The sequence below is a fragment of the Copidosoma floridanum genome, unplaced genomic scaffold (genome assembly GCF_036245765.1).
Source record: "Copidosoma floridanum isolate Cflo_tuat_1 unplaced genomic scaffold, Cflo_Japanese_pri ptg000029l, whole genome shotgun sequence".
In the NCBI taxonomy this organism is placed as follows: Eukaryota; Metazoa; Arthropoda; class Insecta; order Hymenoptera; family Encyrtidae; genus Copidosoma; species Copidosoma floridanum.
Window position 1 is genome coordinate 2,910,875 of NW_028321906.1, and position 72,089 is coordinate 2,982,963.

The following is a 72,089-nucleotide window of genomic DNA, read 5'->3' on the forward strand; positions in this document are numbered from 1 at the left end:
TTTTACAAGCTTTTAAATTTTTAAAATGCTGTTCAACATTTTATGCGGTTATTACTTCAGTGTTTAACAAAACTTGTTTTTATTGACGCATATAAGGTCAGTAAATAAAATATCCGTAAGATTTTTATCCTTTTGATAAAGATAATTCAAGTATAATATTGAGTGATATTTTCCGATGACTTAAGCCCCCGTTTTCCGTTATTTCAGGAAATAATTTATGACTTACAAATGTATGTTAATTCATGTAGAATACGGTGAAGTGTAGGTAACAAGGACAATATTCCAAAGTGAGAAGTTCAGTAGATTTGAAATAAAGTGTGACTGTAGTTTTCTTTAAAGTACAGCAAGAATCGAAAAAAAAGAAACGTAATGAAAAATGGGAGTGCTTTTACCTTGTGATGTACGAAACACCAAACGATGTTTGAGGGAGTTCACTCGTACCTAACCTTTTTGACGCATAAGATCAGCAGTATTATAACCTGCATGACTATATATACAGATATAACGCGACGTACTATCGGTAGCTGTCGAACGAGGATTATTTTATTCACTAATTTATTGCTCATTCCATAAGCCATAAGTGAAAATGAGACTATTCGCTTTGAGCGCAATTCCGAAATCGCGCCCCCACTGGGCACTTTGAGAACGATTGGTCGTGATCAGAAAAGGACAGTACTATGAATTGATTTCCATATGCTTGTAAAAAAGCAACATTTAAGGGTTGGCCACCTGGTGAATGGAGCCGGAAGCTCGATTTCATAATAATTATATACCTTTTCTAATCACGACCAATCGTTCTCAAAGTGTCCAGTGGGGGGCGCGACTTCGGAATTGTGCTCAAAGCGAATAGCTACGTAATCACCAAGTTTTTAGCTGTTTTCAAAAAAATTTCCAATCAAATCTTGACGTCGATTATCCAGATATTGCAGGGAATGTATCAGAACAATACTGATTCTCATAAGAGTGCACGTTAAAAGTTCAGTAATAAAATAATCAATATCTCACTTTATAAGCCATAAAGGGACTTAAAATTTAAATCGAAGGTTTTTCATACACTAATTGATCTCTGTTCAAAGTATTATCAATATATTAACGATAATTCTCTTAGCAAGTGAATTCCCTTAACTTGATGGTTCTGGAGTAATCATTACTAAAACACGCTTAATGAATTCTACAAGTTAATATGTCTTGATGTTAATCAATAGTTAATTTTTATTAAGAGGACTTTTTTTGTTAGTTTTTTACGTAGCTGCCACAGAAGTGAACAATTATTTAAAGAATCTATGTATGTAACTAAAAATTAAAATTATAAGCACAAACTATTATAATTCCTTGTTTTGTAGTATTGTATTACCGATGATGTTCTATTACGATGTAGTCATAGATATTTTACTCTCAATCCAATCTACGTATGCAGACACGTTGATAAACATGTATCTTGATCTGAAACTAAGTCCAACCAGGACTGTTCTGTTACCATTATACTTAACTAAAATGTTACCAGGGGTAAGCTGTAAGACATGAACCATAATAAATTACTCTAACTTAACTTCACCAAAGCAAATAAACTTCAATATTTACCATAGAAACTTTTTTGGGATATTCCTCGTACTTGAAATTAGTGATACAAAACATCAATTTACGAAATTCAGTGTTCCCTCGATACTTTTTAAGGTATTGCTTACAAGTAACATCATTTTTCGCTTCAGCTGAATTATAGTCTAATATCATAGACCAATCATAAATTTGTTCTTTTCGACGTAATTCGTAGCGAGTCAAAATTATTGTTTTCTCGTTATTAATGACTTCATTAGGTTCAGGAAGATCCACAGTACCAATGTATTTGTTGAGTTTCACTTTCCTCTCTAGTCGTACAATTGCTATGTTATGATCAACATAGGATGCACTGCAAATAAATAACATTTATAATCTCAGACTTTAATTTACTGCAAATAGGTACTGTATTGCGAAAGAATGTCTTACTTGCGCGTAAATTTTTCGTGCATTATAATTTCAGTTATGTTAGCTGTAACCGAAGTTGTCATGTCTACAGAATCTGTGTAACCAAGAAGAGCATAATAAGTAAGCTGGTCGTCAGATACACAGGCTGCACTTGTGAGGACATAGTTGTCTTTTATGAGTGCACCATTGCACAAGGATCCTTCACTATCGAATATAGCTACGTGGTATTTGAATTGTCCTCTCTTAGACCAACTGAAAATGGCTTTTCAAAGCATGAATAAAATAAATTTAATTAGATTGAAAGCTGTACTACTGTGTACTGTAATATCTCCATTGGCGGATTATTGATGATAAATATTAATTTTTCTTGACTTTTTCATGAAGAAGTTAATAAAGCGCGACTCTGTTTAGCTTGGTTTTACATTTTTTTAGTTATTTAATACAACATCAAAGAAATAAATTACCAAGACCTTGGTGGAAAAGATGAAATCACGCGTATTGCCCAGTATGAAAGACCTGAGGTCTTACTTAAAAACCTATTTTAACGTACATTTTAGTTTTAGCTGCAAATGAGTCACGCTTTTGTGCGTACTCGACTTTTTTATGGAAATGTCAAGGAAAATTGTCAGGCAATTAATTTTTTAATTCAACTTAATGCGCCATGAAACAAGAGGTACTTACAAACACTTTGTTCTTCTAGAAATGAGGTAATCTGGTTTTGCTTCAAAGTAACAGGTAGAATTGCATTTTCAGTATTTGCTCCGTTATTTATAGTTTGTTTGATCCAATCAACATGCCGTGAAATGTTGGTAAACAAATTGGAATCACTAGTACCAAGTCCAATTAGTATTGATTTGTTGCCTTTATTTTTAACTAAAATACCGGCACTGTTGGACTGCAAAGCAGAACAATTAGTTAATTAATTTTTCCATAAAAACGTATGTATCATGCACACTTTTAATACTGACTTCAAAAGGAAAATCACTTTCCCTAACGTCGAAGATGCAAAAATGCAATCGATTGATCCCTAAAGTACTGCAAGACTCGCTTTTTCCGATGGAAGCATTCATGAATTCTAGAGCAGACTCTGAATAAATTTTATTCTTTTCATCGTAATACCGTTCATACCGAGTTAGTATATTCTTCCAACTTTCATCAACAGTTTCACTTGATTCAGGTAAATCCACTAAACTGACGTAATCATTGAGCTGTACTCTCCGTTCTAACTTTGATATAGCTATGCTGTAGTCATCATATAATCTAAACTTATACAAATTTTAGTTTACTCTTTTATCATATTTTATTACTAAACAGTTATTCAGGTAGAAATGCACGTCTTACTCATATCCTTCATTTTCTTCGCGGAAAATAGAATTAATTATGGCAATTGTAATCGTGGATGTAACATCATAAGAATCCACCAGGCCAAATGTAGCGTGATAAATGAACGAAAAATCAGATACACATCCGGCACTTGTGATGACATAATTTTCTTTGATAAGTGCACCACTACATGAGAAATCTTTTTTAAAAGTCTTTAATTTTAATATAGCTACGTGGTATGGAAACTGTCCCTTTTTAGCCCATTTTGCATTAATTTTGGACGATTTTCCTATAAACAATCATAGTTTTTGTTTATCTCTTTATGTTGTCACATAAGTATTTCATAAAATTGTTATTGGATGACTACAAATTCATGATTAAAGTTTCTTTAAACTTTTCCTCTAACATTATAGCTGTGTTTATTTATTCAATTTTTTCTTAACACTTATATAATAAATAAAATAAAGTGGAGATATTCTTAAGAATATGATGTAACAATTGCAGTATGTGTTTGATAAAAAAAATAAATCCAAGTTTGTCACAACTGCCAGTCAAACACGACGAGCTGCTTTTTTTACACTTTATACATCAATGATGTGAGTCAAATTTTGTAATTGAAAATGATATACCAATTGTGAATGACCATAACAATAACTGACTCCCTAAGAAAGACTGACTTACTACTTTCATTGACTACCTAAAATCTTGCAAAAATTTCAAAAAAAGTTACATTAATTTCATAATTGACTTTTTCTACTTGTTACTAAATTAGGTAGTTTTTCCTTGACTACGAAATTGAAGGTTACAGCAGAGATTAATTTTCAACACACAAGGACTCTAAACATGATAATGTTCTAAAATTTAACATTTTATGTAACATAAGTCAGTTTTTTAAAATAGCTAAGTAAATTAGTTTTACACTATGTTAAAAGATGGTCAACAGTAGGCGGTACTACTTCGGTGCATTTACTATAAGGTATTGTCAAGTGCTTTATCCTAAACTATATTAAAATTTTTTTTATACTAGAGATTATGTTTAAATTAATCAAGTATGAAAAAAGTTGCGCTCAAATTGAGTACGAACGACTCCGAGTTACTTGGGTTTGATGTCGAGTGCGTGTGTTCATGCAGGTGTGTTTTCCCAGATTGGCTTCACACATTTAAGTACTTTCAGAACAGTAAAAATTGTATATCAGATTTAGAAAATTTTAGATCATTATACTTTGAAATCGATCGCAATGTGACTCGTAAAGTTAAAAATTGCTACAAATTACGTTATCGAAATACTAATTTTACACTTTAATATTACCTCTTATGAATTAAATGAATTAAATACCAAAGTACATATTTATACATTTTCTGAATACAAATGTTAATATGTTTATACTGCGTTATTAGTGCATCAATGTTGTCAACAACCCTATATATTGAAAATATCTTCCAGAGGGATATTCCAAGTGTTTTAATAATTTTTTCAAGCTTTACGCAAGATTTACGATTAAGGGGTGCATCGTGAGACTATATGCAAGGATAATTATTAGTTTATTTTTTACTTAAAAGAAAGGATGAAGACAATATTAAGAATAAAATTAACGTAATACACAATAAATCAAAACGTACTTACCAAACTCAAAATGAGTCCCTTTATGTATGACTGGATTTTTCTTTGTGTTACGTTTTATCCAATTTGCGTATAAGGATACGTTAGTGAAAATTTTATCCTGGATAATATCCGATATATTATATCCAACAGCAATCCCAGTGAGAACAGTCTTGTTACCTTTGCTTTGAGTGAAAATACCGCTAGAAATAAACTTTGGAACACAAACAATTGTATATGCAAGTAAACTTCATCAACAGCTGTTACATGAAATAAACGCACTTTCATATTCACCTTAAGATTTTTTCTGGGTTTAACATGGTTTATACAAAATTGTGAGTTGAACACTTTCGGGTTTAAGGAGTATTTTCTCATGTTTCTCTTACATAAACTGCTCTTCGTGACTTTAGATGAAAAATAGGTCAGTGCGACATAAAAATCGGAATATGATCGCATGTATTGTTGATAACGGGTCAGAACCCCCTTGGAAGTTTCATGAAAAGTGTCATTCAAACCAGGTAGATCTACTATGTTAACGTATTGGTTGAGTTCAACTTTTCGTTCTAACCTTAATAATGCGATGTCATGCTTATCTGGTACCAGGGAGTTCCTAAAAAAATGTTGTTTTTTTCATATCTTCATCAATTAGTTATGAATAACATCAAATTACTAGAGAAGATCTTACTGTCCCCGAAATTTTTCGTGAGTTATAAGTTGCGTTGTTGTAACTACAACAGGGGATGTAGGGCCAGAGGAATTTACGAAATCAAGTACAACATAGTATTTGTCAGCAGGAAACAGTCCAGTTTCATCCATTAGACAACTGGCACTTGTAACAACATAGTTGTCTTTGATAAGTGCTCCACTGCAAAACGATCCTTCCTTGTCAAATATAGCTACGTGGTATGGAAATTGTCCTCTTACGGAAAAATGAGACGCAGCCTTAGAAACTTGTTTGATACAAAAATGTTATGATTAACATATTTTATTACGTAATTGAACTTTTAAAAAGTTGTAACTTTAAAAAAAAAAATGTGACTAAATAATTAACTTGTACCTTGAGTCATCAAAAGTGCCGCAACTATTCGTAATAGAATCATCTTGACGTAGAAACAGTATACCGATTTTTCAAGAATGAGTAGGTAATTTACAACTAGAGTAAATCGGATGTGTGGGTAGTCCACTGTCCTGTCACTTAATGCTTTTTCGACTTCAAATTCATAGTTACCACCACTTTTCGGGTGCAGCAGTTTTCACTAGATTATGTATGCAGATAAAAAAATAATTATGTTAGATAAAGATGCCAATTAGTAGGACACTGCTGTCCACGAAAATTTGTACTGCAATTATTTCTAGAAAAATTTTCTAGTTTATTAGGCTCATTGATGGCTGAATAAATAACTTCTTTTCCAATCCATAATTAGCTGGTAGGCAATAGGTTAAATTTTCTCGAAATTGAAAATGCACTTTAGAGTTATAATTATAAAAATCGAAATAAAAATGGCTTATGGAGTATCTATATACAGAACAAAAAAAAAGGATTTTACTACTTTTTACGCACAAAAAATACTTTTTCGTACTTTGGGTGTTTTTTTTAAACATTTGGATATTTAGTGCAACCTTAGTAGAAAAAATAGGGTGCTTGCCCTGGTGACATACGTCATCAGGTACGAAAACTACCATTTTTTGCCTTAAAGTCGTAAGGCAGCGATTTAAAGAAAAATAACGAACCAACTTCTTTCTATACAACATATTCGATATTAGAAAAAGCTGTCGATATCGAGTGAAAGTAGTGTTAGGTGAAAGTAAAATTTTGGATTATAAATATTAAGAAAAACATTTAGATGCCTTGAAAGGAGAAAAAATATTTCTAAAATAACTAAAATTTTGATTTTTCAGTAATAACTTCTAATTTTGACACTTCAAGCTTACGCGAGATTAAAAATATCATATTTTACAGTAAATATAGATTTGTATATTATGTATTTTAGTCTAGCTTGTAATTATAAATACAAACATATTAATTGTATACTCACCATATTATTACTGTATGATGAACTGTAGTCTTCGATAAATTATTGTTTGTAACTGTTTTTGAGTCGAATATTTTAAGTTTATTCTTCACAATGATATTTAAGGAAGAAAACAAGCATTGCAGGAGTCACACATCAAAGAAACCGATTAAGTTAATCATGAAATGTTTCCTCTGATTGCCAATGCCGAAGCATGGTGCAGAATGACAAACTTGAGGAAAAAAATTTTTCTAGAGTGTTCAGTGTATTAGCTGAAGTTTCTGCCTCATTGACATAGCCTCACCTTCACATGTAAGCAAATTTAAGAGAAAAGATCCGAAGCTGGAACATCAATGAATTTTCAAGCCAAAATTAATTGTAACTCGTTCAAATTAAGAGAGAAATGTTAATAAGTATCATCATCGATTGAGTACTGATGTACTTATGGTCGGAGTTGCACTATCAACGATTATGTGTTACAACGTTATTGCTTCAATTCTCAATAGATTGAAAAAAACTTTTTCGTATGAAAAAATAAGTCTTAAGAAAAGTTTATTCAAAGGCTGGCTGATAAGGATATGCTCGCCTTTATTTGTGTTAGATTATCTTTTTTCAATAAAAATTTCAAACAAAATTTTGTACCCTCCTTTAAATGAGATATCCAAACAAATTGAGTACCTGTTTACAGTAAGTAAATATAGTTAAATATCTGTTGTTTTACACAATTTAAATGTTTGTGATGTTTTGTTTATGTGTGTAATAAAATCCACCTTTTGTACTCTTTGAAATACCCTTTAAGTTAAAATAACATGTTATAATTATACATTCACTCCAATACTTTTTAAGCTGAAAATTTAAGTCTTAGAAGAAAATCTTAAAACTGTTGCTGCATCTTTTGACGTTATCTCAAGTTTGTTTTACATCATAACTAATGAAAATAATAACCCCTCTATCACATGGGTCATTCAATAATTAGATTTCATTGAATCATATTCTATCAAGATCCAACTTTACACATTTCACTGTGAATTATTTATTATTATTTTTATTTTTATTACTATATCTTTTTATTTATTTTTTTTCAAATAAATTGTTTATCTTAAATAAATTTTTTGTTTTACTGTTCCAAAAGTTAGGAAGTATATAATTTAAAATCTAACAGCTCACAAAAAGAGTTTCCAAGATTTTTGCTATAAAATAAATTCCAGTCAAAATATTTTATTGTCTCAAGATATTGATGCCTTGGTCTAATAGAACGCTAACTCAAAAATATCATTCTAAAAAATGCTTACTCAAAATTGCTTTCAAGGAAAGCGCTAAATCATATTTAGATTGAACATGAGTTAGCGTTGTCTTGAAGACAATTTTGAGTTGGCATTTTCGTTACCTTGATGCGTCGTTATCTTATTATCCATACTTATTTCAGTTTATTTGAACTTGATAGGAAATATTTCAAAATAAAAAAAGTTTAGTTTAAGAGTATCCACTTATTCATCAAATACTTTACAAATTATTTGTGCATGTATCAATATGGCTTTTTTCTGTATTCATTACTATATATTATATTGATTTTAGTGTCCTTTCTAAATACTATGCATGTTCTAGGTATTATTCGAACTCATGAGAAATATATTTTCACTGTATCGGTATAATACCATCAGCATGTCCTTAAAAATACTTTGATACCAAAAACATATGTACCAACATCCAAGTTGACAAATATGACAATATTAACATACAATACAATATTAACACAGTAAATTAAAATATGATAAAAGTGTCATGTAATTGTATATCTTAATACTCATACGTAAAGTAATGTTTCTCGTATTAAAATTCTATTTTGTAACATTTGCAAGAAGATTCTTGCAAACAGTAATAGAAGTACGAATTGTAAAATAAATTCTTATAATATGCTGTTGAAATATGTAAATTCAAAAGTAAATATACAGTGCAAGGCAAGGCGAATTTCAATAAAATTTTACATATTTGAGTCAAGTTTAGGGGTACAACAACGCCTCAATTTTTAATGTTGAGTAATAAAGCTACCTTCTACTTAAATTATCGTACTTTAAAAAGTCATTAAAATTTTGTTATTATTCTTTTTTTAACAGCCTGATTATACAAATCATGATTGCTTAACATAATTATAATTTACAGGATTAAATGAAAAAACAACAACTTTTATGCATAACTCCAACTTAGTAGAGATAAACGAGAGCGAATAATATGGGGGATTACTACTTTTCTCTCTTCCGAGAGATATGAAGCGAGTAATTTGCTGGATTTCATTCGTGAGCAATCAATTAGCTCTCACTTTAGTGTCTCTTCTTTGGACATACAAACCGTGGATTCGCCTCGATCAGTGACTCACATTTACCAAGAGACTTTTTATATGGCTCAGTACCTATTATAGACTGAAGACAGACTAGCCTAAATCATTGTTTCGATTCCAGTCAAGACAGTTCGAGAGTGTATAATAATCCTTATTAGGAACAGCTTCAAAATACTTGTACCTATCTCAAGATTGTGATCAAGTCAGAGTAAATTATTAAATCAAATAATTAGTTAACAACCAAAAAGAAGCCAATTCCAACGTTGCAACTGAATCAATTTTAGTTATTACCAGCACTCGACTTAGAAGCGTAACTTGGCTCAGGTATATTGTGATAGTGTCCGAGTAATCCTATCAGTTCTAACTTGCACGATACGCCCAAATCAACGTTTACATTTTACACCTTGCACAAAATGTTCTAAATTGAATATTGACTAATAGATGTGGGTCACCAAGTCCGATATTTGGTTCATACTCAACAGAAGTTTTTTCAGATTTTAAGTTTCATTGTAGCAATATGTTATCTTTATTAAATTATGAAAAATTGCCAGTTATCTTTAGAAAGACATGATTAAAGATTTCACAATGATCCAAGAAGTTAATGATACGGGACTCTAGTAATCGGGAGATAAGATTCTACAACTCTGCTATTCACGATTTCAAAACTACTTTGATTTATATTTTAAATTTTGCAACTTTACCACTGATTAGTCATAGAAACTTATTCTTATTTCAGCTTCGAAAAACTTTGTAAGGGATTACCTCTTATTGCATTGTAGACATGACAAATAAGCTATTTTGACGGATCTTTTTTTTTAAATTTTAAATCATTAAATTTATCAATTTGTACTTGATTGATGTAATGAAATTAAACGCAAAAAAGTGAAATTTTCTACGTACTCTCGTGTTGTATTTTTTTTATTAGAAAACGGCGATTACGATAAGTTGTGTTTCAATAAACATTAGACGGAAATTAATGGTTCTAAAAATAAGTATGCGGAACGTTTTCGATGTAAATATTAACAAATTAAAGTTTTGTCAGTGATGAATTAATCATTGAGAGATTGATGAAAATTGTAGAACACCTTAAGAAAATCCTACTAAACTTAAAGTTATATTCTGGGGATGCAACAGTATCATGGAAACGAGAAGTTCGAATTTATAATATTGGATAAGTTTTTGTAATTTTACCACACAATATTATGGGTGATTATATTTTTGCCAGCTTCTAACTTGTTCATGTCACATATTCAAATTTAACTTTAAACTGAAATTTGATTACGCATGAAATAATATTAAAAAATTTCTTATTATTGTACACTATAAAGTAACTATACCGCTTGGCACTAGTGAGATAAGGAATAAAGTAATAAGTGCAACTTATTGCCTAAGGGTCATACATGTAAATTTACGCATATACTGCCACTGTAAAGTAAGAGAGATAATCAATACGATAAACTAGTCTGCTGCTACATGACTGTATCGATCAACTGAATTCAAAACGAATAAAATAGGCGAAGAATGAAAAAGCAATGAAAACTACTTTTTGATATTAATGTGTATCGCTCAACATAGTGCTTAACATTATGACAAATAAAATAAAAACAAATTGAAACGGTTATAAACGAAAATTTTTAAGTTTTTCATCTTGTAATTTTATTACTGGAGTCAGAGTAAAAAAAAAAAAAGTAAATGCATGGATAACTTAAAAAACTAAACTTATTCTCAGAGAAAATGTTCATAGTTGAATAATAAAATTATAACGAGAGGTAAAGGTGTTTAGCATGTGAAGAGTATGGCCCTGTACTGTAGTTAACATAAAAAGAAGGAAAAATAACGATGTAAGCATAAATTTGACGAAACGTAAATGCGCATGTAAGTATACTTACTACTTATTCTTTAACTGGTCAAATCTAGAGCCGAAGACTTTTTGCTTTATATTGTATTGTAAAACTCTTTTATACGTATTTTGTTTTGTTTGGTTTACATTGACGACTAGTTCTCATGCGAAGTATAATAGTTTTATTTTTAATTTACGTCACACCTCTAAAATAAAATACGAGTTATTTATCTTTTGCATGGTGTTTTTAAGCCGAAGAATAATGTTTAAAAAAATAAAAATATAGAAAACAATTATTTGTATATGCCTTGTATAAAGTACAATAGACATTCAACGGTTTGCATGTAGTCCCTTCAACTCCGGACGACAGCCAAGAGTACAAAAGCCGAATCGCCGAGGGTCGTTACATCGTAATCCACAACGTGGCCATTGTTATAAATTTAATAAGAGCAAAAATGTTCTCTCGGGGTCAAAATAAATGTTGTTGCAGAACCTGAATTTCAACAATGACTCACCTTAACGAACTCCCTTGTCGTCGCTCAAGGGCCTTTTTCGCAATATAAGCCATTTATTCTTCTTCTTCTTCTTCTTCTTCCACTCCTTGTTCGGTGCACGCGTGCAGGGAGAGAGGGGCCCACGCGGCATATATGCGAGCGTATCGAAATGGAGCAGAGAGAGGAAGAAAAAGAGGAATCGAGGGAGGCTTGAAGGAAAGGAGGAATATACGAGTGTGCACACGAAGCGAGGATGAGCAAGCGAAACCAGAGCCGAGGAGGAAGATGCTGGAGATAAAAAAGGAGGCGAGGAGGAAAGTTTGGAAGACTTTTCGGGCGACAGCGCTTGGCCTGTTGTAATAAAACAAAAAAAAAAACTATTTGGCTAAAACGGAGGGAGGGTTCGTTTTTTTTATGCATTGTGTTATTGCACACGTTTTCAAGATATTTGAATTCCAAAAGCCCCTAAACAGTTTTTAGCTTTTACTTACTTGGAGGTTTTCAGCTTTAATTCATTTCCCCCTCCCCCTTTTTTTAGGATAAAAGAAGTACATATGATTTCCTCTGAAGTTCCCACTTGATAATGTTTTAAGATCATTCAGACTCACGTATGGAAACCAACGCGAGCACGCCTCAATCTAGGATGCGTAGCTCCCTTGGATGGAAACTTTCATAGCCCTAGGCCGCAAAGAAACATTAGAGCCTTCGTAAATTTTATCAGACGGTAATAATTCAATCCAACTCGGTAGGCACTCGTTTCTTTTCCCCAAAATGAGAATAAAAAAAAAAAAAAAAAAAAAAAAAGATGAAGGACCAGAGAAGAAATCTTGCAACGTTATTAAAAGACACGCGCTCGTAAAACGATACCTGCCTGCCCCCCCTTAAATCCTCAAAAGCAGAACACGTGAGCCGAATAAAACCCGAGAGCCCGCATATATAACGCTTTGTTATTATACACACACACACACTACACGGAGCTCCCATTGCCATGCATAAGGTGCGTGTGCATCGTGCCCCGGAGGGCTACATGCCCCCCCCTCTCTTTCTCCCTTTTGATTAAGGTTATCCTTACAATTATGGAAAAATGCGTCATCCACTTTTTCCTTTCCTCGCAGCTCTCCTCTGCTCTCCTTTCTCGCGTACGCAGCCTATATATTGTACGTGTATGTGTCACGAGCGTGTGGTTATTTTCTCGGTCAGTTTGGGCCCGCGGGGCCTTTTTGAATTTTTCGACCGCCTCGATAGATATAATACGCACGAGCATCGGGATACGCCTCTGTGTTTTATACATGTGTGTGCGTGTGATATGTCGAGGGGCTCTCTGCACGTAACAACAAGAGAAAAAAAAAAAAGTACGATCGTAGAAAAAAATGAATAAAAATTAAAAAGAAGTGGGCAACTCTAGCAGTGTTGTAGCCCCGCCTCGAGCTGTGGATAAGTTAAGTCCTTCTAAACTTCTACAGCTAGCATAAATTAACTGCATATACTTTTATAATAGCGAGGTGCAAGTGAAAAAATTATGTATGCGCGGTAATATACACGTATGTGATTGTTAATCCAGTGTATTGTACTTGCACTATGTATATGGGTGATTCTGCCGTAACTTGCTCAGATCGACTTGAAAAATTTTTTTTTTTAAACTTGGTTAAAAAAATTTTTTTTTTTTTCATGGTATTTTTACTGTACACAACATCAGCAACAAATATCTAAAGCGATGCAACTACCAAATTTTCTGGTCAAAAGTTATACGAAATATTATAAAAGTCAGTTTTCATCGATTTTTGAATAATTGTATCTCTTTTTAACACATGTAGCTAAACTCCTTTAACAGTTAGAGTGTTCTTACTGGGCTGAAATGAAAGCTGGGATCAAGACCTATTGATTAAAAAAAATTTTGTTCAATTTTGTGCCTCAATTCGAAAGTTACAGCTGTTTCAATTAGAGCGTAAATATCGCTAATAATGTGATTTTGGCTGAAATTCAGTATTTTTCATAAAATCATTACAATTTTTCATTCAGGACATAAAATTCAAAGATTTTAGTTTTAATCATTAGGACTATGTTTTTGCTTTCATTTAAGGGGGCTCCAGCGAGCACTGGTACCAACCCGAAAACTATTCGGTTAGTTGGTATCACTTCTGTGAGTATATATCTATATATACGTGTATATATAAGCGAGCGCCATCATCTATATATATGATGTGTCCGTACCTATGGTAAACAAACAGCAGCTTCTGTCACGTACAGAGCGTTTTATTTAGAATTAGTTTTTTTGTGTTATAAAAAATGAAAGAAATCACACATCACTGTAAGAGTCATCAAGACTTTCAGGATGCTGAAATGATTTTGCAACAGCAAAAAAGAAATAAAAAAGTAATTGATGATAACAAACAAAAATTAATTGTATTAAAATGTATTATTAATGATAAGATAATTTATAAAATGGCCAAAGAATCGATATCAATAGAAGTATTAGTAGATGCATATAAAAAAGATCCTACAAATGGCATCACCTCATTATTATCTATGAGTGTAAATAATAAAGTAAGAGTTATTTCAAATAAAAAAATTATTGACGCAATTTTTGATAAAATAAAAAATAACTGCAGTTAAAATTTTTCAATGTTCTATTTTATTTAAAAAAAAAAATATGTGTAAGTAATCCATAAGAGAACACGATTAAAAAAGAGTTACAAATGACATGAAACTTATGTAAGTACTTGCAGTGTAATTCTGAAATATTCAAAAGCGCGCGCCTTACAAACAACAAGATGGCATCCCGTCATGACCCTGCTAATTCAATGACTTGATCAATACTTTACAAAATATCTCAAATATTTCCAGGGTTACCTATATTTTTGAAGGTACCATCTGAAAGCTGAGATGTTTTTCTATAAAACAGTTACAGTCCTGACATGTAACTCCTCAATTATTGTTAGAAAATACCGATGTTTTCACGTTGCTCTATGAGAGGCTATGTATAATACACGAACTTTGAGAGCAAATATCTCAAAATTTTCCAGGGTTAGAGGGGTAAATCAGGACACCGTTGGAATCAGCGTGTTTTTATCTATCAATTAAGCTACCTGTGACCTCCTAACTCCTCCCGCTGGAGCCCCCTTAAGCCCAGACAAAGCCACCTTATGGAGTGCACCACTTGGCTACCAACGTTGGAAGCAGCACCACCGTTTTTGCATTTATGTAGCGAAAAAGGGCCAATTGATCGAAACCCCGAGACATATGTCTTGTCTTTTAGCCCAACAGTGGTGAAAAAAAAAGTTTGGCTGGGATTGATTGCTCTAAAACGAAAAAAAACGGCACTTTGAGGTGAGGTAGGGTCGGAATGGAATTTTCAATGTTTGTAGTGCTTGTACGACTTATAGACGTATTGCAATGACTTTTCTACCCATAATTTATTTACTAGCCTCAAATACAATAAGAAACTGTAGTTTGCGTACCTGCACACGCACACCGAGTGGTTGTTCCATGGGGGGTCGGAACGGAATGAAATGTTTGTACGCGCGAAATACGCAAAAAGAAGAGCTTGGCTATTCGAGAGGTAACAACTTCAGGTACTACTGTCGTAAGGATTTATTCATTTTAGTCCTATACTTTAAAAAGTGACCATTGGTTAGCATTTCCAGTCCAAAAAGTTACTAGTTTGAACTGATTTTTGTTAAAACCACGATTATGGTGCAAATATGCGGACAAAATATATGCAGTAAAAACTGACTCGTCTTTGTCGATTTTTGGTAAGACTAAGGTACAAATCTAATCACCAATAGCTAGAGTATATAATGCTTATACACGGCCAAGTGGCATATAAGCCTTATTTTTTACCGGTGAAAGCTTTCATGAGTGAAATTGAGTTGTGGACATGGGTCGGAATGGAAAATTCGACTCTAAATGATCGATTATCTGAATGAAGAAATTAATGTATCGGTATTAGACAAAATGTCAAGTGAAGTTGACAACATTTAACACAATTTAACGTTTTTAAAGTTTTGGATTTCATTACGGCACGTGAGTATGAGTACCGGACACGATCTGAGCAAGTTACAGCAGAATCACCCATATGCTTCTCAGGATTTGGAGATCTTGGTGACAACAGTCTCGGCTGTGCATGATTTTTTAATGAAATTTTCGCTTGAGTTTGCGTTTGGGGTAACTATTGAGGACTCTTTACTTTTTTGTTGTTTTTAATAAATTTTGAGCCTCTCTGGTCAATAAAGGACTATTGGCAGTGAAGAAACTGGAAGGATACCACCTGAATGCGGTACTTGGCTTGCTTTGACCTCTTGAATTGGAACTCGGGGGGTAGAGTAGAAAAAATGGTCACATATTCTGTTGTAAAATGTTTTTGTAACGAGGAATAAATAAGTTTATTATTTTAATAAATGTAGAGTTTGCCCTATGATCTAAAGGTTTTCCCTTCATTCAAGAGGGAAAACCTTTTCGCACAAATGATGTACCGAAAAAAAATCATTCCAGTTACAAAGATCGAAATGCGTTAAAACTTTTTGTTATGCTTTGGTTTTACTCTGGAACATTTCTGGCTTTCTATGATATTGATTGTATACCTATGAATTTATCTAAACGAAAAATTACACGTCGATGGTCATCACTTTTTTGCCAGCTGGCTTCGTCATCTAGCCGCAAAAATGTGTGCTCTGTCAGAGCTACCTAGTTCTATTAATCTTGCAGGTCTGTAGCAAATTTTTTGTCCTGCAAATATGTGCATTGGAAAAAGTCTTTTTCATACGGGGACAACTTTTTCAGTAGCAGTAACCTCAACGTTTTTATTGGACCTAAAAATAACACTCTTTTCAATTTCTAAAACTCTTATTTTTTAAAATTTTCCACCCTAAATGAGCCACTTGAACAATCACGCGACAACGAGTCTTTTTTACAAAAGAACAGATTGTAAGTGAAAATATTTTTTCAACAATACAAACTGCCTTCAACAAGCAACGAATATACTGGCACGTCGCACAAATCCTCCACCGACTCTTAGGCGCAGAGCGCGTGATGAAACCCCGAGCAAAGAGATTAATCGAAAATCCGCGTGGAAACGTGACTCTCATAAAATAACCCCGCAAGAGCAAAGCGTGTGCGGTTGGAGGACGAAAAGAAAAGAAAAGATAAAAAACAATAATAATTTACCCCGGAACGAGAGGACAGTGCGAGCGCGAAAAGCGAAGAATCGTGCCTTTTAAACCCTCTCCCGCGACCCTCGTCTCCGAGCCTCAAGTGCCGAATCACCTGTTGCAGCTCTCAGCAGTGCAATCGTCGCTACACACTTGCATACTGCCCATATATACCTAAGTACATACATTCAAGAACAAGGCGCCGCGGCAACGTACGTATATATACGTATATACTCACACAGTGGGAGGGAAAGAAGAAGTTGGTTTACGTGCCTGTGTAGGGATATAAGAGTGGAATTAAGTGGTAATTTTCTCGGCAGGCAACCGCGCGATCGGAGGGGGGAGCAACGGTACAGGCCCTCCTAGCGAGCCACCGCCGTATCATGTGAACGCCGGCTAGATCGCGTTCGCTGACCGGTGAGTATATATTTTTTTTTTCTCTCTCTCTCTCTTTCGTTTTCACGTCGATCGAGCTTGAAATCGAGAAACGCTAACCACTCTCCGAGCGGTACTGATGAGTCGTTTTTGCTCCTGCATCGGTTAGCTTTTTTTTTCCTTCACGCTTCGCGCGTTATGATGTTTCTCGCCGGTTTTCGTTTCCTTCTTCGAGTCATGACGGATCGGATGAAGATGGGATGCTGATCGTCGGACGATTGGTGGGAACTCGTCAAAGTTTAATGAATAGGTGTTGTCGCAACAAAAGTGCCGATCGTTGAACGGCATCGTGTATAGTTATACGGGAGGGATGAGGTGTAGTCGCAATCGTTTCTATTTCAAACATTTTCAGCTGCTCGGGATCTATATATGCTTGCTTAATTTGTGCCGATTGCGCCTGAATTTCCATAACACACTGCTAGAACGTGTCACAGTACGTTGTTATTAGCTGTCCAACTGTAGCTTTACTCTAGGGGCTGTGCATACTCTGAAGTCTTTGAAAGACTTAGAATGACTTATGGAGTCTTTTTAATGACTTCAAAAGTGTGCAGTCCCTCAGCTTTGCTCGAACGATACACAAAACTATTTGAATCCACTCGAAGGTTCCATATCCCCACCTTTTCACGCACGTACCAATAAATTACCGCTGCGTGTTTTTATTTCGTGAAAAACACAAAGTCGCAAGAGACCTGAAATAACCTTTGTGGAAAAACTATGTGTGCCCCCTCACTTAACACCCCCTTCCTTTTTTTCCTTGCCCGGATCAGTGCGGAAAGTTCTCACGGAAAAAGAACGCCTGGGTTTACTCGCGCCTGCTCGGCGAACCGAGCTAATCGGGTGCATTAGCATTTCGCGCAACGTTGCTTCAGATCTTACCATCATCGCCTACGTCGTCGCGCGCCAGATATACCCCTTACACTTGTAATTGTTTCTCAGGACGATTCTTTTCTAAAATAAGGAGCGATGGGCACTCAAGGCGTTGCGAAACAACTAATTAACTATTAAAACAAATAATGAATGGGGTCGTGGAGATGGACATTTTCCTGCTCCAATGACTCGTAACTCATGATAATGTAATGAGCTTGCCCGTCGTTCCTATGCATGATTATAAAGTAATACCCAAGTATGATAAAAATTTACGTAAATATACTCACGCTTCTCGAATAAAAGTGTCTTTGTCCACGAAATCTGGATCACACATGCAGGTCATTGGGTTTGGATTGTAGCAGTTGATGCCCAGCGTCTTCATTCCGACCGTGTATTGTTTCAACGACACGTGACCAAGGCCTTCTGGATCGAGACTCCTGTACATGCTCTCGATGTGCCTGGAGGACGAGCGTTATTAAGCTGTCAGAAGCGAGTACGCCAAATTATATGTATATAGTAAAGAATTTCGTATCGGTTGAAAACATCTTTGTTCTTATTTCTTGTTTTCTAAAGCAAATTTTCAGAACAAAAGTTGCTTCCAATGTAATTCTTGCTTAATTCGTGTATCATTTTTTTACAGGTATATGCCAAGATGTATACAGTGGACGAGTGGACTCAAGTATACCCGATGAAAATAATATACTGTATGAATTAACCGGCTGCAGTAAGAAATAATACATCCATATCCAGTCAGAACTATAAAGTAGCTCTAATTGCTAATTTTATTTAATTTTTTTTAAAATTACTCTGCAAGTCATGCAGCAGTCCACTATACATTATTAATTTCGTAAGAATAACAAAAATACTCGAGAAGAAGTTATTCAAATCAAACATGTGTGTATCATATTTTTATACGCATGCAGGCCATGAGTAGCATAACCAACGTTTCATAATTCAAAGAAACATTTTTTACCATTTTAAAAGTGACGGATTGTTTAAGTTCAATGATTAACAAAAAATGTAAGCCCTGCATAGTAAAGTTGAAAAAAGTTTTTTTGCAAGGACCAAAGAACATGAATAATTTTTTTTATCATAATTATATAATTTTTTAAGTTCTTAATACTTGTTAATAACTATTAATGTGAAAATTTTACTGCGATGCAACCACCGAAAATCATTTTCAGCAGGTAAAAATATATTTTAAAAATTGGCTCGCATTGACAAAGCAACGGGAACTCACCTCACTCCTACACTTTGTGAACTGTACACAATTTTTATCATTACAGACCATTACAGAAAATTCTATTCGTCTTTGTTATAACTCAAAATGAGAATTTTTTACGATAAATACTGTTATTCTATTTTTTCTTTTGAGAGTATAAACTACTCAAAGTTTTTGTGGAGTTCATGTCTTATGATGATTAGGAAATAGTATCCCATACTTACACATTTTTTAACGCATGATTTATATCATAGTCCATCCCCAAAATAAAATTATCAAATTTCCAGTAATAGATCTCATAATTAAGGACATTATGTAAACTAAAAAATGTTTATTACTGTCTCACGGACGATTTCATTTCATGGTAAAATTTTCAGCAGCTATTGAACCACCAATTACACAATATCGATGAAAATTTCAACGTAGTAGAAATATACAATAAAGACTTATTTAGGAAAACAAAAATAAAGTTCAGTTCAGCATCTTTCACCCTATAGTGAATTATGAATCAAACGAAAGGGTCATTTCTTGACTTTAAGTTAATATAATACCACTAACTATATTTAATTCGTCGAACCAGTTGCCCATCAACATCGTCAAAGTCGCATCAGCAAACCATCAAGCAAAAAATCCTCATTATTATCTACTTATCTTTCCTCTTCATTTCAAAGATCTCTTAAATTGCTATATAATTGTTTTTTGCTTTTTTACTTTTTATTAGTAAGGAAAGGAACAAAAGCACCGAGAAAAGACTGATTGCATGCTTCAGTCGTCGTCTATACATCTGGCTAATGGCACGCTGAAATTATATGTTGTAACGAATCTCTATAAGCCACATTTCTCTTACATTGTTCTTCTTCATATTTATTACATCTCTATTTTCCAGAAGTATGATTCTTTACATTTTTCAGCCTCACCTCCATTTATTTTACTTTTGCTATTATCAAGCTAAGTGTAAATATGTATTAGTAATGGCTTCATTATTTATCCCCGCGTTTTCTAACATTTTTACCAGACGTTCTCTTCTTTTAACGCCTGAAATGAAAGGCTTTCCTTCTTGAACTTTGATAAAACTACCTACACACGTACGTAAAATAATCTTTTGATGAAAAAAATTCCTTGTACACCAGAAAACTTTATGCTTGCTCAATTATTATTTTTATCAACTGTTGAGCTATGAAAAATTTATTAACTAAAACTTCTAAAAATGAATGAATTAAAAATAAAACATAATTAATTGTATGTCTATTAAGGTACTTAAAAATTTTCAAACTATATTTTCCATCTATAATTTCTTAATATTTACTTTTTCAGTTAAAATGTTTTAGAGGTCTCGATGTCCACTTGTATATATTTGTGCTTTATACATATAATTTTCCGGTGTTTACTTCAACCAAATACCTTTTGTGAGATAAGGAGGTTATGGCAAGAAATAAAAAATATTAGGTAACACGTCATTGTAAAGAATATAATATGTGCATATGAATTTTTAAAATATTTTTTCCTGACATATTTTAGAGAAAAAAAATTTTCAATAGCACAATTTAAGAGCTTCGTATGGGGGGTAGGTATAACTAATTGAATTGTATTAAATGTCACTTTTTGAAGACTTATCGTGTGATTTTTTTTATTTATTTACTCTATTTTTGAAAAACAGCTAATTTCTAAATAACTTATTTTTAACTGGGAGAAATTTTTTAAAAATATTGTGGTTTATTTAAATGATAGTTTGAATACAATTTAATAACTGACACCAAAAAAATTGTGGAATTAACTGTTTTTTTTCGAAAACACGTCTAGAAAAAATATTGAAAAAATTCATATGCATGTATACCTTCTTAAGAAGAACGTAATTTTTTTCAGCGTTATCAATTATTTTTTAAAGCAAAGAAACAAAGCCAAGCCTGATAACATGTTTGTTTTGTTTTGTAGACAATCATTATTGCGACATCGCAAGATGAAACGTTTATTGAATAATCGCAATGATGCAAAAGAACTTACACCAAGTGCTGGGTATGAAGTTATTGTTAAAAAAAAAGTTGAAAAATTATGCATGTATCCTATCATTTCACGTTGGGACCCATACTTTTATTAAATATAGTAACAAGCGTATAAAATCGATAACTTGCTTGATTTGTAATGAAAATTTTTTTTTTATACTAAATATGCAGGGTCAAAATGCAAAAAATATTTGACATCAATGTACTTTATCACATCACAATTTTCTTCAAACAAAGATTATTGTATACACAAGCGGCTTCGACTTTAGTACATGGCTCTGAAATAATGAACTTGTGTACAAACGAATGAACAAAATTTTAATGGTAATGTGAAAAGTTTGTGCGTAATTTATTAAAAATGGCCAAGTACCTACTATACCGTTGATTTTTTTTCATCTTGAATTATCAGGTCACCCAACATATCAAACCTGAGAAAAATTTCCTAAAAACCAAGATTTCTATGCGAGCAGTATTAATATCAGAGTACGAAAAAATATTGAAAAATAATCCGTTGAGTATTCGTATATCCAAACAACAGCTTTGGCAATTCGATTGGCCGTCGAAGGTATAGAGATCATCCTTCATTGCGAAACCCATACCTTCCCCCTTGATTCTCCCTCCTCCTTATACATAAATTCAAACTCTTCTATATCGTTGCGTATAATCTCGGATGAGGAGCCCCATGAACTGCGCGAGGGAAGATTCGTATAGGAATGGAACGCGAGCCTCATTAAATTCAGCCCGATTCGAGAATACATCCCTTTTCTCGAAACATTCCAATTAAATCCCTCTCCGCTCCGAACAGAGTATAGATCCTTCCTCTCTCTCCCGTCCCTTTTTTTACATATAGGTACGCAAAGTCGTCCTTGCCATCGTGCGCATACGGAGCCAATTTAATACGCGCATCGATGAAGGATTCGATTCCGAATTTCAATCGGTTATCGCTGCCGTGCGCATATTACGTTACGCGCACGTGTGCCTTGGACTCCGGCGTGCGCGTGCATGTATACAAGCGTATAGCTCATTAAAAACGTTATAGGGAAGGGTAAATAATGGACGGTGGAGGTGAAGCCGGGGGAGCTGGGTGTCCGCAATGAGCGGGGAGAGGGAGACAAGTACTCGCGTTGAACTCTTTGCGTGGATTTCAGATGCGAGACGGACACAGGTACCTACCCAACTTCGACGGGTACATTGGCCAAGAGTGTGCAATCGCGAGGGTCACGACATGTAATATTGTACCCATGAATAGTTTCTTTTTTTTTACAAATTTATTTCTCATTTCACAAGCAGTACTGCCACCTTGGATATTTTGCTGTCACTTCAACGATTTTCATTGGAGGTTCGTTATGAATGACCGATACGAGCTCAGTAGAAAAATACCAACCTTCCACCCCCCAAATTTTTACATTAAATTGTAAATAAATTTTTACGCGATTTTCGTTGTTCATCCTGTAGCCAGGAGAATTTTTTTAAGCATGTTTGAGATGAGATGGTATACACGTTTGTCACTTTCTCAATTTCGTAAGAGTCTTTGTTAATCTTCATTATCTATGTAAAGCTCAAAAGCTCCCAGAAAATCCATTAAAACAACATTAAAATATTTTGAATGGAAAAAATTAAAGTTTTGTACTTTTCTTTGTAATTTATTAAATTGCGAAAACTAGATAACCTTTCGAATAAGAAATTTTCCACTAAGCATTATTGTTAAAAGTTGGAGTGCAAAGTACTCACACAGGGTTATATGAACCCTGTGTTGATTACATATTTGTTATTTATTAATATTAACTAAAAATTATTTGAACACGTGTAACTATCCATTAACATTACTTTTGTATGGATTTTTCTTGTAAATAAAATCCTTATAAATACTTTGTCAGATGTTTTTTAATTAGTTAATGCGTTGGTGAAGTCATTTCGATCCGAAACTCAACAAATTAATCAACAACGTACCTATTTGCAAACTCTTAATTACTATCGTAATTAAATATATAAACTGAATTTAAATAAAAATATTTTAAAATAACTTTTGTTTGTTTAATTTGATAAAAAGAAACAAAACAAAAATTTTTAACTTTTAGACTCATGTATTACTTTTAAGTGAAATTTTGGAGCACTTAGATATGAAACTTTATAGTTATCTTATGACATCAGCAGATATTTGTATTCTTTGATTTTATTGGTACTTTTTTTAGATTGCTGTTGCAGTTTACATTTAATAACTTTTAACAATTTAATAATTTTCGCTTTTATTTGCCTTTGGCCAATTTTTCAACATGTATTAATTATTAATATTCTACATTTTAAAACGTTTCATTTATCTGACTTACGCAAATGTATTAATCGCAATCACTTAGTTTTAAATGATTTATTTATCAATTATTAAATGCTTTTTTCTAGCACTAGTATTTGATCCTTGAAAAGCGTAAAAATATGTATGTTGTCGGGTATGTCCTTCCTGAAAATAGTACGAATAACAAAGACGATTTTTTAAATGAATAAGCTGTACAAAAACTGATAATCCAAAAATTGTTTGTGAAAAGAAAAATTACTTAATATGTAAGCCATTGTTTAAAATTAACTATGTTTAATTACGGTTCTCTAGTTATGAAGAAATGTGGTTTTAACTTTTTTGAAAAAATAAATAACCACCGTTGTAATACATAAGATCTTGAACGAACAATAAGTGTTTTTACATTATTCTACAGAAAATAAAAATATTCGTAAAAAATAGTATCAAATTTCACTACTACAGCTTTTTTCAAGCGTTTGAAAAAAAAAATAAAACCAACAAATATTAAAAAAAAAAATTATGTAACTATTTATTAGCTAAACCACAACTCACCTGATTATGAATCTCCAAAAACATTGATAAATGCTGAAATGGTTATAGTTACAGTAACGTTCTCTTGCACTTGGCTTAGCAGCGTACGAGAGAATGATTTATTTATCAATTATTAAATGCTTTTTCGTCATATCCTGTGCTTTTTATTGACTAACGGATACGCTGGCCCACTCAATTGAAGTATTTTTGCCGCTAGAAAAATTCCAAAAATGTTTTACTTTCAACTTAATGATCCCAGTATTTGTCAACTGCTCGAAGGCCTAATTATCAAGAAAATCGTGATTTGACTATTGAAAAATCGTTACAGTCAAATCATCAATTAAAATTCAAGTTATATTTGTGTTCCGGGTACTTAGGATAACACAAGTATAGAGTAACATCAGGACCTGCTAGCTACGGTCACATAAGCAGCTGTTAGTCACGCTATCGTCAACTCATCCCCTTCCAATATTTTTTGCCACTCCATACGCATTATAAATATATTTATATGGATACGAAGTTTACTTAGTTCAAAACCTAAGGTCCTTGAAGCATTCAAGTGGCTGAACCAATCGGTGGCACTCTGCTTCTACGCAAGCGTCAAATGATGTGCGTTATCGCTACCTTTTAACACTACTTTGTGGAAAAAGTTTTAGTTCTGTCAAGTCTTTCAAGCTTGTACGTTGTCTACGTAACATGCATTCCAGAATGAAGGTTCATTAGCTTATCAATTTTTATCTTTTGACTGGACGGCCAAAAACAAAGTATTAACCAATTTGGGTGGCTCCATGTTCTTAGTGATATAGGAGCCTCGTGGTAATAGGTACTGAACTATTTTCATTTTTTTCTTCTTTACGTTTCATAAAAATAAACTAAATTAATATTTTAGTCTCTAGTAAAGTAAAACCTGTTCGAAGTAGGCACATTCGTTTCAACGAACTTCTGGTATCATGGCAAAGGTATGACTTTTAGTTCAATAAAGTATTTGAATTTCTATAAGAATTATTCCCTTCTACATCACGCACTTTGATTTAAAACGTTCAAGTTATCAAAAAATATGGTGCATCTGCTCACAGCACAATACCATTTCAAAACTTAGTCTTAAAATTTTTATGTCATATAATATATTTGCAAACACACACGTTTCTCTGTTCCACTATACCTACCGTGTCAGTTCTATAATTTACCTCTTATTTTACTAGTAAGCTGTGTGCTTGTTCTATAATTAAAATAACTTAAAATACAAGCCAAGTATAGAAAATGTACAGTGTAGATAGATACACAGCACTAGCCTATCTAACAAAATGGCGGTTACCAATGCGCATTTATTCAATTCAGAGAGTCAATTTCAGACCGAAAACTTGATAAATGCATTCCAGTATCCTCTATTTTATGTGGGGAAACTAGATATATAATCATGTTCTTAGCTTAACTTAATAACTGCACATCTCCTGACTAGCTGAGAAAACAGTAACATAGGTGTAGGAATAAAATATCAGGCGTGACTACTACGTAATAATCGATGCAAGGATCTATACCACTCAGTCAAGATTCTTAAATATTATTTCTGTGTGCAACGTTTGATTAAAAAAAAAATTAAAAAAAATAAATTAAATCTAGGGAGTTAGGTTAGAGTATATAAATTATATAAATCGATAAATCAGTTGGGTTACCCAAGTATTGGAAGAGATCTTAAATCGGACGAATTCTTATATGAAAGTATAAACTGTAATTTATTACTGTCATCCCGTTAAAATTTTGTTTATGGGTTTTGATTTCAAAATTAGCGCACAAACTAGCTTATCGTATCGTTTTCTTTGATTTTTTTAAAATGCATAATTACCCTTGAGGATAGATTTTACCAGTCAAGGGTAGTGAGACACATAAGTATTATATATGGTGCTAGCTTACTTGCTCTTAGCTTAGCCTATAATATATTTAACACATTGTGTCCAGTTCAGAATCAGTAACTGTTTTAATGTATGTGTAAATAAATTTGCAGAATAATTCATATTTATCACATTACGAAAGTGAAATCTCTGGAAAGGTGATGTTAATGTGAGGAACATCAAGAAAGTCATATTACTAGTACTAATTTTTTTTTTTTTTTTTTAATTACTAATCATAATTTTGGATATGCTATGAGACACACATGTTTGACTTGTCTTAACAAACGTTATATTCCATTACAATTTCGGTTTTAGTGTTCATAGGAAGGACCTGCATAACTAATTTTTAAAAAAGTAGAGATCTGACAAGCTAGAGTTATTTTTCGTAAACTCAATACTTATTTTCTGCTCTTTCTAGAACTTATTACCTACTCGTCTATTAGTTAAGTTCATACATTTATATATACTTATCATGTCTCTTTCCTCTCTCTCTTTGCCAAGCTGAAATACAGCTGTAAACCAAAGGCAAATTTCATAACCACTGCTATTACTACAATAATGAAGTTACATGGTAATTATGGGCATTCAGTTCAAGTGTGGGAGAATAGATTGTCTAGTGTCTCTCTCACACTTACATTACACTGAGATTACATGGCAATGACTGCTGGAAGCGTATGATGTATTCAACCAATCACTTTTTTACTAATATGATTAATACGAAACAGATCTGAGTTGAGAAGTTATTTCGTGCAATATTCAATGTGATAAGTTGAGCTGGCAAATGTCTCATGACAGAATATTAAATTATACATGTCGATTTTTTAAGCTTCATCCATGTAATACTGTTATTTATGAACACCTCTACACATTATTTTCTACCATAGCTTGTTTCATTACCATCTCTCAATCAACAGAATACCCATATTCTAATTCTCAATGAATTTTTCGATAATATATTGCGTTTTTCAAAGTAATCCATTAATTTTGGCACAGTTGAGGTTATTTACTTATTTTTAAATAATTAGTGAAGCTTATTTAGAAATCTATATACTACTGTAGATAGAAGAACTTCTTTTTTTTTAATTCCCAATAGCTATTTTATTGTTGAGTTAAATGTAAAAAAGTTAGCCTGCTCGATTAATGTAAAATGTATTAAAATTTTCTTTGAAAAATGATGGATAAATTGCACTTAAAAAAATTTAGGAATACTTTGAACAATGATCTGAATTAAAAAAAAAAAAATAGATAAAAAAAAGAGCTTTTTTATGAAGGTCCCCGTGGCGCATGTACCAACATTTTGTAGTACTATATCATTAAAGCAGCAAAATTTGAAATTAAATGTTTATTATAATAGCATTTAAATCTTGTATATTGATTTGTTACAAATATTTTATTAATAAACTTTCCTTTATGAATAATATGAATATTTCATTGCACATCAATATGAATGATTTTTATTTATGAGGGGTAGGTTCTTACAGTCCACAGGAGAGAACAGCGCTATCAATTTCCATTAACGGATGGCTCTAGATCGCAGCTGCTATTTAATTATTTGTCGTATACTTTAGATTCTCCATCATATTTTTACTATTACTAACATAGCATTGCTTGTTTTTAATACAACACCCAATATTTTCATTTTATTTGTGTTTTTGTTGGTTTTTTTATATTTTCTTCGTTTTTCATACAATATGTTTCTAAACCTCAAATCATATTATTGATATTTTTTACACTTTTAGCATACCATTATTTATAATTTTTTTCATTCTTCAGATTTTTCAAGCATTCTGGAGGATGATAACGGGACGTCCAGATGATGAGGATGATGATACAGAATACACTTTGAAAAACAAAAAGCTATTTACATGCATTTCAAAGAAAAAGAACACAAGCGTCATCGCTAAGCTAATTGAAGAAGGGTGCGATATGAATGCAAGGGATTTTAATGGAGACACGCCTCTGTCAACGGCAGTGGAATACAACCATGAGGCAGCAGTACATTTTCTGTTAGATGCAAATGCCGATATATTTACGACCAATAACGACCTTGACTCCCCTTTATTGATAGCCTTGAAGAAAAAAGCAGGTAGGAAATTTATAAACAAAAAAATACTTAATAATTTTGTAACATTTATGAGAGTTGCAAGTGAAATGCACTGATTTCTACCGTTCAATTTTTTGGTTCATTTCTGTGATTAATCTAGATTCAAATCTTATTGATACACATTACATAAATTTTTCGAATGTAATAAAATATTGCATCCAAAAGTATTGAAAACTGTTATTTTATTAATGTAGAAAATTTTTTTGACCTCCATGGTGTAATAATGAGGTAGTTTTTCATCTTTTGGGGTAATAATAATAATAATAATAATAATAATAATAATAATAATAATAATAATAATAATAATAATGTAATAAAATACAGTCACGAACAAAAAACATAAAATTTGTGTTCGATGTTTCGGCAGCTGGTGAACCACTTTCATTGGACTTTATTAAACAGAAAAATATAAAAATAATAAAAAGACAAGATCTGAAACTACCCAAGCACAACTAATTTATTTAAAAAAATCAGTGATACAAAAAAAATAGTAATAAGTACTAGTAATGGTAATGATAGTAATAATAACAATTGTTTCTTTTGCTTACAAAAATCTAGTACCTGATACCGTCGTCAAAAGACTTCTTGATGCTAACGCTCAAGTCAACATTGTAGATAGATATGGTGATACACCGTTGATTCTCGCCGTGCAAAAAGGTATCGTTTTTGCAAGACTATTACTCAACGCTGGAGCTTACGTCAACGTTGCAGGGAGAAAAGGCCAAACTCCGTTGATACATGCCATCGAGTCGTCAAAAAAAAATGACACTTCTCTGGCAAAGCTGCTCATTGATGCTGGAGCTCCGGTTAACGTTGCCGACAAGAGTGGTGACACACCTTTAATATACGCCGTAAGAAAAGACAGCGTCCCTCTGACGAAGCTTCTCCTAAAAGCTGGAGCGGATGTGAATAAAATTAACAACAAAGGGAAAAATAGCTTGGATTATGTTTCTGGGCATGTATATTCAGAGATTACAGAACTCAAACCACTTGTCATTGAGAGACGTAAAAAGAAACACACTCCTAGCACAGTATGCGATACATCAAACGATAACAATGAGTATCCTAACTCATTTTTACCCAATATAGAAATGATGAAGTATATTAAACATAACGACGGTGTTCCTGATAATATGGTACTTCTTTTTTTTTACTTACTAGAAATACACTCATCTTCTTATAAATATAATTTCTGATGTTCATTCGTAAATTTACATTTTTTATAGGTTCGTCCTAATAAGGACGGCGATGGAATGGAGTATGCAAGAAGAGGTAATGATAGAGGTGGACATGTAGCTAATGATAAGGATGAACATATCGGTAATAATGATGAAGGTGAAAGTAAAATTGGATATGGAAATAAACATGAACAGCACGTAGATACATGTTTATCTGATGGTAAAGGTGAGCAGAAAGATAGACGCGGAAGTAAACTTGAAGTTAAAAGTGAAAATGCAGGTAAACATGAAAACAAAAGTGGAGATACTGTTAAAGTTAATAATAATGATGAAAGTAACTATGAGAATGTACATCAAGGTGATATGAGAAGTGAACATGTAGATAAGCCCGAAGATGATAATCAAGGTCAACGCAAAGAAGGATATGGAGGAGATGAAGTTTGTAATGATGGAGGTAAAAACAAAGATTTACAAGAAGATGCCCACAGACAAGCAAGTACACATGTAGAGGATAATGAAGGAGTGAGTCGGAGTGCTAATAAAGTAGCGAGTACAGAGAATATAAGAGAAAAAAGTGGAAATGTAGCAGAGAAAATTGAGAAGGATTATAAAGATGGAATGAGAGGTCGAAGTTAGTGCGATACTGGATTACGTAAAACTAGGAGTGCAGGTAATGATGGGAACAATTGAACAACTATCTACCCTCTTACAGATACTAAACTGTACATTTGATTTTTCTACGATCCGGTACACTTTTTATGCGCAATGCAGAGGCTCTAAAAGTTGGACATCTCACACATTGCATCAACTTGATTGCGAGCACACTAACAATTATGTCACTACTTTTTAATTTATGACAAATAGTACCTACTCGATGATTTGTTTTCATTTTTACAGTGCTATGGCATACACGATCACTGTAACTCGCAGATTTACCTGACAGAACTTCACTTAAATCTCTCTCTTTCAAACCAATTATCGTCGTTTAATATGTTAATATGAATCTGTAAACAAAAAAGGGGTTTATCTTTACACATTCACAGCATACAGTAACTAATATTTGTTACTAAAAAATCCGTACCTCTGTTATTTATTTCAGCTAACAAGTTTTCAAAATATGGAAGCAAAAATTTTGTCAAATGTGACAAAGGCAAAAAGTAATCTTTGAGCACCGTCAGGATCAGTCACTTGCCACATGCTACGAAATCAATCAATGATTCAGCGGATAAGCTTAGCAAAGATGTTTTACCGAATCCAAATACGCCTTCTTTGATTTTTGAGATTTTTAAATTAAAAATGCATAAGCTACCTGTTAATCCATCGAAGAAGTCAAAAACTAGATGGCTTTAAAAACATTTGGTTTTTTCACTATTAACTCCATGTGCTTGAAACATATCTTGAAATAAAGTCGTAAATGCATTATTATTTCAATCACTCACTCAGCAAAACTCATCTGTAACAAACGAATAGTATTGCGTTTGCAAGGCCAACAATATCTAAATGCAACATTTTCTTAGATTGATATTTAAGAATACATATTATTATATTTCTAAAACATGATATACTTATTAATTGTTAAAAAATAAACTTTTTACATTGATATTGAGATACTGAGCCATAGAGACCTTCCTGTTGTTTCTAAATAATTCAGAGATCTATTTATAATATCAAAAAGGTTTTATAAATTTATTAAGTTTCATGTAATAAAATATGTAAACTGAATAAAAAAAATCGAAACAGCACAAGATTTAACCAAAGCTTTTATTTTATTAAATCAGTAATAAATATTTTTTTATGTATACCTCGTTTAAAATTAATTTTTAGTTTATTGAAAGTTTTAATGATTATAATCTGATCCATGTATATTTATAAAAAAAAAGGTTTAAGCTTAGCGTTTTCTCAAGAATAATGTGATGTGTGAAATACAAAAATGAATGTGTAATCAACTATAACGGATTGCTTGTTTTACACATATGAAAATCTATCTGTGTGACAAATTATTTTATAATAACAACTATTACAACTAAAACACAAAAAGATTTTATGTTGCATTACATAAAAATATTTACGACTACCTAGGATATATCAAGTAATTATAGTTTAGATTAATTAGTTACACTGAATATCTTTTTCAAGTTGGAACGTGTACGAAAAAGCTATGCATTATTGTAAAAACAATCTACTATTTTTATCTGTATCTTTTATTTTAATCAAATTTACTACAATTTAATTAAAGTTCATACCACCTAATATTTTGTAAAATTTCATTCCTCTACAAAATTCCTGAATAGAAAACTTTATTTCGTACTTTTTTACAGCTTATATATATAACTGAATTAGTATGGAAAATTGTTTTTACAACTTTAAACGATCGTTTTTCACCTACAAGTTTAAACTGTGTCCTCAGTAGGAAAAATCGAGCTTGCATCTCATACACTCTAACCAGGGCAAACGTGCAAGTCTAAGCAGTTCTTTGGACCATAATTTGCAGGTCTCTCGGGTGCAATGCACCACCAGATAAACGATCTATTTTTTTACCTTAGCAGTTTTTTGTTCAAAATGAAGGATAAATTTATTCAATTAAATCAAACGTGGATATTCGAAATCAGTAATTAAGTGAGGAGTCAGGCAGAAAATAAAGTATGATAGAATTAAATATTTTCTAAGATAAGTCTCCGTTTTTTATACGTCCAATTTTTTTGCGTTGGTCTAGAGTACACAGCAAAGTAAAGGAAAAATAGGTTGTCTCATAGCCAGGTAGGATCTCGTGACCTATTCAATTAAGATAAACCCACCACAGTTTTCTTAAGTGTATTACGATCTACTGAACACGATTTTTGATGGTTCGTCACCCTGACTGTTCAATTTTTCGGTATCAAAAAATTTTGTCAAAAAAAAAAAAAAATTGTTTCTTCGACAAATAAAAATCATTTCGTTGGAATGTTTACGCTCGGGTTGACGAGCACCTTCAAGTGTCCATAGCCAGCAGCCATCCGAGCTTCCCAAGGCGCTCGAAGTAGCTCAAAACGCATAACAGGCTGTATGCCAAAGATTCTTAGTTTCACAATTAACTACTGATAAAAAAATTACCTTGTAATATGCGTTGAATATGCTTCTTTGTGTAGTTTTTTCTTAGCTACTTTTATATATGTTGTTGTGATATTCGTAAACTAGAAGAAGTGCTATTTATTAGTAACACTAATAACACTTTATCTAATTACCTTTTTTAAAAAAAATCATTTAATTTTTGAGATACTGCAAGTACACTAAAAAAAATTATGTTTACACAGTTATTTTGCAATAAAAAAAACCATGACTCTTTTATCATTTATACTATTTTTTTAACCATTGTTATATCCACAACCGCTAATCTATGTAAAGTTTATTAATTATTAATTTAAACATAAACTCCTAATAGTCATCAGCAGAGCATTACTGACCCTAAGTGTGTTGAGAATAAATATTTAATCGCTCAATTTGACTGGTTCGATATTTATTGACCTATAAACTTATTGCCAATTTTAATCGTACATATATTTATACATATACCTAAATATGTACATATATAAATTTTTTTACTTCCGTTTAGCTGTCTCCGGATTCTCAGGCAGAAACATATAGTATACTAAACTCGTTAAAAAAGGCTTCTTTACGAACCTCGTTACGGCCCTCGTCTTCGGCTCGTACCGTAAACCTCTAGGTTCTTCAATCGAAGCCATTGCAAACTCGTACGTAATATACTATTCTTGCACATTTCTATTACATATTTTTTATATTGCAAATCGTAATGAACATTTTAATGCCATAAAATCGACATCAGTGGTTATCAAGTCTTTGTATGAAAATACCTTTTTATTTTGGTTCTTCATAAAAATGATTATCTATATAACAACATACCATAGGGGATGAAAATATAAGTACTATCCAGTAGCGTACAAGAATGTAGTATTTTTCTAATAAATTATTCATGTTTTTGGATTACAGAGTATAAAAAACAGTATATGGGGAAAACAACTGGAGTAATGCTAATTTTTATTACCATATGTATTATACACGATTATGGACATGAAAAACAGATTGGCTTACTAGAGATAAGTTTGCAAAACCCACTGTTTAATTATAGAGAATTTTACCCCCATATTAATTTTCAAAATTTTAATATTTGTATAACTAATGAAGGAAAAAATGCAAAGTCTGGCTACAATGATGAAAAGCCCTTAATGTCTTTACTTTAAGTTTATACAGGCGTTCGCACACTGACAAAAAAATTTCCCAAGAGGATTACCAAGAAAACCATATTATTAGTGTAACGGTTGATGATAACAAATTCATTTAGAAGCTTGTGAAAGTCTACAGCCATATATACTAAAGCTACAGTCATATCGTGTTTTCGAGGCTGAATTCAGCAATGCTTTGTCTAGTTAAGTGTTAAATAATCGTCGGGTGAAACAAATAACATGATATCGCTTTTCCCCAAACAGAAATTTTTTAGTAACTACATCACTCACCTGACAAAGCCACCAATTTGTTTGCTGTAGTCAGGTGATGAAATTTCATTTGGCTGCTCCTAGTCGACCAATCACCTATTAACAACGAACAATGACGTGGTGAATTGAGACAGTGATGTCGTGTTATTTTCCTCACACTCACGACAAATTTTAACTTGACTCCACCCCACGTAGCATTACCGTGGCAAGAGACCAGCTTTGGACTTCAGTGTTAGTACTGCCTCGCTCAGAGCAACTAAAATTTATTTGAACTACTTAGAAGTGTATTCGCAGCTCAACTTTGAAACTTAAAAAGTCAACTTTGAAGAGTAAGTGTAAATCGAATTTCTTATTTAATTTTCTTATGTCATTTACTATTTATATTATTAGTAAGGCACGTGTGCCTTTATTCTGTCCTTCATTAACTTAATTGTTATTGAATAATTCTGTATTTTTAATTTTGATTTACAGTGCAGCCGGAAAAAAAAGTCGGAAGAAAACGGCCCGCTGATGCCGAATTGCAGAATGAAACCAGAGCCGTAAAACGAGTTTTCATGCAGACTGATGGTAAGTACAGGTTATTATAATATTTAATTAAGTTGATGTTCTAACTTTGATGAACAAAAGTCTTTTGCGTATTTTCAAGAGCCCCAAATTTCTAAATGTTTTATCATTGATTGGTATCTGAAGAATATGCTTCTAAATATTTAATAATTTGTTAGTGTCTAAAATTGAATTATTTAAACACAAAATTTATATCAGTGTTAAGAGATTTACACTTGAATAAATTATCAAGTTACGGTTATCAAGTCACTGTACAAATAAATACCTTTTAGTACCTTAGGCGTTTTTTTTCTTTGACATTTAGACGTTTAGTGCGCCCCCAATAGAAACTACTTCATTCATGTTCCTTCCTAATATAGCATTAGAGTTTCTCTCATAATAAAATCGTCTTTTTTTTCAAAACTTTTATTTACGAAACTAAGTAATCCCGTATCTTTTTTGGACTGCATGTAATTATTATACCACCTGTACGGACTTCACGTAGATTTCTATTAACTATATGATTAAAATATATAGATAAGCTGTTGGGGAATACTACGTTTGTGTACTACACTAATTATGATTTATTTTGAGAGCTCCTAGAGAACGTAGTACAGTAGTAAGTCAGTTTGATAAGAGAGTTTTTAAAAATTATTTCGAAAAAATTGAAATTAAGAATTTGGTGGTGTAACCTTTAAGACTGTGAACAAAACCCAAACAATATCAACTGTTTTAAAATCCATACATTTGTTTGGGGCTTCTCACGTAATCATTATTCATTTAGCTAGAGAAATAAAATCTAAAAAATTAAAACTGTGTAATTAATATGCAGTAATAAAATTTTTCAAGTGCTATTTCGTAAAACTGTGTAGCCCCATATCGTTAATTTTCTAGACTTTTTTATCGTGTTCTTATGAATATTTTAAAGAATTTTCTTTAATAATATAACTTTCTAAAGTTAATGAGGTCAATTATCTATATAGAAAATATAGAATTAAAAAAAGCTCCCATTGAACAATTTAATTATGATTGTAATTTACCTTTTAAATAGTGGTATCATTTCATTACTTCATAGACCAGTACAATTAAATGTTAGGAGGTTCATTCAGAACAAAAAGTCCTAACATTTTTCTTTTTTTCATCTCATCGTAATAGTGTTTTAAGTAATGTATATTATTTGAAACAAAAGAGCTGGAAGTAAAATTAGTTATGAACAATTCAGAGCCCGAAATCGGACTTTCTTTACTTTTCATTAAACATTCAAAAAATTATGGGTCCTACAAAAAAATGTTTTATCTAAAAGTTGTAGCCTACTTAGGTCTCTGAATTTTAAAAAATATAGGATACGCTACAACCAGTAAATAAGTTGCAAATTAAATAATTACACGAAATTCTGCAAAATTCTTGTTATTAAATATCTACTGTCGCAAGTTAGTTAGGATGACCAAACTTTACAAATGTTACTCTAAACATATAAAAATAGCATTTCAAAAATCAAACTCATCCGCCCAATACTTCATAAACAATTCAATCTGCAATTAAAAAAAGCAAAAAGTTGGATTGTTTATACAAGTTTTTTAGGCGATCTCTAATGACCGTCATTAAATTTACTCACTCAAATGATCATATATTTTGATAATCAGAAAAAGTTATGTTTTTTTAAAAATAACCGTTTATTTCACTATAAATACGGTTTTAGGCTTTATTAATAACGAAATAATTTATTTAAATATTTGAGTATTGATTAAAATTGTATTGCATAGCTAGAACTTTTCCGCAAATTTAATAAGAAAGTGCCCTACAAACAATACAAATAAAGTTATGGTTTACAAAAAAAATCACTGTGGCTTTTTATACTGACATTTAGACGTGGAACTTTACCATAGTAAGGTCGAAATGTTATACTTTTCAATAATGACACTTAAAACACTGTACGACTTTCTATTTTGTTGTTGCAATGAAATTAAGTACAACGTTACTCCGTACCATGCTAGATGACGCAATAATCCATTATTTATTTCCATCTTATTTAGTTAATAGGACAGTTATTTTTTCTCTGATTATTTTTCTCCATCGTAATTAGTTTTTTTTTTTCATACACATCGTGTAATAATTGTTGATTTTTTACTATGGACGAGTTAACTTAACCATATTGATTCCATTGAATTATCCCAATTACTTTTAATCTCTAACGTGATATGTCTTGCTAAGGAGGTTCAAAAAATAATATATACTGTTTCTAGCGTAACCTTTACACTATGAAAAACATAATTGGCAACAGAGAATAAGTTCTTTGTTTTGTCATCAGCAACAGTTTTTCTTGAAATTAAATTGAAGTTTACGATTTTTTGTTCCATGCTAGTTTTGTCTTTGTTCTTGTGGTTGCCATAGTGTCACTTACTGTGACTACGGTTTACCATATCAAATCGTTTGTTTATGTGATATGAATTTGTTTACTCGAGGAAAAATAATTCAAGGTATTGTTAATTCTAACTGTCCAATGGCACGCTACGTTTACACCGTAGAGCCGAACACTGTTTTCCTTATTGTCAGATGTCACGGTAACTTTACACCATACCCACTAACGAGGAGATCTACAGCGTTTAGGATAAATAAAAAACAAGTGGCTATATTTATGCAAAACACTGTGTCTTGCATGTAAAGCATGACGAATCCTTAAGGTGCCAAAGCAAAAAAATTCATTTTAATAACAAAATTCTATTGAGTATTACTTTATTATCATATCCAACTGAGTATTAGTATCAAAATACTAACTTAAAATTCAAACTAAAAAATGTTTTTACAGCCATTTTAGAAGTTTTTTGATATTAAGTATCTTTATAATAATATTATAAGTGAAATTGTTCAGAACAAAAAATTGTATTTCAAGAAGATCTACAATTTTCATATTTTATACTTGGTCTAAAAATGTGCTGTTGGAAAGTTACATGGTGTAGAATGTTTTTTTAACTCTTTTAAAACGATGTCCATCGATTCACTCGATAATACGGCACTTAAGAAAAAACTGACTGCAAAAAAAAGATTTATTTTTATGAGTCCTACAACTTTTGTACTTGACATTTTGTTGTAGAATTTGAATTTATTCTGTAAAAGGGCGAAAACGTTATTTTTCTTGTTTTGATGTATATTTTATTGTATAAAGTATCCACACTGCAATTTGCAGCAAAGTGCATGATACAAGAAAGTTGTATCACAACGAAATCTACATCTTCATGTTTGAACGCAAACGTGTAAAAAGAATGTGAAAAAAGTTATCGCCAAAAGACTGTTCTTTTGTCTCAGAGCTCTGCACTAAAAATTCTTTAAAAGTTTTCTTTTAATGAAACTCATCTAAACCTAAACCATTAGCTTAGACATTCAAATCAAAGTAACGAATAAGATTTCAACTAATTTAGATCACAATTACTTGAGTTAACCAAAAAACTCGATGATGCTCACACATCCTTCCACACAAAGACTATGTGACCAAATCAGGTCACCCGAATACTAAGTTAAAAATTTTTTTTATACTAAAAATAGACAATTTTTAAGTGGTTACACTATTTGCTTTAAAAAAATTACAAGGCACTCCCATAGATTGGTAGTGCAAACATCAAACATACGTAAAACATTGAGTATGTTGGATGCAAAAGGGAGTACTTGGTAAAGGGGGCTAAGCTGCGCTGGCAGGGGGCTCTTCTTCCTCACCCCTTTGAATGATACTCCTGAGCTTCCTTAACCTACTAGAACAGTTTTTGTGTGCAGCGCTAGGATGACTTAGAATAAATGTGGCTCCGGAGGTGTTTTTGGCTTACGTCTCGGTAAAACTGCGCGTTTGACTTACGCAATTACGCACCTAATCCTAAGGGCCTCAGACGATTGTTTGATGTTCATAGCCCTTTTGCTGTTGATAAATAATTATTTTGTGAGACGATTTTTGCTATTTAAATATAACAGAAGATGATAAATATATATTTATATTTATTTATTTATATTCATACCAGATAAGGTATTTCTTTACCAAGTGAATGATGAAAATGAATCATAATTTCCTGATTTAACATAGAGATATGAGAATATCTCTACCTAATATCTAATATCTGTATGCGTTTTAACGATAATTAAGTATTAAATCTGTACCTATAAATTTGAATTTTCAACTATAATAATTTATAAAACAAATTTTATAAGCACTTAATCAAAATATTAAAGAAATTAAAAGAACAAAATACTGTAATAATTTATAGGACTTTTCCTAAATTAAGTTCAGAATGAGAGAAAATGAAAATAAATAAGTTCTTTCAACAGAAAAAGAAATAAAAAGTTTCTCGAAACTTAAAAAAATAATTAAATGAAACGTGGAAATTTTAAAAATGAATTAAATAATAATGGTATCAGTGGTGGTAAACAAAACATTTATTATTTCATTATTTATTATTTATTATTTCACACAAGTTTGGAGTTAAATATAAAAGTTGAAAGAATTTATAAGGGGATTTAATACTTAGAAGACAATTAATACAATATGCAGGAAAAATTTACTCTACATGTTTACTTCTTAGTTTTATACGGTTAGCAGTACGTTTTACCCAAGGGCAGAATTAATTATATATACTCAATATTCACACCGCCCATGTAAGAAAAAATCTTATTCACGATATTTGTTTTGCACACAGCATAAAAAGTACTTTTCATATAAATTATTATTATATAAAGGCTTAACTATATTTTATTAACGTGTTAATAAATATCGTTTACATTAAATTATGTAATGTTCAATGGCATTACGTTAGAAAAACGTAAAATGTCCTACAAAAAGCCTGTTTATGTGGCTTATGTACACAACCGACGATATGTACGTAACTAACGTTTGTATAAAATTGTATCGCATGATTCTATACTGACCCGTACAGTACATTATGATCGTTTGATTCTATTCTATAAGGTTTTAAAAAGAAACGAGGACAACAATTTTTCAGAACTAGTATTCAGTACTTCCAAATTTCAAATCAACTTTTTAGTTTTATTAGTATCAGAACAACTGTGACTTATCATTTATCGCATATAGTGAAGTTTATTTTGCTGTAGTAATCGCTACAAAGTTTTTGATTTGCTCACAAACTTTAATCCTACAGTTTTATCTTAATACTTTTTTTAAAGTCCTTTTACTTTAGAAAATAAAATTTAAAAAATTTTTAAACCAAAGTACAAGATCAAGAAATTCCCAGAAAAGTACTGTCACGTACCATATGCTGGGCATATCATAGTGATTAACCCTAGTAACAACAAGCCAACGATAGTAAAGAATACCAATAGGGGGAACGAGCTTATGTAAGGCCCTGCGAGACACGAATCGGAGCACTCGAGCGTCTTTTAGGCAAGAGATCGAACGATAAGTAGAAAACACCGCGCGAAACACACACGCCTCTGCCTTCAAGAAGCTAATAAATAATTGACCAACGAGTTGAGTTCTTTTCGTGACGCATTTCCTTACCAGCTTCTTTATCCTACGTAACAGTACCGTGAAATCATAATTGTGTAAATTTGGAGAAGTTGCAAATCAAGCTAGATTAATATTTAATACTCTTCTTCTGATTTTTTTTTAAGTTAAGTCCATGACCCTATATTTTTAAGAATTTAATAGATTCTTTGTAAAAAGATACACAAGAACCATTTTTAATTTTTGAGATTAATCAAAGATTTTCGCAGATATAGTTGATTTTGTGACCACTGTCCATAAAAGTAGATGTTAAATTGGTGAATTTTTAGAAGTGATTTGCGAAAAAATTAAGTTGTTAACCCCAGTATTTTCTTATCGCAAATGAATTTGGTATACTATATTGATATAATTTCAGAATTTCGGAGGTTTTGATCAACCTGATAAATCGCCCAAGCCACCTTAATTTAGTTAGGTTCAACAAAGAAAAAAAATAACCAAAAAATCGTAACTTTTTCTTGGCATGACAGTGGTTAAGTTTTGTATCATGTCGTCATGACAAACGTGTCTCTGCAAATGTTACACACGTCTCTAAGTTATTCAATAAATAAATGATCGTCTAATTTACTGCACAATAAATATGTTTCTCGTGTGATGTTCCTAATTTTCAAAATTACATGACATCTGACTGTTTACAATACTTGGGCATAATTTCTTGACTGACAGTAGAACATGGCTTTTTTCATCAGTTGCAATCATTAGAAATGACTGAACAAGTATGAATTATACTATTTGACGTGCAATATGCAATATAAAGATGAATTCTAAATAATTATATTGGAAAATATAACTCAATAATAAAAAAAAATTTTGTATTTACTTTTTTTGCATAAAAAACGTGTGGGTGGTCAAATTTTTGGTAAATATATATACATGACTTAAAAAGTAACTTTGTTTTATACACATTTTTTACAATGATGAAAAATACACTGAATTTCTACTAAATTTGAATGGAGAAACGGTATGACAAAATCTTTTTGATCATTTGGCAGCTCGTAAACTAATTAATGTATCATTTTTAATTTTCAGGGCTGCCATAAGACAAGACAATACGATATTTTGAACATTTCATTATCGTTATCGACAAATACTCACAAATCAAGTCTTGCCTTGTTCTCGAGTTTTTCTTGTGCATGTGATCTTGATATTGTCTTTTCTTGTAAAAGATCTTGTTCAAAAAATCTTGATCTTGTCTTAAAATATCCATACTTTTAATATTTTATAAATTAAAATTATAATAGATCAAAAAAGTATGCTACAGTAAGATAAATAAAAGGTATCGGTAAATAAATGGATAAGGAATGTAGTTCTTACATAAATTCAAATATATATTTATTTTTATAAATATCTTAGATCTGACATATATATTGAAACATCGATTCTTATGAATGTAGTAACATCTTATGTTTAGATGACTGGATTAATTGTGACATTAAATTAAATATTATTACACCTAATAATTTATTAAAATTTTTAAAGTAACGACAAAAAATATTTTTATATTGGAGAAATTTTAGTTTTGCTATTAGTTTCCTACAACGGTACTTTGCTAATTTTTTGTTTAAATTCGCTTTTCATCCAGGAGATACACCGTATGACTCGAATAGAAACATAGCTTAAAGAACATCGTTTCACTGTGACAAGATCAGAGGCTGCATAAAACAGCCACTCAACTGGAACTGAACTTGGCATGATGGCAAGAATATCTCTGGCCATCTTTGATAAAATAGGAATTCACTCTCGTTTCACTTCTTTTCACGTCTTTTCACTATTGTAACATAGGATTTTTCGCGGGAACCCTGAGCCTATCACAGTAGTTATTAATTTTGATTTTCCAATTTCACTGTTATCTATTTTAACTGAGTACACTGACCTTAAATCTAAGTAGTTATTTTTCGGTTCGTTTGTTGCAGTATAATTTTGAATAAAATTTTTCGTATACACATTATAATAGTATTTTTTGTAAATGGTTTCAGATTTTTGTAAAGCTCCTTTTTTTAACTTCTTACTCCACGCAGTTTCATCGAAACCCTTATACTTATGACACGTTTCCAAAATTAAACAAACAATATACATCCAGTTACATTTGCGATAATGCTTAGCTTACTTATCCAAACCAGATTGGAAATTATCGCAGTTGCCTGCTGAAAGTATTATAAATAAGATACTAAGTTCTGTAAAAAATCTCAATCAGAATTGCTTAAGTGATACTCTTGAAATTCTACAACATTCATAAGAATCATATTTATAGCTAATTTTAGGTGTAGCGCAGTTTCGATGAGATCGCTTGTGCTTTTCTATGTACACGGAAGATTGTTGTTACCAGAAAAACAGGTTCTATATGTTAGTACAAGTATTTTTGATACTCTGTACAAGAAAAATGTGTAGTGGTACAGGTATATTCGGTACGGTAGTATACTTTAAAGTACCTTATTGAGTATAGCTAAACCTAATGCTTAGTACGTCAAAATCCGATACGTGGTACGGGTTTTTCCTATACCAGAACAGAAAGTTAGTCGGCCAGTGGGAGCATTCAGAATGTCAGTATATATATATGTATATATATATATATATATATATATATATATATATATATATATATATATATATATATACATACGTAGCTGTAAAAGTTCAAGGGGTTAGGATTTCAGTATATGCACCACAACACAATATAAAGTTCAATACATTGATACGAATCTAACAAGATATAATGATAAGTGCAGTAGGCACGTGTAGTCACTTTTCTGTTGCGTATAATAATTGGTTTTCACTCGCAAAGAACAATTTACATATTAAGCCAAAATAACAATGACAATCCCATACATGTATGCAAGTCTGCATGTATATATATATATATATACATACATATCTCCACTATATATAAGCGCACGTACTATGCGCGGTACAGTAGAAAGCCATGCGCGGTACAGTAGAAAGCCATGCGCAGTATACAAATTTAATAGACTATCCATGGTACAGAAAAACCCTGTACCAAAACTATTGAAAAACTTGTACTAGTATAGTTATAAAACCGACTAGTCACAGGTTTTTCGATGATCCAGATAAGTATGTAAAAATGTGAGACTGGTTGCAGAAATCTCAAGACCTGTACGTTATTTTTCTATGCTCATCACTTTTGGTATAGCTTATTCTGGTAACAACAATCTTCCGTGTAGATCTAACGTCTAAAGTCGGTTTAACGTATTTTATGTTTAAATCTCTGCATAAATTTTTTAATTGCATGTTCAAGGTTTTATTTCGACAAATTTTTTTGATCAAAATCTTAATTTACAAATAATATTTTTGGAATTTTTTTTTACATTTATGCTCTCTTCATCATTACTTAAATCATTAATATTCACATCAGACTCTTTCACTTCAAAATTGTTCAGTATAGTGATTTTAATGGACAATCTGGACAATAAAAAGCACTGCCTTTTATCATAAACGTTTTGCCAGACAGGTATATATCATTTCTCTTTAGTTTATTTGGAGAGTAAATTTTTTCGATTTTAATAATTTGTTTTTTTTTGTAAATCCAACGTTATCTAGTGGCTTGTTTGTGATAAAAAAAAAATTAAACATTTAAGCTGCTCGATTATTATGCCATCGGTGAATTTTTTGTGCTGCAATATTTAAAAAGCTTTTGAGTCTATAAAAATATTTTGTAAATGCTGTTATAAACTAATTCTTACTTGTGCCCATGGTCTATTTGCACTATTTATGTTATTTTTAAATTTTTCTAATTTATTTTCGAAGCAAAATGCTAAAATGTCCGATAACGGGCAATTTATGTATTCGACATCGTCAGCTATAGTAGCATCAAACTGGACATGTTAGAAGTTATAACTTCTTGCCCAAAAATTTTAGCGATGGGTTTAACAAAAATTTTTGAATATATTCTTACGTGATTTAAGTATTTGTCATACAATTCGTGACAGTTTAAGATTCTAGTTGAAACAAGTAATAATAAAAAAGTTTTATAAAGCTCGATTGGTAAGAGATCTTTTAACACAACCGATCCACAATACATAAAAAGAAAATCTGAATTCACACGCATTTCACGTTCCTCGTTAACCTGGAGAACACGTAGCTCTCTGAAATTCGCGAGGTACCTGGGGCTACCAATATTACAAAAGTGGCCAGATAATCTTAATATTATTTCACGATCTAGTTTGTTTTTTTCTCGAGTCCCAAGTTTCTAATAATTTTTTCGTGACTCCAATACGACAGAGATACATGAAGTCCAAGACAAAATGGTAAATCATGTCGACTAGAGAAATTGTTTCCAATGGAGAAATACCTATATAATTTTAACGGTCCTGTTTGTCATGAAATTATTTATCTGTCCTAAGGGGTTTTTCTAAATAAGGAATTATAACTTTTTTTTTGTAGTAAATACCTCTTTCAATGCAGTGCTCACAACTCGAACAATCACAATGGTTTTTAATACATTTAATTAAAGATCTAGCCAGACGGTAACAGACGAAACACATGATGACAACTTAAAAATGCTTTATTTATCTCATTTCAGTTAGTAAGTTTATCGCATAACATTTCCGTGAATTTTGAAAAATATGATATAATTGACTTAGGTTTTCCGAAATTTTATTGTACAGCTATGAGGCTCTTTTACCGTCAAGCTTGAATCAGATGGCGCCAGGGCACGTCGCGGCTGTCATGGCCGTCTCACTCACACAACATTACTTTTCAGTATTGTATGTACGTAGGAAAATAAAGTGTAGTGGTAAAGCGTAATATTTGAAATTTTGAAATGAATAAGGAAGACAAGAAAGAATATTATGGGAGCTTAAAAGTTTCAGAATTGAAAAAGATTTTAAAAGGGAAAGGAGCAAGAGTCAGTGAAAGAAAAGCAGAACTCGTGGACAGGTGAGCCATGACTTGGGAGCGGCAAAAATGTTGGTCTCCCAATTGCTTCGAGCCACTTTTTTTTCATCACACTATCAGAAGGAAATTTAAATTTCACTTACTTATCGCAGGATATTACACTGCACTTCATTTTTCCTACTATCTTTAAACGTAAATGCAAACAAAAATTGTCTGCAAACAACAGCAATCATTTACAAAGGTTATGTCTTCTGCTTTGCTCATTACACAGATAGGCTCACGAACACAATACACAACTGTAAATTTGATGGTGTGTAAGTATGACAGCCGCGACGTGCCCTAGCGCCATCTGATTCAAGCTTGACGGTAAAAGAGCCTCATAGGGAATGGATACTCTGCATACAATATTCTTTCAGAATTCTTTTGAACTGGATTTGAATAATGGCAATCCATCCATATTAAATTGTATTTTTACCACTTTGTTCAGATGTAACTGAGGTTGGATGATTTTTTTTAGTTGATTTGTCATTCCATAGTATGCCATTTGTGACATATCATTTTTGTTTGACATATCAAATTTGAAAATTTCTATTTTGCTTTGCTTCTTTTTTCTTAAGCAAGGTCTTATGCGAAAGAGGTAGTAAAGGTAAAAGCTATTTAATTCGCTTAATAAAAGTCTATCTGAGTGGGTGGAGGATTGTATTTCAATGCTTAATTCCTTAGAACTTTTGCAATCTTACAATCCGAATTTTGTGAAAGGTTTACTTGATTATGATTATTTAGTCCTTCTTTAGAATTATTCTCAATTTTTGACAGCATTATCATTTGGTTCTTTTAGAAAAATATCTTTTTTCTTTTTGCTCTGCACCATTTACTATGTTGTATTTCATTCTTCGCATCGATAATATTATTTCTGATTATTTTATTCAAAATTGTACGGTGGTCATTCTCACGTAACTTTTGACTTTTTCTACGATATTTAATCCTTAATGAATTTACTGCAGCTCTATTTTGGCAAGTTATCAATGATAGCAAGCAAAAAAAAAAATCACAAAACAGGCCAACGTTTACTTCTGAAGTACAAGCGTAGCAGACAGATTTTTATTCATAGTTAGATCCGGGACGGATCCAAACCTCCGCTCAAAACATATCCGGGACAGATCAAAAATTCGGATCTGTTCTGGATCTTATCGTCAGTATCCCTTATGTTTTTTCTATTTGGGTGTACATAAAACTAATGCTAACGTCTAGAAACAGTCAATGGTTTTATATTATTACTTATAAAAATATTTTAATGATTATTGTAATAAACAAAACGAAATTCTTTTAGTAATGCTCGAAAAAAATTTAGAAAATCGTATTCTTGAAATAGTGGTGTACTATCGGGTCTTTGACTTCTAATTTAAACTCATTTTTCTTCAATTCACTGAAATCTACTGAAACATCCTTTTTTGTAAACAGCTGTCATCGTTTTGCCCGATTGAGCACCCCGATCAGTGTAAATGTAGGGTACAGTTATATAACTTGTAAACAAAATAGCGAACTCTAAAAAACAATATTCAGTTTAGCATCTCTTTCTTCGTTATGTAACAATGGTTTTCGTCATTTTACTGTCTCCTGCTTTAATGTGAGAACACATATCAAATTAATTTTAATCCCTAACCGTCTCTTATGGAAGATTTACTTATTTTATCTTAAGAAAAAGTCAAGGTACTTCAGAAGATATTTCTATTTAACATTATGGCTTACAATTTTTATTGTTCTTAAACTAATTATTTCAAAGCGTGAAAGTGACAATATCTACTGAAAATAAGCTATAGTCTCAAAGTAAATAATACATTATTTATCAAGTTGTACATGAAGAATACCTTGCATATTGTAACAAATGTCTGGATACCAAAAAATCCTAGAGAAAATTAGTCAAAAAGTGAAAAGTGGTATAATTTAGATCATTAATTGTCAAGATTTCGTGTACATTGTCTAGCCATTTGCAGACAATCGAAAATTTATTAGATGTAGTAGTAGGTACATACACAACACGGTGATGGTTGCTCGTAGCTGTTATCGATACTACGTAGAAGTGACATATCTGCTGTAGCATAAAATTAAGATAGAAAAGTTTAACTAATGTTGACGTTTAAAATAAAAACAAAAACTTAAATAAATTTGATATGCTCTGCAGATTCTGTGCTCAGGCTGTACCTCACGCTGCACAAACGTAGGGATTGGCACTGAACAACCACATCCTAAAAAAGTAAAAGAGAAATGTCCGCAGCGTACTTTTTCTAACGTTTCCAGACGGTAGGGCCATCCTATATACGGCTTCTTATAAAACTGTATGGATTGTGAAAGGACTCCATATTTTTAAAGATCAATTACAAATCATAGTTTTTGTTAATAATCAGCACTATCGTATTCTACACCCTGTATATAATTTTATTGATAAAAATTTCTGTCATACTTTCGATCTAAACACAAAGAAATTTAAAAATATTTTTCCGCCCTCGGGTGGTTTTGGAAGGCTGGTACTTCCTCGGGCAAAAAAGCAGTTTTCCGGAACTCGTTCGAAAATTCTCCTTTACGAACCTCGTTACGTCCCTCGCCTTCGGCTCGGGCCGCAAACCTCTCGGTTCGCAAACAGAGACTTTTCAAACTCGTAGGAAAACTACTATTTCTGCACACCCCCGCCGAAAGTGCTTCATGCCTGACCTGCTTCAAAACAGATAATCAGCTCTTTTGGTGGGGGTTGACAGAAAAATAGTATACGCACCACGTTCGGAGGTTAAGAAATAACCTAGATTTTTCTATCCATACATACACATATCAAATGTACTAGCTAAAAATTACAAAAAAACTCACCTTATTGTGTGCTCTATTATTCTGTCGCACACGGGATTCTACCCAGACCCAAGACTAGTTTACGTTTTATTGGTTTTATCAATATCTAATCAAAAGTTTTCGTGCACTATGACTTATAATATACATAATACATGATATCTTAAATGACGAAGTGAAAATACCTTATTGGGTGTAAATACCTGATTTCAATTGTAATACAATACTTACATATCAGTGTGCCTGTTACAACATATTACACTTAAGTTCTTTATCCTACATATGCTGCGATCACTTTGGCTAGTTATATAAAAATAAAAATAGTACCAACCACAAGATAAATTGTTAGTGACTGTACAGGATGGTGCCCGGGAGGCAATGCTCCTGCACTGTTGTTGCGCCGGATCGCGTGGACGAACGGGAGTTGACGAGAACATTTGGGAGTTGTAGTGTACGCGGGTAAATAAAAAGGCAACTTCCTTTTATTGAATCAGCTTTAATTTTCGTTCGGAACTTAACACTCGCGTACATAGACTTTCTTACATAGGAGGGAGAAGAGACGCAGTGCAGCGTGACTGGCTCTTACTCCCTTTTGTGAGGCAGAGCAGTTGCAGACTGACTTGGCGGAGCGATGTTAAGCCGGGGAGAGCACGGAGCTCAGTCATACCCCCCAACACTGGTCATACCGTCTCTTTCTAGTGCGGCGCATGCGCTTTTCACTCAGAGCACACGCGTGGAGCACTCGGCTGAAAACACTTTTGCCACACATACACGCACACAAATGACATCAAGCATTTGATGTCATACATACTCCCCAAGTTGATGTACAGAAAGTAGATTGAATGAACATCAAGAAAAATATGAAAATTAGATCCTTCAACAGGTATAAAAACTAGCTCAGAGACAATATCAATCAAAACAATGGCAAACAATAGAAAAGATAACTGTGGAGCGCTTTCCACTTACAATAAATTAAATTATTGGTACAATTTTGTATAAAGGTATTTTTTCTTAATTTCTTTAAATTGGTACAATGAGTGTTACCAGAAACGAAGCAAAAGGGAAAATTATAAATTATAAAGCGAAAAAATGTGCTATTTTTTGAATTAATTCTAAGTGTTATTATATTTATAAACTATACAATAAGAGAGGCGGTGAGGTTGGACTGCGAAAATAGTTATACCATCTCTCAAATAATTACTTAATTACTTAACGTGTGCCCGTTGATTTGATCTCGGAAACGGTACGTAGCAAAATTAACTTATGAATTGGTCTGGTTAAGATAGTACTTTGAGTTTTAACCTTTACGACTCGCACCAGCGCCTTTGGGTCTTCAAAAGCATCTTCGACTCTCCCGAGAGGCCACTTGCCAGGAGGAGTGTTCTCGTTTTTAATTAATACTAGGTCCCCTACCTGTAACGACCGTTGGGGAGAGACCCATTTTTCACGAGTTTGGAGAGAGCTAAGATACTCTGCTGACCATCTGCGCCAAAAACATTGTAAGGCTCAGGACAGTAGCTTCCACCGTTGTAAAGGTGAGATTTTCTCGGAAGTTAAGTCAGGCTCTGGTGTCGAGTAAGAAGATTTGAACATTAAAAAGTAAGAAGGAGTTAGTGGACTTAAATCGGAGGGATCGTCTGTCAAGGGTGCCAAGGGCCTCGAGTTAAGGCATGACTCGATCCTACATAACAACGTGGAAAATTTGACGAAGGTAAGGACTTGGTTTCCGATGACTTTCTTAAGGTGGAATTTCGTCGATTTGACTGCAGCCTCCCATAAACTACCAAAATGGGGGGCTGAAGGGGGGTTGAAGTGCCATTGCGTTCCAAGGGTGCAGAGAGCATCGGCAAAAGAGACGTTTTTATGACGATCCATCAACATTTTGCTCATCTCTCGATTAGCCCCCACAAAGTTAGTGCCTCGATCACTATAGAGATCGGAGCACTGGCCACGACGAGACGTGAAACGTAGGAAGGCCGCTATGAAAGAGTTGGCAGTGTAGTCCTCGACGACCTCCAGATGTACAGCTCTCGTGACCATACAAATAAAGACCGCAACGTAGCCCTTAAGGGTGCCTCTCCCGCGGTGCTTTGCTAAACAAACAGGGAAAAGACCGGCGTAATCCACACCAGTTCTTAGAAATGCTGGTGAGGGAGTTACTCTTGTAGCTGGCAGATCTGCCATCAACTGCGTTTGTGGCTGTGCAGCATACCGGTGACAGGTCAAGCAGTGAGACAGCACAGAACTTACAATCTGACGACCATTTAGTACTCAGTACTTTCGACAAAGAGCGGTCAAAGTTATTTGGGTTCCACCATGAAGAGTAAGAAGATGATAGCGTTTAACATTTAACAGGGTGAGAGAATCTCTACCAAACAAGATTAGTGGGTGTTTTGCGTTAGAGTCGAGCAAAGCGTTACTTAGCCTACCTCCAACTCGTAACAATCCATCAGAGAGAAAAGGAGCGAGCTTACGCAAACGGCTCGAGGCAGGAAGATGCTTCTATTGACTAATGGGCAGATTAGCGTTGCGTTTCAAGACGGCAATGTCATGAGCAAAATGACGCTGTTGATGATCAAAGATCAAAAGCAGAGACGCCGATTCTAACTCAATGGTAGTCAAGCTGGAATAAATGCATCGAGCAAAAGCTTTACGTTTGATGAAACTCAGGTCAGTGGACTGTATAGATGTAGTTAAGGATGACTGCCTTAGTCTACCAAGACATCAATAAGCGAAACGCAGGACGTAAGCCGTGACCCGTGTTAACCTGAACCAATGAGAGCAACGGCTAAGGAGCGAGGTAACGAAGGAGTCAGGCTCCTTTTTCGAGAAACTTGCTACGAGGTTGAATGAGGGAGACGGCTCGATGACTTCAAGTTTCAGGTCAGGGTACTGGGGATCAGTCTCATGCAACACGTCTGGGCCATGAAACCACAACTGTTTGGCAATTAGCTGACTAGGGAGAATGCCTCTAGAAGCCAGATCAGCTGGGTTCTGTTTTGAGGAGATGTGATGCCATTTAACGCTCGGCATCAAGTGGTGGATGTCTGAACATCTGTTGGCTACGAAGACCGGCCACTTCGACGGCGGAGCGTTAAGCCAGTGGAGGACATTAAGAGAATCCGTCCACAGGTGGATGGGAACTCTATCACAAGGACAGCTATCAGTAAAGTGTCTTACGACTTTAGCCAGTAGATGTGCACCGCACAACTCAAGCCGAGGAATGCTCAGCACCTTAAAGGGGGCAACTCGGGTCTTGGCTATTTGAAGCGACACGTGAACAACATTTTCTACAACCACGCGGGTGTAGACGACAGCGGCGTAGGCTGACTTAGACGCATCAGCGAATCCATGGATCTCTAATCGGATACTAGGGGAATAAAAGTTCCAACGGGGAATCCTCACTTGATTGAGTTGAGGAATCTCACTCAACCACCTGACCCAAGGTTCAACAACTGAGTCTGGAAGGGGCGTGTTCCACGAAATTTTAAGCAACCACAGTGATTGTAGCAACATCTTTGGAACTATTATCACCAATGAGAACCAGCCCAAAGGATCGAAGAACCGGGCAATCTGGGCGAACAAGGTTCTCTTGGTCCAGAGATTAGGAAACTCATCAACCGTGAATTTGAAAGCAAATTCATCAGTCTGGGGGTCCCAAGACAATCCAAGGACTGAAATGGCTTCTGGATTTTCTTGCAAAGTCTTTGGCTGGTCGACTCGATGGTCAAGAGGGACGCTAGCCAAAGCCTACGGCGAGTTAGAGGACCATTTGCGAAGAGGAAATCCACCTAACCGTGCCAGTTCCATGAGTTCCTCACATTTTATTGAGGCCTCCTCCACTGAATGACCGCCTGACAAACAGTCATCTACATAAAATTCCTCGCGAAGAATCCTGGAAGCTCTAGGATGCGATTCAGCATGCTCAGAGGCAAGTTGGCGTAAGACACGAGTCTCGAACGGGGAACACGCGAGACCATAAGTGACGGTAGTAAGGAAGTAGGTTTTGATCGGAGAAGAGACGTCAGGTCTCCAAAGGATCGCTTGAAAAGTTTGATCGTCTGGATGAACTGGAATCTGCCGGAACATCTTTTCTACGTCGGTGGTAAAGACAAACTTATAAAACCGCCACCTGAGAATCAGCTCGAAAAGAGTTAACAGGAGATTTGGACCTGTGTGGAGTAAGGAGTTCAAAGACAGACCACCTCTGTTCCTAGCAGAGCCATTAAAGACAACTCGCAGCTTAGGAGTTGGCGTATTGGTCTTCAAAACTCCATGATGAGGAAGAAAACACTTCGCTAGGCTCGAATTCGATACTTCGCGCATGTGACCAAGAGCCAGGTACTCAGGCATAAAGGTCTTGTATGACTCGAACAGGTGAGGGTTATTCCTAAACCTTTTTTCTTGTTGGTGAAACATAGAGAGCGCCATGTTATAAGAGCTTTCCCGAAGGGAAAGAGCGTCAGCGACTTGACCTTTAAACGGAAGTCTGACCACAAATCAACCGTCCAAGGATCGCGAGTGCGTGTGAATAAAATGTTCCTCGCAATGAAGATCCTTTCCCTTGAGCTCTGGTATGAAGAGCTCAAACCAGACAACTTCAACTAACCAAAATCGTTGCACTATTTCACTTAGATCAAGGTCTTTAGAGATGTGCATTACGGTAACCTCTTCGGATCGGGCAGTGATCATGTGATTTTTCCGCTTCGCAGAAGGGACATTTTTCGGTGGATTGGGCACAGGTCCGGACAGTAGCCATCCAATGCTGGATGCGGAGGCTATAGGTTGATTTGCAGGGCCCCGTCGAATCGAGTTTTGAATAACATGAGCATGGACCGAGGCTCCAAGCAGAACGTCTATTTTATCTAGAGCGTATAGGTCAGGATCTGCAAGTTGGAGTCCTTGAATGTGAGGTAGTGTTAGTAAGCTCCTTGAAATTGGAGGCTTATAAGAAGAAATTTTCGGAACTACTAGGACCTCGGTATCACACTTAAAACTCGATTCGAAGTGAGGTTGGAAAGTTATGTAGGTTCTCTTCCGAACAGAGGTCGTAGAAGAATCACCTACACCAGTCAACGAAATACTAGCTGGGTGAGTTTTGAGACTCAACGTATCGCAAAGCGAGCGAGTTATTAAGGAACTTCAAAAGCCCTAATCAACCAAGGCTCTTACTAAAACTTTCTGACCATGGGGACCACGAACATAAATTCGAGCGGTAGCTAACAGAACTTTGGGTCCCGAGGGGAAACTAGGGCTAAGGCACAAGCTAGCGGTAGCGCAAAGGCTTTGGTCGGACTGAGACCCTTGATGCTTGTCAGAATCTCCCTCTTTACTATCTGTAGATTTGCCTGACAAGTTTGGACCTTTCGCGGGAGTAGACTTAACCTCTTCCTTGTGCAACATGGTGTGGTGCTTCCGATGGCAAACTGAACAGGAGAACTTACTTTTGCACTGCCTAACAAAATGTTGCCCAAGACAGTTGAGACAAAGTTGTCTATCGTTAATGATCTGCCTCCTTTCATCGAGCGATTTATTTCGAAAGGACTGACAAGAGTGCAAGCGATGGGACTTACCACAAAGAAAGCAGCTAGGAGATCCTGACTCATCAGGAGATGCAGTGCTCTGATGTACAAATGAAGATTTCTGTTTGGATTTCAAAGAGTCAGGTTGTTGGCCTGGGTTAGGCTTCCGTTTAGTCGACTCTAACGTCTCTAATGTAATGATTTGTGCAGCGATGAACTCACGCAAACGATCAAGAGTCGGAGGTTCATCACTACTACCTAGATGCTTCTGCCAATCTCTATTGGCAAAATTATGAAACCTACTAACGATGAGAGCGATGAGAACGTCTTCACTTCCGTTTTCTCCACCCAAAGTGACGAGAGAATCTAGGGGGCCTAACATTTCCTTAGCTAAGCGCTTCATTTCCGCACAGGAGTTGGATTTCATATTTGAGCAACTAAGAATCGTACCTGTGTATGTAGTAACCAAGCGTCGCTTATTGTCATAATACCTGACAAGAGCGTCCCAGGCCTGTGCGTAGTTTTCACCCGAGAGGGGAATATTTTTTATCAGGTCGGCTGCTTCTCCGGTCACATGGGTTCGCAGGTGCTGGTACTTAATAATTGTAGGGAGCTCGGTTTTTTGGTGAACCAAAGCCTTAAAAACGTTGCGAAAGCTTTCCCATGCCTCAAAATTGACTGAAAATGTAGGAATGTTAACAGAGGGTAACGAAGACAGACTATGTAGAGCTAAGGTGGAAGCTGAGCCGGGGTTCGCGGTCGGCGAGGTGGGAGAGTCGAACTTAGACACATAATCCTCGAAGTCACCTGCGACTGAGCAATAGGTCTCTTCAAATAAATCAATCAAGTTTTTCTTAATGTATTTATGTCCACTGTGGTCCCCATCAAGATTTAAAATTTGATCATGAATCATTAACATTTGATCATACGAATCCTTAACCACCTTACTCCGAGTCTTGCATTGACCCCGAGTCATTTTTGCTTCTCCTAACTTTCGGAAATTAGCGAAGGAATTTTTTATTTTGGTGTAGAGCGCTAGCTGCTGTGCGTAAAGGGTTTCTAAATCAGCCATCTCATAGGAAATTGAGTAAAAAACAGCGTTTCCGAGATTGAATCAGGAAGCACGAACAAACACGGGTGACGCGAACAAACGCAAATTAGTGCTCCACGTGATAGCGCTTCTCGTTACAATCAATACCGACAATACAGTACCACTAAAACAATCTTAGATTGTAACTCGCAAATAATAATCAGACCGCAAGTGTTAGAGCCAGTTGAATTTAATTCGATTAACAATAGCGAAGAATTTAATAGTACTTAATAGTTGATAAAATTTTAAGAACGCTAACACAAACGCAATTATGTAAATGAACCTCATTGACGATCAGCTGTTTAGTGAAGCTCGTTGAGTAGAAGCACGGAGCTCGGAAAGCTCGCGACGGCAGCGATCAGCATGCATACGGCCCGTGACAACAGCAAGCAGTAGTGAGCGACGTCGGCAGCAAGTAGTGGTGCGTAGCGTCGTCCCACGTAGCTGATCCGTAGCCTGCAAAGGAGCAGGAGCAAGCAGCAGTGGCAGCTCTTCAAAATGACGTGCGTGCACAGCGGCGTAGCAGCAATAACGCTGATGTGACACGTCGCCAAACGACGACGCTCTCAGGCAGGCTGGCCACCTGTAATCAAACAAAGATGGCCGCGGCAGCAGCGGCAGGCGCGGCTGTGACGATCACATGTGCGCCGGAAGCGCAAACGATGATGGCCGTTAGCGAGCTGGAGGCTCGCAAGGCTCGGCGCGCTTCGGCAGCCGACGATGTATGGCCAAGGGCGAGCGGGTAGCTCGGCAACCTCGGCGTGTGGCGACGGCCTGCAGCTCCGTGTATAGGGCGGGCGTGGCGACGACGACCACAGCACCACGTACGGGAGCACGCAGGAGAGCACAGCAGCAGCGGCGGGTGCGGCTGCGAGCACGTGTGCGCCGGAGGCGCAGACAAAGATGGCTGTCAACGAGCTGGAAGCTCGCACGGCTCGGCGCGCTTCGTCGCCGACGATGTATGGCCAAGGGCGAGCGGGTAGCTCGGCAACCTCGGCGTCTTGTTCACATCGCCCTGTCCCTATTCGGCTGGAAGGACCAATGTACAGGATGGTGCCCGGGAGGGTGGTGCTCCTGCACTGTTGTTGCGCCGGATCGCGTGGACGAACGGGAGTTGACGAGAACATTTGGGAGTTGTAGTGTACGCGGGTAAATAAAAAGGCAACTTCCTTTTATTGAATCAGCTTTAATTTTCGTTCGGAACTTAACGCTTGCGTACATAGACTTTCTTACATAGGAGGAAGAAGAGACGCAGTGCAGCGTGACTGGCTCTAACTCCCTTTTGTGAGGCAGAGCAGTTGCAAACTGACTTGGCGGAGCGATGTTAAGCCGGAGAGAGCACGGAGCTCAGTCATACCCCCCAACACTGGTCATACCGTCTCTTTCTAGCGCGGCGCATGCGCTTTTCACTCAGAGCACACGCGTGGAGCACTCGGCTGAAAACACTTTTGCTACACATACACGCACACAAATGACATCAAGCATTTGATGTCATACAGTGACTGATTAAATAATACGGAATTTTACAAATCTTTGTACTCAACTTGCTTCAAATTTTCAAATAATTCCTGTGTGCCTTAAAATTGTTAAATTATATGACGTTCTGTTGGAACTATTTATTCTACTTTTTAAGGTTTTCTTAGATAAAATAAACTTTAAGCATAACTCTACAGAACAATAAAAAAAAACGATATACGAAAAACTCGGATATTTGCAATATCGTTTGCCTAAGAAATTATAAAGAAATTCAAGCACATAGGTGTAATTCTACTTGATTTAATCCCGTAATTTTCACTCGGATTGAAAATAATTAACATAACTTAAAACAAGAATTTTTTAAAATTGTTGAGAATACAATCTATTTGAGGAAAAAAATAAAAAATGCATGTAGTGAGCCATGAATATTAAATTTTCATTCAGATTTTCTAACAAGGAATTTTATTTTACGATTCATTCAACGAATTTTATTGTACACATGAGAAGAAACGAAAAGTCTAGACAAACAAATACTTAAACATATTTACAAATTATGTGGTAAGAAATTATACTCACCCTATATTTGCAACTCAACAACGATAATCTCCCACGTTCTTCAAAATTGTAATTGTTTTTTGTATTTTTCACACTTACATTGATATAAGACAGTATTGTGCCTTAAAAGAGCTTACAATCAGTATAAAAAATTACGAGTAGATTACAGTTGCTCTTTAAAAAACTATGTTATAAGTTTATTGTCATCGTTCAACTGGCTCAATGACATAGCTTCGAAAGGTCTTTCGCAATTGTGTAAACTTCTGTATTCACTAGATAATTTATTTTTTAAACCTATTACCATACACATGTGCTACTTTTATTGCTTTATTATTCATTCAAGTATAAATAAATAACCCTTTGTTTATCTATTTCTCAACAGTGCCACCGAAAAAAAAAGTCACACTTAAACGAAAGTCTTCAGTACCGCAAGACAAGTCAGCCATACCCGTAAAACGGGCTAGGACTTGTAAAAAAAAGCAAGAAATATTGGAGATTGAGGGTACGTGAATTCTAGTTTTTTGCACATTTTGAACCATATCGCAGGATTTTTTTGTAGTTGCCATAATATCGTAGATACAGTTTTTCACACAATTTTCTAGATCGAACTAATGTAAAAAATTACAAGTTAATCAAACATTATAAGCCCATAAATCTGTCCCGTGAAATTAATGACGAATAAAAATCTAATACTCCCCAGATAATGATAATTCACATTTCGTAGATCCAGTAGCTAAAGAGATCCGCCGACAAGGGAGCACTTGTGGTGCGACACTTACATGCGGCCAAGGGGACACTGGCCAGCTGGGACTAGGAGAGGAAGTCCTAGAAAAAACAAGATTCACGGAAGTCTCGCAATTAACAGATGTAATTTCCATAGCTGGAGGAGGCATGCATAACATAATCCTCACCAAAGATGGTTGCGTTGCAACTTTTGGTTGTAACGACGAAGGGGCATTGGGGAGAGACACTACAGAGTGTGGAGAAGCTACCCCGGGATTTGTAGAGTTACCTGCGCGGGCTATACAAGTAACCGCGGGTGATTCTCATAGTGCCGCTCTCCTTGAAGATGGGAGGGTTTATTGTTGGGGAGCATTTCGGGTAAGAGAAAGCTTGTTAATTTATAATGAAAAAACTAAGAATTAATAATTTAGGTAGCAGTAATAAGCATTTTAATAAATTGTCACATGATTTCACTTTGTAGGATTCGCATGGAACATTAGGGCTGGTGACTAGAAAAAAAGAAGAGACTCCGATTAACATACTTCCAAAAAAAAAATTTCTGAAAATATCATCTGGTTCGGACCATCTTGTGCTACTCGATAACACTGGCACAGTGTTAACATTGGGATGTGCTGAGCAGGGCCAGCTCGGCAGAGTTTCCATTAGAAAAGTAGACCGCCACACAAGACGAGGAAAGGACCATCTCCTCACCCCAGAGAAAGTCCACTTTAACATAAAAAAGAATATCAGTATTAAAAACATCTGGGCTGGAAGCTTTTCCACATTCGTTGAAGCAGGGAATGGTGACCTGTACGTTTGTGGACTTAACAATTATAACCAGATCGGTATGTTAGTTTTTATAAGAAAATTTTTAAAATAAATGTTTGACCTGATTCGAATAACTTATTTTTCATTTAATTTTAGGTCTCAAAGGATGTGATAGAACCTTACACCCTAAGGTTTCGAACACATTCAGCAGACACAGATGGATGCAAATCAGCTCAGGTCAGCATCACACTGTTGCTGTGAACGATAAAGGACGAGTTTATACAATCGGGCGTAAGGAATACGGAAGATTAGGCCTTGGGAGCCTATGCGAGGATGCTCAGGAGCTGATGCCAGTGCCCAAGCTGGAAAACTTAAAGTGTATTGACGTGGCAGCTGGTACTGCACAGTCGTTTGCCGTCACAAATACTGGTAAGTCTAATTATAGTATGCGAAATAAAAATTAATGTCTACAATATACGATAACGAATTAATCTCGACAATTTTTTTCAGGAACACTCTATGCCTGGGGCATGGGCTCGGAAGGTCAGTTAGGAACTGGTAAAGAGGAAGATATATACGAGCCTGAACTAATTAATTCAAAACACGTCAAAGATGCATTCGTCCTCCAGGTATCTGGAGGAGGGCAGCACACGATTGTTTTAGTAAAAAAACCACATTCTTCGTTAGTATAATGGTATGCTGCCCTCCATCTGATACCTGAAGAAACTTGTTACAATAGAATATGTATAACAATGAATTTAAGTTTTCTGTTAGTAATAGTGTAAGATTTCAGTGATTAGTCACATCGAGGTGTTAAGTTATGATTTTATTATGTTTTATTGTTTCAAATATATCTGTGTAAGCTCAACTATTTTAAGCTTACTCTCTCACAACTATTTTGTCGTGTAGGGTTTTTCATGCGTAGTTTTTGTATCTTCATATTATTTGTCTGAGGTTATCCTTTCTAATATTAATTTTTTCTTAACATGTGTTTACTAAGCTTATGTTTTAAAATGTTTGTAGATTTTATCTTTTGGTTTTTAAATACATAACTTTGTACTGTACTTATAGTTTTCCAGTTTTATTTGTTTTTCTACTCTGTAGTCTATCATATCCTTGAGTCCTTGAGGTATTTAGTTTGCTTACAAACTTGTCTAATTATTGAGGAAAATATTCTTTTATTATTCATAGAAAACCAGGTTCCACAAGTTACACATTTTTTATGCAAATTTTTAACGGGTTGCAAAGAGATTTTATTAAAGAATCAACGTCCATTTTTAACATACCACTTTCTTATCAGAAGTAGAACATGATGTCATATTAATTAGCAGTATAAATCCTTTTTCAATGTATTCAAACTTTAAACTCTAGATTTGGTGGGAACCTGTAACTTCCGACCAGTTTATTTCTGCTATCTTATCTTTTTCATCATTTAAAAATTAATAAATAAATAATGAATTCTTGATTTTTATTTATCAGTGATGAAAAAAAATTTGTTGGACCTCAACAGAATGTTTGTCCAAGAAGTAAGAAATCAAAGTTCTTTACCATTAAAAAACTGCCAAATTAATTAAATTTTTAGATTTTTGAAACCTTAATTAAAATACTATTTCAAAAAGGAGTTTTTTTATTACACTATACGATTCGATACAAAATTTTTTCAATTTAGGTATTTCAGACCTAACATATTTCATGATCTAACTTTTGTAACACATAATTAAAAATAAACCTTATCTTAGCAAAAAATTATTTTAAAAAATGACCACTTTATCGAAGAATGTAGGTGAAGAACACGGTATCTATAATGAAATTATATCTCAGTTCAAAATGAAACAAGTGAGAAATAATAATGGAGCCGAATGACTTGCAAAAAAATTCAGGTATTGAGTAGTTATTTTTAAATATAAAAACACAAATGGAAAATATTAATATCAGATGAAGTAATAAAGACATGGTCATGCATGTAAGCATCTAGAGAGCCCAAAATAAATAGATGTAGATTTTAAAACAAACTTCTATACAATCATCGAAAAAGTTGAAAATAAATTTTTCTGCATACCCCCACCGAAAGTGCTTCATATTAGCCCTGCTCCAAAACAGATAATCAGCTTTTTCGACGAGGATATGCAGAAAAATAGTACATGCATCACTTCCGAAGGTTAATAAATACTCTAGTTTTCACGTTATCCACGTTTATTTACGTAAAATCTGTGACATTCTTACCCTTGCCCACTAGGTGTGTAATATACTATTTACGTTTGTGGTTAAGTATAGCACTTTCATTCCTGGAATAACAAAGTGGTATTTTTAGTATTATAAAATCCAAGCAAAGTAAAATCTAAGCACCGGACCTTTGTCTCGGAGTCCCTCATTTATGTCTCACAGAAAAAAATTATTCTTCTCGGTCTTCCAGTTTTTGGAAGCGAAGCTTTTTTGGCCCATGGCAAATACACAAATCAATTTGCAGGTCCCTTGATATTGACGCTTGTCCTGGCGACATGCACTACCAGGTACGAGATCTTATACTGTTTCTGAAGATACGCTTCAAAAAAAATTTTTTCAATGTCAAAGGACTGTTTTTAAGTATTTTTGTAGAATATTGCTTAAATAGCCTCTAGAAATGTCACCCTTGCAATTAAGAGAATGAAAGAAAGAATCAAGAGTAGAGAATCACGAGGATCGAGTAGTACCGTCATTTGCGGATAGTAGGTTCATGCCCTTCACCACATTCCTTTTTCGTTTCGTGACAAACGAAATTGAAGATATTACCGTTAACATTACTCCTATGTTTACCCCTTCATTGCCGTTGTCCTTTTCTTAGGCATCGACCCAATAATTTTGCGAAATAATACTTTACCTCATTTTCCTCGTACTATCTCTTGAAAACCGCCATCGCTGTATTTTGGGGGTACTTACAAACTTTTTTTTTGTTTCTGAAGTACCATTAGTAACGTGCACTTTGGATCGTCCGTCCAGATGCAATTACGCGTGGAGTGAAGAGATTTTTAAACTTCTTTCTTTTCCCGTAGCGGTGCAATGCGTCATTACCGCACGTTATTAGTCTCCTCATGGACCTTCGTGGTCGAGGCTTGCACGCTTTCCTAACTTACCTGAAAGCTTAGAGTTTTGTTCTTGTAGACGAATAAGGAAGTTTGTTATTTCTATAATTTTTCTTTTTATAGGTAGGAGGAGGCAGTTGCCAGAATTTTAGGGAATCGATGCCAAGCCTCAAGTTACATGGGTAAATTCTGTCATCTAGATCTCGAGATCTACTTGAGTTATTTTATCTACAAACGCGAGTGCGTAATTTTATCAGATTTTTTTTTCTCTTTATGTCCTTCAGCTTGTATTTTTTTTATATCTCAAAGCTAATTTTCGTAACGAACCATGATTTTAGACTGCGTCTGAACCATTATGGGTCGGAAGTAGACAATTACTTTTTTTAAGAAGGGACACGGAATTACAGCTCTGACGATTCTACGAACTTGTTTGCCGTATAAAAGTATCTCAAATGATTGCAACGAAATATTTTGACTCGTACACTTTGATCTGTTGAAATTAAATAAGTTAGCTTCATTTGATAGCGATACATCAAAAAACAATCTTCTGTAATTAAAAATTTAAATTAAATTTATCTTTTCTTGTAATTAATGTGTAACATTAAAGAAATCATTAGTTGACAACTAAAGTACTTATTTAATTTATGTAATCCATTTTTAAGAATAAAAAAGAGAAAAATAATTTGTGACAAATGTTTATACTGGTTACTGAAACACTGGAAAAGTTATATTTCGTTCTGAAAGTAAGGAATCTTTTTTTTTCTGTAATGTAACTAATAATACAATAATTACTAATGTTTTTTCTGACCTGCAAAAATTATTCTCGATAAGAATATCGTGTTTGTGAATTTCTCCCGATGAAGATTCCACAAGTATAGTTAATAGTTAAATATTTTTCGTTTTTCGTGTAAATACATTTGTACATACATTTATACAAAAACCGGGGGATTTAAAAAATTCTTCGCAAAATGAAGAAAAAAAAGCTCAAGTTCCTGCCTACACAACAAAAATCGAGTCCTCAAAGGTACACACTTTCCAAACGTACAAAACCGTGCGAACCATCATTAAACGCGTTATAGAGGTGTAAAGATTTTCACCGTTTGCTAGTGTATGTATCTATACTCTTTTCCCGTTTTTTTCGTCCCCCCCCCCTCATCTAACCCTCTCTCTCCATGTCACACACAAACAAACGTGTGTGCGCAATCGCATACAAAGACATAAAGCAATGCTTAACATGCGAACCTTCCGATAACCCTTCTTGCATCCGTTCACTTCTTTGAGATACGCCAGCAACGAGCTCAAGTAGTACTCTCGAGTATAAAAAAAACCTCACAAACGAAGATAAAAAAAATAATGAAATAGTCAACCCACGGAGTTACAGTGTGTCAAATACCGTAAAGGGTGTGTATACAAACAAACGTATATGATGTTTACCGTGGTGCAAAGAGCAGAGGTGGCTCGACGAGACCGTCCCTGAAGAGTAGGCATTTATCGAGGAGATCGTGCAGGTAGCCAATCGGGTCTTCGGGTCGTTCGGCCACTAGATGACCCATGAGGAAGTTAAAGAACTCGCCAACTCGCCGTTCGCTCAAGTAATTCGCTGCCTCGTTCTCAGCCCTGCCGCTCTGGCGAATTTCCGGAGTAGCCTGTGGAGAAGTGGAATACGATAAAATACGGAGAAAATATATTAATTTTGGTATATGCATTTTTTTTTTTTTTTCACGTGGGTTGCGGGTGTCATAGAAACAGAATTTTTTTGCACATCCCAAATTCTTTTTTTTTCACACAGAGGCTTTGGGTATAAGAATTAAATTTGTCAAAAAAAATGAAAATAGTAGTTTTCCTACGAGTTTGAAAAGTCTCTGTTTGCGAACCGAGAGGTTTGCGGCCCGAGCCGAAGGCGAGGGACGTAACAAGGTTCGTAAAGGAGACTTTTCGAACGAGTTCCGGAAAACTGCTTTTTCGCCCAAGGAAGTACCAGCCTCCCAAAACCACCCGAGGGCGGAAAAATAATTTTATGCAAGTAGTGTTTTTCGTTAAGTTTTAAACATTTTCTGGATCTACAAATTTCTGCTTAGAACAAAACGTGTACGCTGAGAGAAAAAAATAATAAAAATTATAGAGAAATTCCAAGAAAAATTACCATTCCGTACAGTAAATCGAATACAAGGTGGCAAAAAAGGAAAAAGTTATTATTTTTAATAGTAAAAATTATCGTTTAAACAGTTAAAATTGTGGTTTGAAAAGTAAAAATTATGGTAAGAACCGTGAAAATTCATATGCGGGAAAGTAAAATTTATCAACCGATCATTTTAAGGTTTACTATTCCAGCATAGTAATTTTTGCTGTTTTAACTATAATTTTTATTACTAAAACAATAATCTTCACTGGTTAAAATAATAATTTTTTCCTTTTTTTGTCAGCTTGCATCCGATTTACTGAGCAGAATGTTAATTTTTTCTCGAATTTATCTATAACTTTTATTATTTTTTTCTCTCAGTGAAAGGTGTTACGTATACCATAGCATATATAGCTGTTTGTCTGCAGCCCTTCCTGACTTGGACCCTTGACAGGAGATAGAGAAGGAGAGGGTAAACGACAGGAGAAAAACAGATAACTTAGGGCCGGGGAGTTAAGTAAATAGTTTAAGTTTTTTTTTTTTTATAAAATTTAATGCAAAACCTTACGTTTTGTCTACTTCTTACTGAAGTTTTATGAACATTTACATTCCTTTTCAGGATATGGATGAGTGAATTTTTCAATGTTTCTATGATATCCTATTACACATTAAATTACATTTTTTTGTACTTGTGCATACATTTTCTTTTTAAATCAATTAAATGTAATGAAGTTAACATTTATTTTTACGTAAAATTTGTATTATTTCTACATGAAACATTATTATTGTACTAAATAATACACTGTTTATGTAATTTGGATTAAATTTGCATAAAATTAAAGGTTTTTTTAACACTGAACACCAAAGGCTTCAACTTTTTTTAATTAGAGCAAAAAAAATCGGATTCTCCGTATTTTTTGAAAAGCTTTCTTTCGATAAGTTTTAAGGCATGAAAATAATTTGTTTCGTCTTGTGCCAATGTAAACTTTCTTATACAATGGCTCTATACCCTCTTATAAAAGACCTAAATCGAAAACTTTTGATCGATGCATTCTCACTGCCATTTGGATACTCGGAATGAGGCATTTAAATTTAGTCAGAAGATTCAGGTTTGGCGAATATGAACTGTAACAATCAAAATTACAAAGAAAAACGTAAAAAAAGTTTGTCTAGTTAGAAAATTTGAAATACACGGATCGTCGAAAAAATGACCTGCAAAAAACAGTAAGCCAGAGAAATGGTCAGACCAAATCACCACTGCGTATCAAAGAATACACTTGACCAAAAACGTGGGCACAGTTGCTCACTGAAAGTCCTGACGTATAAATTAAAACTCGCCTTGCCTGGCATACATCTGAAAAAATCAATGCCAACCTTACGACACCCGCAAGCCAAACCAAGTAGAACCGAGCATATACATTCGAGGCCCTCTCGCGAGACAATTGCATGTAATTACAGAAAAATGTGCATGCCAAACAACCACGGCTCGAAAAAAAGAGCCCCCAAACAAGAGCGAAGGGACTCCCAAGCCCTCGAAAACTGCGCCAACAACCCCCTTGCGCACATATATGTGACACACGGCCAAAATTCGTACGGATATATGCACGCATGTGGGCCATCCGCATATATAATCGACGCGCCGAAAATTCCTCGACGAAAGCCCGCGTCATTTGTATAACCCACACCTTGTTATTCCTCCCGAAGCGCAAGAGAGAGAGAGAAAAGCTCCCAGATACTTCTCCTCCTCCTCCGGCGTTTGCGTGCAGAAAAGTGCGGGGTCCCATATGCTCATCCTCGCGCGTCTGGTATTCGAGGAACGCGCTTCAGGCTACGTCCTCCACCACCACTATAGAGGCCCCAGTGGGATAGCCCCGGCCGAAAAACCCTCCCCCTCGGCACAACGTAACATGTTACAGGTTGTCCCCACGCACACTTGGTAGGTGTATTATAATATACAAACGCAACAGGAGTCTGGGTGCATTGTGGCGCATAGGGAAGGAGGCTATGAGGCCGTGCTCGCTCATCAAAAGGCAATTTGCGTCTCTCGCGTGGTCCTTACGCTTCCACCGACGCCGCCGACGACGATTATACACGTGTATACGCGACCGACCGAGGAGAAGAGCGCATATCTCTCAAATTGCCGAGGGAGAGCGGAGGCCTGGCCTTTTCGGTGGAGCGCGAAAATATCGCTCGCCTCCGCGATGCTGAGTGCCCTCGAGGGGCTTTAAAACGTGTATACCCGTCTCTCCCTTCTGCGGGCTCTTTATGATTCTACTTACTAATCATTCGAGTCCCTCGGGCGAGGCGTGGCTCGGGAATTTTTATTTATTTGCGCGTCCGTGAGCCGAGATCTTTCGGAGATTTTTTTTTTTTTTTTTTTTTTCTTCCTTTGCCCCCTTTCCTTTCGAGTGGGAGCGTTTTTCGGGCGTATGTAGGCTGTCGTTGGAGGTTTCTCGATGCCGCTCGGGGCTGTGACGCTTAGTTGGGACGTTTCCGAATTTCGGGGGGAACGGGTAGTTCGGGCCTCCCTCTACTGGTTTGTGGGCTAATTTATGGCGGGGGAGTCTCTTCTAGGAGAATGGGCTGGTCTCGTTGTAATTCTTAATCGCTTTTTGGAGGGAGGAACTGAAATTATCGGTGTGGTTGTTGCTGTTGCTTGATGGTGTTTACCCGAGGCCATGTTACAAGAAATATTTGTAACTGATTGTGAGAATGAAAAATAACATTTTCTGTAGGGTTAACGTCAAAAAAAGCTTCGTGAACAATGTACTCATCGATCTGTGATCAGTCAAAATAAAGAAACAAGAAGGTAACTCGATCAACGATATGCCAAGGAATGGGTTTAACTGATATGATGAGGTTGAAAGGGAACAAAATAAAGTTAATTGACTAAACGGTAAATTTCATACTCCAGCGTTATGTTATGTCGCTTTTAACACCAAAAATACAGAGACATCTCATTTTAGCTCGTAACGTTGAGTTTTCTCATCGCATCTTCTAATGTCAAGCTACATAATTCTTTATAGTGCAGGACCAATTTATCTTCTTGTCTCTCGCGCATGAGCCGACCGAGAGCACAAAGCAAAATCTCGTGTGGGGACTCCTCGCACAAGGCAGTGCTCTCGAGTGTACACTATACGTTAACAAAAACATATTGACGTACAATATCAATTCCATTGATGGCCAATGCGTCTACTAATCAAATTATAGAGTAACTAGGTCGATGTCCCAGTACTCGGTCATGTTCTAATAGCCAGTCATTTGGCTGATTTTTCCGATATAATACCCACATGGAGTTGTTGAGAAGTAAGGTGATCGGTGATCCGTTGGGGGTAAGATTCAAGAAATAATAACACCTCGAGTATTTGTGTTTCTTAGTTTAACTCAGCAACGTTTCGCTGACCAGGTACGCGAGAGTTTGTGAGTGTTACGACTCACTTGTCACTGGTCGAACGATATACTAAGTGGAGTAATTATTCAGACACTAAACGATTACGTTTTCAATAAAAATTAACGTGCACACCCAATTGAAAATATAACGGAGGCCTATAAGAGAAAAAAGTGACCGATTATTAGTTGTAATTACTCATTTAATAAAATTGGGGCCACACGAGCCAAATTAGTTTATCTTCTTGTTAAAAAAAGAATAAAAACAAAAGATTCGTGGGATGGAAATGAATTTTAAATTGAAATAATAATGACTGTTGTAATCACCTTTATATTATTAATAGAACATGGAGCTTGCAGTTCGGACACTGTTGTCGTATAAACCTCACTATAAACTGTTGTACGGTACAGAAACGAACCTAAAAATCTTTTATGAAATTTGTTTAACCATTATATCTTCTAAGCGGTAACTTGTAAACCCACCATACTTTGTAGGCTAAGAGTGCGATCGGCAAGATAAATTTTCATTTTTTACATCCCACGTAGCACAAGAGATATACGTTTCAGTGTACACATTCAGCATTTTAACTACTCCACATATGCGGTTGGAAAAAAAATACAACTCGAAATCAAACATCTTCCGAGAACTCCACATCAATCAATTGGAGTAGCAAAGCTAATGATCCTTATACTTCGCTCGGTTGCACTGGTAAGCCATGCACATGTCGGCCAAAGATTCCGACCCATTTAAACGCAAGAACTCTGAAAACGAACAATAAACCCAAAAACCCGCCCACACCTGTACCAAAAAATGTCAAAATATACACAAAGAAGCGCTGTTTATCCTAAGCTCGCGCATGTGCGAACCCTCAAAGACATGTGCAACAACGTAAAGAAAAAAAGATCGGCCATGGCAAAAAATTCGCCAAGACGGGACATTATAATGTACGTGATGCATGCACGACGCTGTGGTATTATCGAGTCCTCGTGGGGCGAACACACACACACACACACATACACACACACGTGATCTAAAAATATACGCGTCACGTTCCGGTGAGCGAGCGTCCTTCCATTTTAAGCCTCCGCCTCTGTTTTCTCCACGCCATCATGTATATTTCATCATCCGTGCGAGGAAGCTAACAGCAGTACAGCCAACGCGACACCCCCCCTTCCCCGCTGACCCCCTTCACAAAGAGGGACCGTGCGTCCCCAAATCGATGGAGCTGCAGGGTGGCAGTCACGTGTCGTGTATACGTGCACGCACGCGAGGGTTGTTCCGACGCCCGCGGTATATCATGTGTGTGCCCGGTTATTACATAGTTAGCCGGCCTCCACGTGAAAACGCAAAGCGTGGGAAACGTCCTGACCCCGTGGCTCCCCTTCGAACCCCATCAGCGGCGTTCCTCTCCCCCCTCGCCACCTCCTGGTTTTGAAGCGTACGTATAGGTAGATGTGTATATAGCTCGGGGCTACCGTGTTCAAATGGCGATTATGAAGCGAACGCGGTGGCTGTGATTCCTGATGGCGGGATTATTGCGATTGCGTGCGCACATAGTTGATGCGCGCGTTATCGTGGGAGATTAATTTCATTCTCGGGCCGAGACTCGAAGGAAACGCCGATTAATTGCTTTGACATGGGAGACGGTGCAGGTAGCTCGGGCGATCGGGAGCTTTTTTCCGGCGGTACAAGTTAATCTTAAAACTACGTTACATTTAACAGAATGAAGCTCTGATGCGATCAGTCATTGGATTTTACGAAGCTTTTCTGATGTATGGTGATAAAAGCTACATCTTTTTCACGACCCTTTGTAATTCGATGTGTTTTTCTTGCTTCGAGCGTTTAACGCGATTTCCAATCATGTTTTTTAACTAAATGTTTGAAAAAAAACGAGATTCTTTCTTTCAAATCATACAAACAGTCGTCGACATTGATGAGAATTCATCGATGACGTTTAAGAACAAAAAATTCTCTCGAAAACATCTTCAAACAACTCCAAGGGCGTAATGCTGCTTTCATCGATCGAAAAAAGTGAAGAATCGCTTGAGAGTTGTACCATGAAAAAATAAACATTCTCCAATGAAAAAAAAAACACCAACTCCAATATTCAAATTTACAACAAGACGGAAAAAAGTTGTTGGATCACAGCACACTTTGTTCGCATTCCCCAAAGGGTCAGCGTATCCCACGCACTTACCCCTGCGCATGCACGGAAGGGTAAGTCAAAAGGGAGTCAGCGAATGGGCGCGTAAGGAGCACGCGTCAAAAGTGGGCCGCCGCGCACTGCACACTCCTGTGGGAAACTTTCGAGCTGCACGCTCGGCGATAAGGATAATAATAACAACTCACTGCGAACGTAACACACGCATATGTGTAAGTATAGTGAGTGCACGCGAGGGCAAGGGCACATGAGCAGCCCCTCCCCTCTTTGGGGTAATGCCCTTAGCGCTCTCTCGCTTTTGTTCGTCCGCGTGTGTACATAATAATATCCATTCGTTTACGACTCGTGAGCTCTGCTCTCTCGTTTGCTCTCCTCCTTCGTCCTTTGTCTTTCTCCTCGGCTCACTTTTTATCGTCTCTCTTCCCGAGCGCGCGTGTGTCTTTGTACTTGTGTATTTATAGTCGTACGCTTGGATGCGGTGACGCGTGGCTTATCGCGGTGCAGTTGACACGAGAAAGCGCGTCTTGTGTCTCGAAATATTTTTCCTCGGGAGATAAGAGTTATCTTCGGGGTATACGTTACGTATACGAAGGGGCCACTCCGAGTCCTTTGGAAACCTTTGGCGCAAAGTCAACCCGAGGAGGATGGTTTGCTTATCTTTTGATAAAGTGCGGGTGTTGGGGTATGCGCTATCGAGTTTTAAATATCGGCTCACTGATGTATTAACGAGCTGCCAATGGAAACTAAGGCGTGAATGAAGTTCGGTATATGTACTGCGTTTGTTGGGGCCCCATTTGTCGAGAGGCTGCGATCGGTTTAGGAGCTTTCCATTCGAGTACTTCAAGTATATTTATTAGGAGGAAGTGTTTTGTAACGATAAAGGTGCCGGTTGGGACATGCGAATGTGGCAAGTGGAACAAAAATGGACTTGAAATTACTAGGGCTTTTCTCGTCACTTTTTTTACCTAATTAGGATATTTTTTCATGAAACGATGCATGTCGTGTATTTTATGAATAATACGATCTCACTAATTTGAAAAAAAACTTGCTTATACCAGCTTAGAAAAGATAGGTCGAAAGGTTTTGTTATTTGATTTGCAGTCAATCACATCATCCACATCATTTCTCTGTCAACCACAAGTTTCCGTTTGATATTTTATACACGGGAAGAAGTAACTAGTTGACTTTAAATTGGATATTAAAAAAAACATAGTTTAAAAAAGTTTAATGTTTAGAATAGTTCCATGTACCGATTACTATCGTTGCTTCGTTTACCGAAAAATTAACAACAGCACTTACGAATTTCGTTCAGTTACGCCAACCTATAAATTTAATTATTCGTTTCTCGATCAAATTGTAGTGCCGGACTAACTAAATAGTTTTCCAGCGCAAACACCATAACGCGAAAAATTTCCAATGCAAAAAAATTGCTCTGTCGACAAACCCTATTTGGTTTCCTTTGACTCGTACACTTTCACAAACATTGGAATCAAAAATGCAAAAAAAAAAAAAAAAAAAAAAAAAAAATATTATGTTGATTAAAATGTTATCCATAACCCCAATACGCTACAGACATTTTAACGAATGGACGTACTTGAGTCGTCGCAGCGCATCGGCCGGACTCGGAAATCCGACCAACCACACACCCGCGACCGTCCACTTCCTCCGGGTTGACCATCGTTATCTCCACCTGTGGCTTCCACGCCCGTACGTAAAAACACAAATAATCGCCAAAACCACCGACTTCTCCGAGCAACAATAAAAGAGACGCGCTATCAAACCAACGTTAACGTCAAAGACTACAATAACACACACCTACTCCCAGGGCGGGGGAAAGGGGGAGGGGCACACATGCTCACGTCTCCAAGACGACGATGACCTGCGAATATCAAATTCGCGGACGGCGAGTGTGCAAGCGCGCGTGCGACTCTTTTTCTGTTTGTTTTTCTTTTTCCCCCGTGCACCTCGCGAATGCGTAAACAGCCACCATCGCCAGTTCCCCTCAAAGAGAAGCCGAGGGAGCATGGGGGGAGCACGTGCGGTCCCCCTTGGAGATCGGCGGAGAAGAGAATACCGGTCGCGTGCAAGAGGTGCCGATTTTTCCGAGAACTATACATGGCTGTACGTGCGTGTGTGTATATATATACTAACGCGTTGGGCAGCTCGGCCTTGCAAGTCGCGCACCTGTAATTGGCTGGGGCAGGGGGGGGGGGTGCTTTTTTCCGCTACGTGTGCCGTATGACGGCAAGAAAGAGAAGTACCGGGAGTCCCGTAGGAATAATCGGTACCATCCCCGCGATCGATCGCTCGGTTTTTCAATCGAAACGCGCTCGGTGGTGTGTGTGAACCCATACTATACTTTATGTATCAACCCTCTGTAGGCGGTCCTCTGATGCTGATGCGGCAATTAGGAGCGAACGGGAGGTGGTGCGCATGAAGAATTATGACGTCTTGGGAGGAACGTCGGTTGTTGTTTGATACTGTGGAACGAGGTTTTCTCAGTCGAGTTGATGGATGACGATTTATCGGTGCAAGCATGCGCTTTTCGATTTTTTTTTCCCCTAGATACCAATCAAACTTTGACACTTGGTTAGGGTGTCTTAGAGCTGATTTTTTTTTTTTGTTCCATGATATGATTTACTGATGATGGTTATTATTATCATTTTCTTTTTTTTTTTTTTTTTTTCTTTTATCAGTGATGTTGAGTTAAGAACTCTCACGTATTACAAGCTAAAGTGGAAAAACGCATTTGGCAATAATTGTAATTTTTCGCATGTTATTTTGTTTAAAGTTTTGGTTTGATAAATTGGGAAAGGTTTGTTATGATTATCCTATAGTTTTTGCATTAAAATTACACCAAACTTCAAAAAATTGCGAAACTTGGACTTTGTCTTAAATATTTAAGATAAAGCTAGTAATGCTGTTCGTACGTCTATAATAACTAAGATTTACTATACACACTTTTTTAAAAGGGAACTTTGGGAGATTTTTTTTACCGGATACTACAATTCGAGCTCTTCAGCTAAAAGAAGAAGTATTAATATGAATTTGATTGAAAATACTGTATGCTGGACTCTAAAGAGTCGGAGACTTTTGCTGTACGGTGTAGGTATAGTCCGCCCGCCTTACGCGAATCTTATAGATTTTTGCTGCTGCTGTTTATGTACTACTTAATGTTTAGAACAGAGGAAAATAACATGTCTCCCGCGTAAAAATGTATACTTTTGGCCAAACTTTCGCCAAAGTTCATATGGTCAACGTTTGGCCAAGCTTGGGCAATGAGAAAATCCCAAACTTGGATTTTTGTTGAAATATTTTACTCAATATTTTTCGTAAGTCATATAATGCAGACCAACTAATATCCCGACGCAACAAATTAATTTTTCAGACGTTCGGATGAACATTTGCTAAACTTGAGTCAAATATTCCCACAAAAATCCAAGTTTGGGATTTTCTCATTGCTTAAGCTTGGCCAAAGTTTGGCCAAACGTTGATCACATGAACTTTTGCGCAAGTTTGTCCAAACTTAGAAATTTCGTATAACTTCTTCTGAAATTAAACAATTTTTATTCATAGAATTTTTATGATTGACTAAATATCAGCTGAGTATGATTTTAGCATTCTCTGACAATTTTATTATTAGGATCCCATAAAAAAAATTTTTGCTGCAATAATGGTATATTTAAAAATTGTTTAACCTAATTATCTTTTCAGATTTAGCGTACCTTTATAATGCTGTTATTTTATTTTTTTTTAAGTATTTTATTAATACTTTACTACAATGTG

At 35.1% G+C, this 72,089-nt stretch overlaps 4 protein-coding genes across 6 annotated transcripts; 2 read left to right on the plus strand and 2 right to left on the minus strand.

Annotated features, from left to right (window-relative positions):
• Positions 1 to 1,551: 1,551 nt before the first annotated feature.
• Positions 1,552 to 3,071, minus strand: LOC149373673 (uncharacterized). Its single transcript, XM_089596069.1, has 4 exons — positions 2,931 to 3,071; positions 2,644 to 2,857; positions 1,984 to 2,224; positions 1,552 to 1,906 (listed from the first exon to the last, which is right to left on the minus strand). The coding sequence occupies exons 1-4, from the start codon at positions 3,030 to 3,032 to the stop codon at positions 1,552 to 1,554; spliced, it is 912 nt and encodes a 303-aa protein (XP_089452195.1). The 5' UTR covers positions 3,033 to 3,071.
• A 900-nt stretch (positions 3,072 to 3,971) lies between these two features.
• LOC149373674 (coagulation factor IX-like) lies at positions 3,972 to 18,460 on the minus strand. Its single transcript, XM_089596070.1, has 6 exons — positions 18,303 to 18,460; positions 5,943 to 6,118; positions 5,571 to 5,835; positions 5,180 to 5,495; positions 4,910 to 5,099; positions 3,972 to 3,982 (listed from the first exon to the last, which is right to left on the minus strand). Exons 1-6 carry the CDS (start codon positions 18,458 to 18,460, stop codon positions 3,972 to 3,974), a joined length of 1,116 nt encoding a protein of 371 aa, XP_089452196.1.
• A 6,490-nt stretch (positions 18,461 to 24,950) lies between these two features.
• On the plus strand, positions 24,951 to 30,784 carry LOC149373675 (uncharacterized). Of its 3 annotated transcripts, none has more exons than XM_089595925.1 (5): positions 24,951 to 25,017; positions 27,721 to 28,033; positions 28,610 to 29,187; positions 29,278 to 29,899; positions 30,329 to 30,784. In XM_089595925.1, exons 1-4 carry the CDS (start codon positions 25,009 to 25,011, stop codon positions 29,863 to 29,865), a joined length of 1,488 nt encoding a protein of 495 aa, XP_089452051.1. In that variant the 5' UTR covers positions 24,951 to 25,008; the 3' UTR covers positions 29,866 to 29,899; positions 30,329 to 30,784. The 3 variants fall into 3 exon arrangements, with proteins under 3 accessions (XP_089452051.1, XP_089452052.1, XP_089452050.1); XM_089595926.1 differs by lacking the exon at positions 30,329 to 30,784 and having other exon boundaries at positions 29,278 to 29,509; positions 29,588 to 30,320; XM_089595924.1 differs by lacking the exon at positions 30,329 to 30,784 and having other exon boundaries at positions 29,278 to 30,320.
• A 3,137-nt stretch (positions 30,785 to 33,921) lies between these two features.
• On the plus strand, positions 33,922 to 58,381 carry LOC149373676 (regulator of chromosome condensation-like). The gene is made up of 7 exons (XM_089595949.1): positions 33,922 to 34,045; positions 34,188 to 34,283; positions 56,468 to 56,587; positions 56,810 to 57,186; positions 57,290 to 57,653; positions 57,733 to 58,005; positions 58,087 to 58,381. Coding segments are annotated over exons 1-7 (1,413 nt in total). The 5' UTR covers positions 33,922 to 34,044; the 3' UTR covers positions 58,269 to 58,381.
• Positions 58,382 to 72,089: the final 13,708 nt, after the last annotated feature.

Excerpts from the sequence above, each read along its gene's own strand:
- LOC149373673 (XM_089596069.1), bottom strand. The coding sequence starts at position 3,032 with ATGAATGCTTCCATCGGAAAAAGCGAGTCTTGCAGTACTTTAGGGATC. Across the intron at positions 2,225-2,643 it reads TCTAGAAGAACAAAGTGTTT|CCATTTTCAGTTGGTCTAAG; the intron begins GTAAGTACCTCT and ends TGCTTTGAAAAG. Across the intron at positions 1,907-1,983 it reads CACGAAAAATTTACGCGCAA|TGCATCCTATGTTGATCATA; the intron begins GTAAGACATTCT and ends ATTTATTTGCAG.
- LOC149373674 (XM_089596070.1), bottom strand. The coding sequence starts at position 18,460 with ATGTACAGGAGTCTCGATCCAGAAGGCCTTGGTCACGTGTCGTTGAAA. Across the intron at positions 5,836-5,942 it reads GGCACTTTTGATGACTCAAG|TTTCTAAGGCTGCGTCTCAT; the intron begins GTACAAGTTAAT and ends GTATCAAACAAG. Across the intron at positions 5,100-5,179 it reads AACCCAGAAAAAATCTTAAG|TTTATTTCTAGCGGTATTTT; the intron begins GTGAATATGAAA and ends TGTGTTCCAAAG.
- LOC149373675 (XM_089595925.1), top strand. Across the intron at positions 28,034-28,609 it reads AGCCTTGAAGAAAAAAGCAG|TACCTGATACCGTCGTCAAA; the intron begins GTAGGAAATTTA and ends ACAAAAATCTAG. Across the intron at positions 29,188-29,277 it reads ACGGTGTTCCTGATAATATG|GTTCGTCCTAATAAGGACGG; the intron begins GTACTTCTTTTT and ends CATTTTTTATAG.
- LOC149373676 (XM_089595949.1), top strand. Across the intron at positions 57,187-57,289 it reads ATTGTTGGGGAGCATTTCGG|GATTCGCATGGAACATTAGG; the intron begins GTAAGAGAAAGC and ends TTCACTTTGTAG. Across the intron at positions 58,006-58,086 it reads GTTTGCCGTCACAAATACTG|GAACACTCTATGCCTGGGGC; the intron begins GTAAGTCTAATT and ends AATTTTTTTCAG.